At 39.5% G+C, this 71,380-nt stretch overlaps 4 protein-coding genes, 2 non-coding genes and 1 pseudogene across 8 annotated transcripts; 3 read left to right on the forward strand and 4 right to left on the reverse strand.

The window, feature by feature from the left end:
- The first annotated feature begins 2,397 nt into the window (after positions 1–2,397).
- Positions 2,398–11,231, forward strand: LOC144714121 (sodium/hydrogen exchanger 1-like). 2 transcript variants are annotated; one of them, XM_078588807.1, is made up of 15 exons: positions 2,398–2,552; positions 2,879–3,114; positions 3,194–3,312; positions 3,892–3,989; positions 4,125–4,184; positions 4,272–4,318; positions 4,401–4,595; positions 4,676–4,722; positions 4,794–4,860; positions 4,941–5,041; positions 5,130–5,231; positions 5,326–5,464; positions 5,545–5,607; positions 6,344–6,427; positions 10,830–11,231. In XM_078588807.1, exons 2-15 carry the CDS (start codon positions 2,935–2,937, stop codon positions 11,133–11,135), a joined length of 1,608 nt encoding a protein of 535 aa, XP_078444933.1. In that variant the 5' UTR covers positions 2,398–2,552; positions 2,879–2,934; the 3' UTR covers positions 11,136–11,231. The 2 variants fall into 2 exon arrangements, with proteins under 2 accessions (XP_078444933.1, XP_078444932.1); XM_078588806.1 differs by having other exon boundaries at positions 2,437–3,114.
- Positions 11,232–17,397: 6,166 nt separating this feature from the next.
- On the forward strand, positions 17,398–17,469 carry TRNAP-AGG (transfer RNA proline (anticodon AGG)). Its single transcript has one exon. It is a non-coding gene; the product is annotated as a tRNA-Pro (tRNA).
- Positions 17,470–20,171: 2,702 nt separating this feature from the next.
- Positions 20,172–22,755, reverse strand: LOC144714509 (pentatricopeptide repeat-containing protein At2g36980, mitochondrial-like). The gene is made up of 2 exons (XM_078589257.1): positions 22,073–22,755; positions 20,172–21,940 (listed from the first exon to the last, which is right to left on the reverse strand). Exons 1-2 carry the CDS (start codon positions 22,392–22,394, stop codon positions 20,640–20,642), a joined length of 1,623 nt encoding a protein of 540 aa, XP_078445383.1. The 5' UTR covers positions 22,395–22,755; the 3' UTR covers positions 20,172–20,639.
- Positions 20,558–20,629, reverse strand: TRNAP-UGG (transfer RNA proline (anticodon UGG)). Its single transcript has one exon. It is a non-coding gene; the product is annotated as a tRNA-Pro (tRNA).
- Positions 22,756–32,153: 9,398 nt separating the features above from the next.
- LOC144714347 (superoxide dismutase [Cu-Zn]-like) lies at positions 32,154–35,223 on the reverse strand. The gene is made up of 8 exons (XM_078589071.1): positions 35,142–35,223; positions 33,908–33,997; positions 33,725–33,826; positions 33,539–33,634; positions 33,308–33,339; positions 33,131–33,206; positions 32,632–32,685; positions 32,154–32,540 (listed from the first exon to the last, which is right to left on the reverse strand). The coding sequence occupies exons 2-8, from the start codon at positions 33,981–33,983 to the stop codon at positions 32,518–32,520; spliced, it is 459 nt and encodes a 152-aa protein (XP_078445197.1). The 5' UTR covers positions 33,984–33,997; positions 35,142–35,223; the 3' UTR covers positions 32,154–32,517.
- Positions 35,224–55,795: 20,572 nt separating this feature from the next.
- On the reverse strand, positions 55,796–58,691 carry LOC144714292 (peptide methionine sulfoxide reductase B5-like). Of its 2 annotated transcripts, none has more exons than XM_078589014.1 (3): positions 58,542–58,691; positions 57,030–57,186; positions 55,796–56,087 (listed from the first exon to the last, which is right to left on the reverse strand). In XM_078589014.1, the coding sequence occupies exons 1-3, from the start codon at positions 58,565–58,567 to the stop codon at positions 55,938–55,940; spliced, it is 333 nt and encodes a 110-aa protein (XP_078445140.1). In that variant the 5' UTR covers positions 58,568–58,691; the 3' UTR covers positions 55,796–55,937. The 2 variants fall into 2 exon arrangements, with proteins under 2 accessions (XP_078445140.1, XP_078445139.1); XM_078589013.1 differs by lacking the exon at positions 58,542–58,691 and adding an exon at positions 58,333–58,503.
- A 5,270-nt stretch (positions 58,692–63,961) lies between these two features.
- LOC144714650 (exopolygalacturonase pseudogene) lies at positions 63,962–69,747 on the forward strand (annotated as a pseudogene).
- Positions 69,748–71,380: the final 1,633 nt, after the last annotated feature.

The raw sequence follows: 71,380 nt of genomic DNA on the forward strand, positions 1-71,380 counted from the left end.
TGATTTTAAATAAATTTACAGCTAAATGTGTATTGATCTGCATTATCACTGTCATTCTTTTCTAAAGATAAAAATATTAAAAATATATTAATCATACAAAATAAACTTAAAACTGGGATAACATTGCTTAGATAAGCAATCAAATAGAGGGATTCATGCCTTAGGCGGACGAACTAACAAAGGGTTCAGAGGTTGAATGCTATTTTTCACAGTACTTTCATTTTTCATCAAATTTTTGGAGATTCCTCATCTCGAGTTAAATCACGTAGGATCACTTTTGATTCTCACTTTTGAGTCTCACTTCTATTAACCTTTGATTAAATATTTCTTGATAAGTTATTCTTTAATTTAATCTAGAAAATAAATTATAACAAAAATAAATCAAAAAATATATCTCTAATTATACATTGTTTTCTCATTAATGGAAATAAACTCTTGACTTATTTTTTGTTCTTGGTTTCTTGGTTTTTTCTCATATATCTTTAATATAAACATCTCAAGCAAATTATGAACTTTTCAAAATTTTATCATACATTGTTTTCTCATTCTTATTTTCTTGGTTCTTTCAATGACTTTTTTCAACTATGGACATGGCATGTTTCAACCCTCTTCTGATGTTAGAAAATTTTCTTTGTGAAGCTTAGCTTTAGATCTTGGTAGGCATGTCCCAGTCAATATTTTCTGGAATATGGACAGTATGTTTTGGTAAGTTGTCAGTGTGATTGAAACAGACGATTCAAAATAAAATTTTAGTGCCCCAAATCTCCCTTATCAATATTTGTAACAAAGGCGAGTAAGGATGGGTCATCAGGAAACACCCAGTTTTTTTATCATTTTAAAGTGAAGGTTGGCCTTTTGTGTTATTTGGATCATCCAGAATCGATAAAATAAAAGGGGGGGATAAAACTAATTTCTTCCCTGAAACTTAGGAGATACTTAACTCATCAAACCTGCAGAAAACATCATAAGTATACCATATATGAATTATAAATTGATTTCACATAAGTAATAAATCACACTCTAAACTAGATCATACCAGAGAAGATCTATTTATCTCCATATCACAACCTTATACTTAATTATTAAAAAAGTAGTATTTGGTTCGAACACAATTTCTCGCTCTATTTGCGGATGAATTACATGATTAAATTTTTGGGGTATCATTTGGGACTCAGATTTAAAAATAACTTGAGATTAAACTACATCAGATAAAAATTGGATGCCCCGGATGGGGACAATTCTTTGCCTAAACTTATACTTTTGAGCTTCTCAACCAGCCTGAAGATTTAATCTCAGGTGTTAATGATGCTATGAGTTTAGTAGAAAAAGCTCTATGATTTCATAAAAAATCCCCTTTTTTGTTGACTCAAAATGGACCATATAAAAAATATAACCTTGATTTGATACAAAAGTAGACATTATTTCAACTTTTTTTACCATGTTATATAATTAACATGTTATATAAATATTATTATTGTCCCTCTCCGATTTGCTAATTTCACTGAATTAGTGTATTTCTGCGTTCAGAATATCAGATTAAAAGAATGCCCTATTTTTTGCATGGTAAGTATTTATAATGTATTAAAATATTGGCATTTTGCATTATAAAATTCTTTTTTTGTATTTTTAATGAACGGTCGTGGTTTCACGTCAGCTCCATGACTCCAGCTAGGCGACAACGTGCCACGTCAGCTTCTGATCTGGCGCTGCCAGTCAGACCAATATTTAAATTAAAACTTAAAATAACTGAAATTTACATTTACAACCTTGTAGTTCCCCAAATGTCGTTCATACCAGCCCATTTACCGGTCGGGATCTGCCATTGTTTATTCATATTTAACATTTTGAGAAAATTAGATAATTTTATTTTGCTGACGTGGCACTTTCCGATTGGTTCTTTTTTGAATCACGTGTTTACCGGCGAGCTGGAAATTCCAAGATTCCAAATTATTAATGGCAAGTCCTAGAACGGCTAAAATTGAATAAAAAAACCTTCTTTTATGTCAAATATCGTTTATACCTTTTTCGATCGCGATCTGACAGCCATTATTCTATAATTTAAAATTTCAGAAAATCAGATATTTTTATTTTACTGACGTGGTTATCTCCGATTGGCCAATTTTGCTTAGCGCGGCAGAGCTGAAATTAAATGCAACTCCTAAAAACAACTCGAAGTTACATTTGAAACCTTCTATTATGCAAAATACTGTTAATACCAGTAACAATATGCGGTCGGAATCTGACAACGTTCAATCCGTACTTCAAAATTTCAGAAAATAAGAAATTCTGCTAACGTGGTCATGTCCGATTGGCCAATTTTGCTTACCGTTGCTGAGCTGGAAATTCCAAAATTCCAAATACATATTTATTAAAAAAGCGGTGACCAGATTGCGGTGACCAAAACCAGAGGTCGTTAATAGTAGAAGAGGTTGAGGGCGTTCAAAGCTTAAATTTTGTGAATCGTCTGCTTCGAGGATGTTCTTCCACAGAGATCGATCTCCTGCAAATCGCAAAATCTGTTCGGTGCGATCGTCTTCAGCATCGATGAACGCGTAATCTCTCGTTACTGCGAAAATTTTGGCCTTTTTTGAGATATTTTTTTGAAATTTTCCGCCGTCCTGGCTGCAAGTGGAGGCGAATTGCTTAATTTGCGATTCGTCCTCTCCATATCTGTTCTTTCGCGGCGCTAGATCTCCGGAGAAGAAATTTTCTTCGGCGAGATCGTATTCAGCATCGATGGATGCGTGACAGTTGGCGCTTTCGCGTTTTTTTTAAAGTTTTCTGCTGTCCTGGCTGTCCGAGGAGATGAATTGCTGCTATCAGCGTGGTACGGGCGGCGAATTGTCGTGTTTATGAATGTTTTTTGGAAATATTTCAGCGGAGAAGGACGTAGGTAGTTTCATCTGTTTGGTTGTTATTGTTCTGTGAGTTGTGATGGCTGTAAGTTCGGGATTTATGATGGCGTTGGAGAGGATGGGGATTCTTACCACGTCCGACCATGCTTCTGTTGTCTCCATCACCATCTTCATCACTTTGCTGTGCGCTTGTATTGTCATCGGACACCTGCTCGAGGAGAATCGGTGGATGAACGAGTCAATCACTGCTCTAATCATCGTTAGTTCAAACTCTTACCCCGTCCATCATCTCGTGTTGCTTTGTTCATTCATTCTAATCAATTTTTTGAGAAATGCAGGGGCTCTGTACTGGAGTGATAATTTTGTTGACAACGAAGGGAAAGAGTTCCCACATTCTCGTCTTCAGCGAGGATCTGTTCTTCATCTACCTTCTTCCTCCGATTATCTTCAATGCTGGGTGCGTATTTATTGTTGAATAGTTTCTCATTGTTATTCCACATATTGATTTTCTCAGTTCGAGACTTCATTGTTTGGTATTTGCCGTGATCGTGTCAAAGAGTTAAATCTCTGAGGCTTTCGAAATTTTATCTCATAGATTCCATGTCATGAACTTATGTTTCAGAGTCTATTTTCTTCCATTAATGCATGCACAATCCTTTTACTATTCCTAATTTCATTATTATTTGATTGCAAGAACTACCAGTTTCAACATTAACGCATCTAATCCATTTTGTTTTGTGATATGCACGTCTATGGTACGATGATCTTCAAAACAGATCGTATTTTGAGTTTTCTGGAATTTCCTCCAAAGAATATGGTATATCATTTGGATTTCTTCGTTGTCAAGAAAGGAACATGGAAGTATGTACGGGATTTCCTTCAGAGAATCTTATGAGTTCCTTAAGCCCTCTACACAAGATTACTATAGAAGTATCAAGATAGAACTAAATCGTAATGGGTGCTCAGTTTTAAATTTAACTTTGAATTCTGCGCATCATATCTAGTTAAATAATCAATAGAGGACTTGAAATTACAGGTTCCAGGTAAAAAAGAAACAATTTTTCCGCAACTTCGTGACAATTACGCTCTTTGGTGCTGTTGGGACCCTGATCTCATTTGTCGTCATTTCACTAGGTGAGATGATTCTATCCACATCTCGGTAATTTGCTATTATTTGGAGATATTATCCAGCGCTTAGATGCTTTCTTTTCTCACGATTTGAGATCTTTACGAGTGGACTTAACTTTTTCTTTGTATCAAAATTTTCAGGGGCCATTGGGATATTAGGAAAAATGGATCTTGGGGGATTGGATATGGGTGGCTTTCTTGGTATGTATTCTCATATTTCTTCTTCTTTATCTTCATAGGTTATATTTATGAATCTTCGATGATCAATATTCTGTTTAATTTGTGTAGCCATCGGAGCAATCTTCTCTGCGACGGATTCTGTGTGCACTTTGCAGGTTATTAAAACAATGAATATGAGTTTCAAAATCCAGTTCTTGGAGAAAATTTCTAAAAACTTGATATATTTTTTTATGATAGGTGCTTAATCAAGATGAAACACCTTTCCTCTATAGTCTGGTGTTTGGGGAAGGAGTTGTTAATGATGCTACATCAGTGGTGCTGTTCAATGCAATCCAAAGCTTTGATCTCGTACACATGGACACAGCAATTGCATTGCGTTTTGTCTGGAACTTCTTATACTTGTTTGTCATGAGCACCTTGCTTGGAGTTCTCGTGAGTTTATTTCTTAATTTATGTTTTAATCCGATTTGTTAACCTTGTAGTTAAACTGTCTCTTAATTGTTCATTTTCAGGCTGGATTACTTAGTGCTTATATCATAAAGACTTTGTACTTCGGGAGGTATGCTTCGCTCAGCCAAAGTTCAATTTGCAATTTTTAAGTTTATCTGAAGAGTAAGTTCTTATTGCCAGACACTCCACTGACCGTGAGGTTTCTCTCATGATGCTGATGGCGTACCTATCATACATGTTGGCTGAGGTAAGTCTTTCCTAAATAATCTGGCCTCCCTATATTAACTCTAATTTAAATATTTTTATTTTATTTTTTACTTGCGGTAGCTTTTGGATCTGAGTGGCATCCTTACCGTGTTCTTCTGTGGGATATTGATGTCCCATTACACATGGCATAACGTGACGGAGAGCTCCAGGGTCACAACCAAGTACTGACCGTTCCTGACTCATCAAATATCCGTTATTAATCAAAAATTATTATTTTCTCAATCATTAATTATATGGCTTATTTTTCAGGCATACCTTTGCAACATTATCTTTCATCGCTGAGATTTTTATTTTTCTTTATGTTGGCATGGACGCCCTGGACATTGAGAAATGGAGATTTGTCAGTAGCAGGTACGTTTATAAAATTACAAGAATCTAAATGTTTCATAATTTTTTAGAATACCTGTAAATTTATTAATTTAGCGTCATTCATTTTCTGGGACAGCCCTGGGGAATCAATTGGAGTGAGCTCAATTCTTCTGGGATTGGTTCTTGTAGGCAGAGCTGCCTTTGTCTTCCCCCTGTCTTTTCTGTCAAATTTAATGAAAAGGTCACCCGAGGAGAAGATATTGTTTAAGAAACAGGTTCCTATTTTTTTCAAATGAATAATTTACTTTTTCCTTTTTTTGGATAAATTTAAATAAATTAATACTTTATTCAACAGGTTGTGATATGGTGGGCTGGGTTGATGAGGGGTGCTGTGTCAATGGCTCTTGCCTACAATAAGGTGTGTATTTTAGCCTATTTTCATCCCGTTTTCTGTGCGACATAGCACTAACTCTTCTTCTAATTGTGTGAAATATATTTTCATTCAGCGACAATTTCTCATTGTCACCCACAATACGTTTCGAGATCATAATTCTTAAAAAACAAACATAATCATTAGTATTCTCATTTCATACTAATCACGTGATTAGTGTTCCAATTATCTGAAAATATCATCATTATCTCTCGGGGCAGTTGCTGAATCAGAAATTTGCATTAAAAAATTCTGTTAGTTTTATTTAGTTACCGCCATTCTCTCAGAGTATGCATAATATCAGAAGAAATGCGTGCGAAACAATTCCTCTCGGATTTGATCAATTTTAAAATTTCTGTCGTTGGGGCATATGTTCTTTTACCATCAATGAAAGAAAATCCTTCTCATTTCACGCATAATACATAACCGTTTTTTAAATCCAGCTTTCTTCCCTCAAAGTATGAAAATATTATTAAACGCATAAAAAAATCAGGCCCAACACTTTTCTAGACGAAAAAATCCAGGACATATATCATATCCAAATGCGCCATCATTCTGTAAACATAGTTATGCTATCTTCTTATCTGCAAAAAATTCGGGAGAGATTTTCTGCATTGAAAATTCATGGAACACTGTTAAAGTCCACACGTTTTTTGCATTCCACGAGGGACTGGCAAAAATCACCTGGAAAAAACTCTAATTTTGCACTCCCATGGATCTACAGTTTGCTAGCTCGGGGAACACACAGCTGAGAGGGAACGCTATCATGATCACGAGCACCATCACCGTAGTCCTATTCAGCACTGTGGTGAGTGGCGTGGAGACTGAGATATGAATCCCTTATTTTAATTTCTTAATACCATATATCTTATCAACGCCATGAATTGGTTTGGAGAAAATTCATGGCATTTCATGTTCACTTTTTCTCCAACGCCCTGATTATCATCGTTCATTGCAAATATTTTGCAGCATAATCATAAATTTCCCTGACTGAATAAACTTTCAGACATCTATTTGAAACTAGATTAGTATTGCCCATTCACAACATTTTACACGCATACTAAAGTTCAATATCACCGAACGAAATAAAATTAAAAAGCATATTCCATTTCATCTCTCTAATTATCATCATCCATTCTAGAGATTTTGCAGCATAATCATAAACGTCCCTGAATGAATAAATTTTTAGGACATTTAGTTAAAGTTGTAGTAGTATCATCTATTCCTAACATTCTACACACTTGCTAGATTTCAAATATCTCTGGATAAATCAAAATTTAAAAAGCCTATTTCATTTCATCTCCCTGTTTATCGTCATCTGTCGCAAGTTTTTGTGCATTTATTGCATGGTGAAGTTGCATCTTTCATTCTGAACACTCTACACCAACTGGAGTTCGATTATCTCTGAATGAATCAACAATTGAAAAGCCTAAGCCAGTTCATTTCTTTCATCAGCATCATCCATTAAAAAACCCTTGCATAATCATAAATCTGACCCATGCCATAAATTGGGGGGAAAATGATACGAACGAACGTGGTTCATTTCGTGAATGGGATAGTGATAAGATCCACTAGGGATCTATGATAGGATCCTGGTTCGTATCAATCTATCGAGTAAATTATGAGATGTTGAATGATCTGTATGGAACTTTTGTGTCGAGAGAAGAAATCCGACTCTATGACCTCTCCTCAAGAAATGCCGTCAAAAAGGCAGGAGTGTAATACCGACCAATGTCAAGAACAAGGTCAATGCATCAAGAACGGAATTGCAATTGCAGAAGTAAGAAAGGAAGATGAAGAAAAGAAGGATAAACGATATGGAAGACCGAATCGGCTCTTCCTCTCCTCCGGATCTGGAAAGATCTCTTGAAGGCCAGCCTATGGCGGCGTCCTCTGAATTCTTGATGGCTTTATATAGGACTTTATTTCTGCCGGTCAAAGTCATTTGACCGCCCACGTGCGCCTTGGACAAAGTCGTTTGACCATGTTTATGGTCTCTTGTGCCCTTTTAGAATGTTTCTTCTGATAGGATCTAAGGAGGTTCCCATCAGACAGGAGGGGAATCTGGCAAGGTTGGACATATGATATGATCCCCGTCTCCCCTCATATCTGGGACTAGTTTAATCGTTTCAGCCCAATAGGGACATTTTAGTCATTTTCTTTGTTCATTTCCCTTTAAATGGGGCAGCCCTCTCTTTTTGGAGGGCAGACAAGGATATAGAATCAGCTTATTCCTCTGTGTCCCCCATGCGATGTCCGTCGCATGGGTGATACCTCCTTAAGTGATGCCCATTCTGGCAGGGCCTCTCCTCTCGCCGATGACCACTCCATCGTCTTCTCCCTCCCTTCTCGTCCTCTCCTCGATACGAACTCGCGGGTTTCTATCAACATAGCCAAGACTTGATGATGGGTGGAGGTCGTTGGGGTCTACAATGAGGGCAAACTTTGTGGACACAAGATACCACTTGCCTAAATAGTATTTTCCTGCCCTCCTACAGGGAGGGCTACATCTTTAAAGGGACATTCGGGTAAAGGACAAAAAGACAAAAATGTCCTTAGTAGGCTTAAGATACGAAGGAGATCATGTCAGGCTAGAATATTCATTTCATGGTAGATTAGCAACATCCATTTCGAACATTCTACACTTGCTAGAATTCAAATATCTCTGATCGTATCAAAATTCAAAACGTTTATTTGTCATCTGCCAGATCAGCATCATCCATTGCAAACTTCTTGCATAATCATAAACCTGAGTTGTGCATTCAAACTTCCCCGATTGAATGAGTTTTCCAACGTTTATTTCATGATGGAAAATCTCAAATTTCAAATATCTCTGATTGTATCAAAATTCAGAAGTTTTATTTGTCATCTCCCAGATCAGCACCATCCATTGCAAATTTCTTGCGTAATCATAAATGCATTCAAATTTCCCTTGTGAGTGAGTCTTCCAACGTTTATTTCTTCATGGAAAATATCACATTCCAAATATCTCTGAAATTCAGAAGTTTTATTTGTCATCTCCCAGATCAGCACCATCCATTGCAAACTTCTTGTGTAATCATAAATATGTTCAAATTTCCCTTGGTGAATGAGTTTTCTCACGTTTATTTCATCATGGAAAATCTCACATTCCGAATATCGTTAAAATTCAGAAGGTTTATTTGTCATCTCCCAGATCAGCATCATCCATTGCAAACTTCTTGCATAATCATAAATCTGAGGCGTGCATTCAAATTTCCCTTAGTGAATGAGTTTTCCACCGTTTATTTCATCATAGAAAATGTCACATTCCAAATATCTTTGATTGTATCAAAATTCAGAACTTTAACTTGTCATCTCCCAGATCAGCATCATCCATTGCAAAATTCTTGCATGATCATAAATGCGTACAAATTTCCCTTGGTGAATGAGTTTTCCAATGTTTATTTCATCATGGAAAATCTCACATTCCAAACATCTTTGAAATTCATAACGTTTATTTGTCATCTCCCAGATCAGCATCATCCATTGCAAACTTCTTGCATGATCATAAATGCGTTCAATTTGTTATTAAAAAAGAATCATAAATTCGTTCAAATTTCCCTTGGTGAATGAGTCTTCCAACGTTTATTTCATCATGGAAATTCTCACATTCCAAACAACTTTGAAATTCAGAATGGTTATTTGTCATCTCCCAGATCAGTATCTGATATAGTTCCGATCTGGAAAAAGACTCGAAGAGACAAATCGATTTCCTAGATCCAGTAACTTTCTTTAGATCCAAACCAACAACGAGTTCCAGAATAGATATGGCAGGAGTCCTCGAGAAAGAGATAACAGAAGAACAGAAGAAAAGGAAATAGGAATGTCGCTCGCGACGCATCCTCCTCTCTGGATCCGGGACTCTCCCGCGCTCCAGGCCGCCTTTGAAACCACGCTTTTCAAAAGACGCCCTTCTCCTTCTTGAATGCTTTATTTATAGTTCTTCTATGTTGACCACGGCTACTTCGTTGACCGGCGACGCTTTGACCTCTGATACGTACGTGGCAGAGTCGTATCAGTATCATCCATTGCAAACTTCTTGCATGATCATAAATGCGTTCAATTTCTCATTAAAAAAAATCATAAATGCGTTCAAATTTCCCTTGGTGAATGAGTTTTGCAATGTTTATTTCATCATGGAAAATCGCACATTCCAAATATCTTCGAAATTCATAACGTTTATTTGTTATCTCTCAGATCAGTAAACACCATCCATTGCAAACTTCTTGCGTAATCATAAATGAATTCGAATTTCCCTTCGTGAATGAGTTTTCTCACGTTTATTTCATCATGGAAAATCTCACATTCCAAATATCTCTGATCGTATCAAAATTCAAAACGTTTATTCGTCATCTTCCAGATCAGCATCATCCATTCCAAACTTCTTGCATGATCATAAATCTGAGGCGTGCATTCAAATTTCCCTGAGTGAATGAGTTTTCCACCGTTTATTTCATTCATCATGGAAAATCTCACATTCCAAATATCTCTGATCGTATCAAAATTCAAAACATTTATTTGTCATCTCGCAGATCTGCATCATCCATTGCAAACTTCATGCATAATCATAAATCTGAGTCGTGCTTTCTAATTTCCTTTGGTGAATGAGTCTTCCACGGTTTATTACATCATGGAAAATCTCACATTCCAAATATCTCTTATCGTGTCAAAATTAAAAACGTTTATTTGTCATCTCCCAGATCAGCATCATCCATGGCAAACTCCTTGCATGATCATAAATGCATTCAAATTTCCCTTGGCGAATGAGTCTTCCACCATTTATTTCATCATGGAAAATCATACATTCCAAGTATCTTTGAAATTCAGAATGTTTATTTGTCATCTCTGATAGGATCCTAGGGGTAATTTCGTCATGTTAGCCCACAGGGGCATTTTAGTCATTTGCTATTATGTATTTCCCTTTAAATAGGGATGCCCTCCCTTTCGGTGGGCACCCAAGAATAAGTTGATTGAAGTAAGATCTTCTTATCTCCCCTCTCCTCGTCTAAGTCTGATCACGATCCCCTGTCCTTGTGATCGTCTCTACCTCACCGCGTCTTCAGGCGGCTCGTCCCCGGCCGAACATCGGAGACGATACGATCATGCCGGGATCATATCAATCTCCCAGATCAGCATCATCCACAATTATAAAAAAAATCTGACGCATGAAACGAACAAAATGGGCGCAGGTGTTCGGACTGATGACGAAGCCGTTGATCAGGCTGCTGCTGCCGTGCGGGATCAACAGGCAGAACAGCGTCTCGTCGGAGCCGCCGACACCGAACGAGCTTCAGACGCCGCTGTTGGTGGAAGAGGACGGAGGGCTGGCGAGGCCGAGAAGCGGGCTGAGGATGCTTCTGTCAATACCGAGGAGGAGTGTGCACCATTACTGGCGCAAGTTCGACGACGCGTTCATGAGGCCCGTCTTTGGGGGGCGTGGATTCGTTCCATTTGTTCCTGGCTCCCCCACCGAGCGCAGTGTTCATCCCTGGTGAGTAGTTTTTTTTTTAACCTGCATTCTTATTTTTTATATTATTATGCATGGGTATATAAATGTGTGAATAAAGCTCCGTCGTCGTTATCTTGTTCCATTCATCTCTCTCTCATCATCTCTGTTTATCTCTCCATCTCTCTCTTCTTAATTTCTTACTAGCTTTCTCTTTTGGGTTAATAGCACGAAATGTCCCAAACTTTTTCAAAAATCTGAGATATATCCCAAACTATTTTTTTGGTACGGTACATCCCAAACTCTCTAAGTAGAATCCATCGTGGCTGCCAGGTGGATTTCCGGCCAGATTTTGACCTGGGCGGAATCCAACTGGCAGGCATGATGGATTCCACGTCATAACTGGGATTAACCCTTTTCTCTCTCTATATCCTCGATCAAACCTAGTTGAGAGAGAGAGAGAGATCGAGAGGGAGAGGCGTTCTAGACAGAGAGGGCGAGAGAGCGAGAGAGAGAGGCGTTCTAGAGAGAGAGAGAGAGGTTTCAATGTCGATATTTGTTTTTCCATAAGAGAGAGAGGCGTTCTAGAGAGAGAGAGAGACGTTCTAGAGAGAGAGAGCGAGAGAGAGAGAGGCGTTCTAGAGAGAGTGAGAGGTTTCAATGTCGATATTTGTTTTTCGATAAGAGAGAGAGAGGCGTTCTAGAGAGAGAGAGAGACGTTCTAGAGAGAGAGCGAGAGAGAGGCATTCTAGAGAGAGAGAGAGAGACGTTCTATAGAGAGACGTTCTCTCTCTCTCTAGAATGCCTCTCTCTCTCTTATCTAAAAACAAATATCGACATTGAATGCCTCTCACTCTCTTTAGAACGTCTCTCTCTCTCTCTAGAATGCCTCTCTCTCGCTCTCTTGCTCTCTCTCTCTAGAACGCCTCTCCCTCTCTCTCTCTCTCTCTCAAGTAGACTCCGACATATCCCGGTTATGACGTGGAATCCATCATGGCTGCCAGGTGGATTTCCGGCCAGATTTTGACCTGGCCGAAATCCACCTGGCAGGCACGATGGATTCCATGTCATAACTGGGATTAACCCTTTTCTCTCTCTATATCCTCGATCAAACCTAGTTGAGAGAGAGAGAGAGGGGTTCTAGAGAGCGAGAGCGAGAGAGGCGTTCTAGAGAGAGAGACGTTCTAGAGAGAGAGAGGCGTTCAATGTCGATATTTGTTTTTCGATAAGAGAGAGAGAGAGGCGTTCTAGAGAGAGAGAGCGAGAGAGAGAGAGAGAGGCGTTCTAGAGAGAAACGTTCTCTCTCTCTCTAGAACGCCTCTCTCTCTCTCTTATCAAAAAAAAATATCAACATTGAAACCTCTATCTCTCTCTAGAACGTCTCTCTCTCTCACTAGAATGCCTCTCGCTCTCTCTCTCTAGAACGCCTCTCCCTCTCGATTTCTCTCTCTCTCAACTAGGTTTGATCGAGGATAGAGAGAGAAAAGGGTTAATCCCAGTTATGATGTGGAATCCATCGTGCCTGCCCGGTGGATTCCGCCCAGGTCAAAATCTGGCCAGAAATCCACCTGGCAGCCACGATGGATTCCACGTCATAACCGGGACATGTAGGAGTCTACTTAGAGAGTTTGGGATATACCGTGCCAAAAAAATAGTTTGGGATATATCTCGGATTTTTGAAAAAGTTTGGGACATTTCGTGCTATTAACCCTTCTCTTTTTATCTCTCCATCTTTCTCTCTCTTCATTTCTCTCTATCTTTCTCTTCTTCATTTCTCTCTCTCTCTCTCCGTATTTTTCTCTTCTTCATTTCTCTATCTCTCCATCTTTGGGGGGCGTGGATTTGTTCCATTTGTTCCTGGCTCCCCCACCGAGTGCAGTGTTCATCCCTGGTAAGTAGTTTTTTACCTGCATTCTTTTTTTTATTGTGGCTGGGTATATAAATGTGTGAATAAAGCTCCGTCATCATTATCTAATTCCTTTTTTTTCATCTCTCTCTCTCTCATCATCTCTGTCTATCTCTCATTTCATCTCTCCATCTCTCTCTCTTCTTAAGTTCTTACTTTCTCTTTTTATCTCTCCATCTCCCTCTCTTCTTAATTTCTTACTATCTTTCTCTTTTTATCTCTCCATCTCTCTCTCTCTCTCTGTATCTTTCTCTTCTTCATTTCTCTCTGTCTCTCTCTTTTCACCTCTCTCTCTCTCCGTATCTTTCTCTTCTTCATTTCTCTCTACCTCTCTCTTTTCATCGCTCCATATCTCTCTCTCTTCTTCATTTCTCTCTACCTCTCTCTTTTCATCTCTCCATATCTCTCTCTCTCTCTTCTTCATTCTCTCTATCTCTCTCTTTGTATCTCTCCCTATCTCTCTATTCTTCATCTCTCCATATCTCTCTCTTTTCATCGATTCATTTCTCTCTCTCTCTCTCTCTCTTTTCATCTCTCCATCACTCTCGTCTTTATTTCTCTCTATCCCTCTCTTTGCATCTCTCTATATCCCTCTCTTCTTCATTTCTCTCTATCTCTCTCTTTGCATCTCTCAATATCTCTATCTTTTCACCTCTCTCTCTCTCTCAGTATCTTTCTCTTCTTCATTTCTCTCTACCTCTCTCTTTGCATCTCTTCATATCTCTCTCTTCTGCATGTCTCTCTATCTCTCTCTTTGCACCTCTCCATATCTCTCTCTTCTTCATTTCTCTCTATCTCTCTCTTTGTATCTCTCCATATCTCTCTCTTCTTTGTTTCTCTCTATCTCTCTCTTTTCATCTCTCCATCTCTCTCTCTTCTTTATTTCTCTCTATCTCTCTCTTTGTATCTTTCCCAATCTCTCCATTCTTCATCTCTCCATCGCTCTCTCTCTTCTTTATTTCTCTCTATCTCTCTCTTTGCATCTCTCAATATCTCTCTTTTTTCACCTCTCTCTCTCTCAGAATCTTTCTCTTCTTCATTTCTCTCTACCTCTCTCTTTGCATCTCTCCATATCTCTCTCTTCTGCATGTCTCTCTATCTCTCTCTTTGGACCTCTCCATATCTTTCTCTTCTTCATTTCTCTCTACCTCTCTCTTTGCATCTCTCCATATCTCTCTCTTCTGCATGTCTCTCTATCTCTCTCTTTGCACCTCTCCATATCTCTCTCTTCTTCATTTCTCTCTATCTCTCTTTGTATCTCTCCCTATCTCTCCATTCTTCATCTCTCCATCTCTCTCTCTCTTCTTTATTTCTCTCTATCTTTCTCTTTGTATCTCTCCCTATCTCTCTATTCTTCATCTCTCCATATCTCTCTCTCTCTTCTTTATTTCTCTCTATCTTTCTCTTTGTATCTCTCCCTATCTCTCTATTCTTCATCTCTCCATATCTCTCTCTCTCTTCTTCATTTCTCTCTACCTCTCTCTTTTTATCTCTCCATATCTCTCTCTCTTCTTCATTTCTCTCTACCTCTATCTTTTCATCTCTCCATATATCTCTCTTCTTCATTTCTCTCTATCTCTCTCTTTCCATCTCTCTTTCTCCCTTTATCTCTCTCTTATTCATTTATCTCTCTCTTATTCATTTATCCCTCTCTCCCTTTCCATCTCTCTTTCTCTTTATCTCTCTTCTTCATTTCTCTCTATCTCTCTCTTCCCATCTCTCTTTCTCCCTTTATCTCTATCTCTCTCTTTCCATCTCTCTTTCTCCCTTTATCTCTCTCTTACTCATTTATCTCTCTCTCTCTCTCTCTCCCTTTCTATATCTCTTTATCTTTATCTCTCTTCTTCATTTCTCTCTATCTCTCGATTTCCATCTCTCTTTCGCCCTTTATCTCTCTCTTATTCATTTATCCCTCTCTCTTCCTTTCCATATCTCTTTATCTCTCTTCTTCATTTCCCTCCATCTCTTGTTTTCCATCACTCTTTCTCCCTATATCTCTCTCTTCTTCATCTCTCTCTATCTCATAAAATTTGAGTTTAATTACAGAGTTTCACATAACAAGTAGTTTATAAATGGATAATTTGTTGGCATATAGCTTGAAGCAAATTCCTCATTTTTGTACGCCATAATTCAAATAAATTCTGATCAAATGCAATTCTGTAGCACCCGATTTTTATATTCATAATGTTCATCAGAAACATTTGAAGTGGCACCATTTTCTCCATTCACAAGGTGCATAATTTTTTTTTTAATTCCCATTTTCTAATTCACAACGTGCATAACTTTTTTAAAAATTAACATTTTTAAAATTCATGGTTCAAAGATCAGACCAAAAGATTTTCTATAATCAGCATTCAAAGTGGAAGATTTCGATAATCAGAATCATCTGATCAGTTTGAGATTTAGACCGATGAATGATTCACATCTGCCAATCAAAACATGATTCAATCTAATTTTCATTTCATATCGTGGAAGGAGGATAATATTTTCAGATTATACTTCTTGGATAAAATATCTTTTAAATTTAATTTAGTTAGAGCAAAGGAAAAAAAGCAAATGATTTTGCTCAAAGTAAAATTTTTAGGGTTAATAATTTAAACAGAGTAAAAATAAAATAACACAAACGTTTTCATTTAAAATAAAAACGACTTTAGTGGTAGAAAAATATAAAAACAGAAGATAATTGTTAAATATGATGAACGATATATCTAAAATATCATATGAAAATATATTAAATTGTTATAAACTCAACAATCATGAACATTATAACATTTTGACCCCTCTTCAGGAGGACAAGAATTTAACATTTGATGCATATGTTTCCAGAGGACTTAATTTAGCTCATAATGGCCTTTCTTTTACACAACTAAAATATTCATGCTCTGTCTCGGCAATTCATCGTAAAATGAGTTTAAATATTATTTTACATAATGGTTGCTGATAAATTAGACTCAGTATGGTATACGCATCTTTACTGATTATGTAGCACTAATATTTATATGAATAAGTAAAAACTTACCATTCATTTTCTACAGTTATGAAAAATATTTACAATGTCCAGAAGGCTAGGCCTGGGCTGTGCCTTATTACAGCCATTCATCTGTATCCAGGTTGGAGGCATGATGGCCATCCGCATGACATGAGTTTGACACCAGACAAGAGGTCCTGCTTAGCTAGTGCATAATGATAGCGTGTGTACATGATAAACAGGATGTATAAAATAAAGAGATGAAAGTGAAAAAAAATAGCAAAGAAAACTTTTAACAGAGGAAGAGAGGACAAGACTTACCACCTCCCCCTTCTCATTTTTTATATGTTTTATTATAATCTTTTTGATTTCTTATATAATTAAGATCATAGAGATCAAGCTTAAATATTAGTTATTAGGATAATGCAACATATATCATCATTATCCCCCACCACTCTTCGTCTCACATAACCTCTACCATCATAATACTATTAAACTAACTCTCAACCTTACTCATTCCCTTCAATCTCTTAATCATTTCCTAACCCTAATCCTAATTCTATTCCTAATACTAATCCTAATCCTAATCAGGGAGGACAGGACTTACCACCTCCCCTTCTCATTTTTTATATGTTTTATTATAATTTTTTTGATTTATAATCACAATAATAATCCTAATCCTATAATTCAAATCCTAGAAACCAACTCCTAAGGAAACCACCTAACACAGTGACTTGATAGCTAAGCTAGTGACCGTTTATGTTGTATATGAATTTTAATACAAAAACCATAGGACTTAAATGACTCCATAAATTGTAAAAGCTATTTTTAATGAATATGATCCAAATGGAGGAGCAATGTATGTAAATTTACCAAAACAAATGATGATAGACTAAAGACATCGATGATGGGTTCTTTACTGCTTCTTTATACAGCGTTGTGACTGTTTTATGTCAATAATATCAACTACGTTTACTAAGTAGTACACCAAAACAAATCATGATACTTTTAAAAAAATAAGATGGGATTTCACTGCATCTTTATACAATTTCCCCCTATGTTTTGTCCATAATATTAGCTCAATTATTGTGTCCCACCAATTTCCACCTTCATCTTTGATATTGCATACATATAAACTAATATTTTCTCATTTTAGGTACCTTAGATAAATTATTACACATATCCATGAATGCTGATAGTCATATCCTTGTAAACGTTATGTATCACAAACAACATTTGTTATAGAAAGACGAAATAATAATGCACTCTATGGTAATCAGGCAGCTCCCAAAAATCAAACACAAAAATACAGAATTATTAGTTTCAGAATTGGTTGAGAAAACATAAATTTAATTACATTTTGAATATAAAAATAATTATAATTGATATTTAAATATATTATTATAATATATAAATTAATAAATCTATTTTCAAACTGGGCATTTGGTCTAGTGGTATGATTCTCGCTTAGGGTGCGAGAGGTCCCGAGTTCAATTCTCGGAATGCCCCCCAATTTATTTTTTCAGTACATTAATAATAAAAAAATAATATTTTAATACAGTAACATTTGAAAAATTTACAGTCTCTCTCTTAACTTTTATTACATTGCGCTGCTTTTTTATCTCACTGAAAATTTAGAATCCCATTCATGTAACTTTCTCTCTCTTCTTTAATATCGTGTTGAATGGCAGTATACAATTTTACTGTCTCTCTCTCTCTCTCTTAATTTCTTTTACACTGGGCTGCTTTTTATCTCACTGTAAACTTAGACTCCATTCATGTAACTTTCTCTCTCTGCTTTAACATTTTGAAAATTTTATACACACTCTCTCTCTCTCTCTTAAATGAAGATTACCCTTGGGCTGCTGTTTGTTTTAACAATTTTGTCCTATGCCATTGGAAAACTGTACTCTCTCTCTCTCTAGAATGGGCATTGCATTGGGCTGCTTGTTTTGTCTAGGTGTAAAACTTGCATTATTTTAATGTTCCATCTTCCATTTGATTTTCTGTTTGCCATGGTCTTCTTTTCTGCTCTCTCTCTAAATAGGGATTGTGTTCTCCATTTCTCTCTCTAGATTCCTATAGTTTAACGGCCATTTTCATTTATCCTCTTTCCTCATTTTCCCTCTTGCCATGATCTTGCTTTCAATGAATCTCTCTTTCTCTCTCTAGATACCCATGCTTTACTGCTCACTCTAAACATATATCATATTTTCTCTCTCTCATCTCTCTCTCTAGATTCCATTTTTTAATGCTCTCTCTCCCTCTATCTATGTCTATGGTTTAATGCCTTTTTTGATCCATTCTCTTTCTAGTAATATCTTCCGCTTGTCTTTCCACTCACCATGGTCTTGTTCTCTTTGTGTACCTTTAACCCATGATCTTATCTATCTCTCTTCTAGATGCGTATGTTCTTCTCTCTCTAGAAGCCCATAATTTAATGCTCCTCCCTCCTATTTCTATGCCCATATTTTAATGCTCTGTATTTCATGCACATTCCACTCTTTAATCCTCTCCTTCGCTGTAATTGTTTTTAATGCCCTTTTTACTGCTATTGTTTGCATTTCTCTCTCTCTAGAAGCCCACTCATTTTTGTCATTGACAGATAATTCTGAAATAAAGAGAGAGAGAGAGAGAGAGAGAGAGAGAGAGAGAGAGAGAGAGAGAGAGAGGGAGAGAGAGAGAGGGAGAGAGAGAGGGAGAGAGAGAGAGAGAGAGAGAGAGAGAGAGAGTGGGAAAGAGGGAGTGGGGAGAGAGAAAGAAAGAGAGAGAGAGGGGGGAGAGAGAAAGAAAGAGAGAGAGGGAGTGGGGGAGAGAGAGAGAGAGAGAGAGAGAGAGGGGGGAGAGAGAAAGAAAGAGAGAGAGGGAGTGGGGGAGAGAGAAAGAGAGAGAGAGAGAGACAGAAGAGAGAGAAAGAGAGAGAGAGAGGGAGGGAGTGGGGGAGAGAGAATAGGGAGTGGGAGAGAGAGGAAGTGAGTGGGAGAAAGAAAGAGAGAGAGAAGGAGAGAGAGAAAGAGAGAGAAATTACACATGAATTCAACTCCCGAATCAAAGAGAGATACATGCAAACTTCTCTACCGAAGAATAAAGACAGTGACGAGGGAGAAAACAAGAGAGAGAATTGCATCAATGAGTTTAAAGCATGTATGCCAATGCAAGCTTCATCGCCTAAGAGAGAAAACGAAAGATGGTATGAAGTGCCCACTAAACCTTCCTCATTAAAAAGGGAATTATGGCTGGCACAAGAGAGAGAAAGACAGAAGACTCACTAGAGAGAGAAAGACAGAAGACTCACTAGAGAGAGAACACGAGAAAGAATTGTGTTGATGAATTAATAATGGTATGTGTGCCGAGATTAAAATAAGAGAGAGAATGAGTAACATGAGGGAAATCTGTATATTTGAAACCGTGACAAAAAAGCCACTGATAATCTTCTTCATTTTAGAGTGAGAAAGAATATTAAGTATTCTTCGTGTAAGATCGTCAAATGAGGCGCAGTGAAAAGAATCTTATCCATCCAAGAGAGATAAAGAGAGAGAGAGAATAATGAGACACATAATAAGAGAAAGAATTGCACGAGTGAACTCAAAACATTTATCCCAAGGGAGAGAAAGGGAAAGAGGGAGAGATAACTTATATAAATTATGATTGTCACAAGAGAGAGAACGCCACAAATTTTAAAAATAAACATGGTAAGATAAAAATAAGAGAGAGAAAGTTAAGTTTCACACCGAGTCAAAAAACGCAGCTCAGCATAAACATCATTTATGGCAGAGAGAGACTGAAATTTTCAAATGTCATTGTATCAGATGTTTAAACTGGTAGAGAAAGTTACATGAGTGGAGTTTGAAAGTTTTACATGAAGACAAAAATAACAGCCATAAATAATCTTCAATGAAGAGAGAGAGAGAGAAAGAGAGAGACTAAAATTATCCAATGTGATTGAACAAGATGTCGAAACGATAGAGAAAGTTACATGAATGGAGTCTGCAAGTTTTACACTGGAGACAAAAAACAACAGCCCAAGCTAATCTTCATTTAAGAGAGAGACCGTGCAATTTTCCAATGTCTTTAAACAAAATACCAGCTCAAGGTAATCTTCATTTAAGAGAGAAAGAGATCGTAAAATTTTCAACTGTCATTGAACAAGATGTTAAAACTGAGAGAAAGTTGCAAGAATGGAGTTTGCAAGTTTTACATAGAGACAAAAAAGCAGCCCAAGGTAATCTTCATTAAAGGGAGAGAGACTGCACAATTTTCCAAATGTTACTGAACAGAATGTTAAAAATAAATAGCAGCCCAGGGTACTCTTCATTAAAGAGAGAGACAGAGAGAAATTTCAAAAGTCGTTGAACAAGATGTTAAAACTGACAGAGAAAGTTACATGAATGGAAGAGAGAGCATTGAAATATGAGCTTCTGGAGAAAGAGAGAAGATCATCGGTATTTTGCGAAGCAGTAATGCATGTCCATCTGGAGAGAGAGAAAGAAACCCACACGTAGCTACAGAAATCAGTAATCCATGAAATCTAGAGAGAGACATGGAAAACGGTTGGCAGATATCATCAATCAAAAAGCATGATGATGGACCAAAAAAAGGGGCATTCCGAGAATCGAACTCGGGACCTCTCGCACCCAAAGCGAGAATCATACCACTAGACCAAATGCCCTGTCGAAATATCAACCCAATTGTCTCATTTCTAAATGAAGACAACCCACCACTTCCCTTACCATCTCCACTTCCCCCTCCAGCAACCCACCAAAAACCCCACTCCCAAACACCTCCACCACACCCCCCATCTCCACCCAGCTGCCACCCACCTCCTTCCTCGTCCCCCGGGCCGCCATCGCCCTTCTTACGTCCTCGGCCCCCCCCCAATTCCCTTCCATACACCGCTCATTCGACAGCGCCACCATCCCCGCTGCCACCGCCTCCTCATCCTCGTCCGAATCACCACAGATCACCCCCAATTCCGCCGCCTCCCGCAACATCCCGGCTCGACTGAGCACGTCCACGGCACAACTGACGACCTCGTCCCCATCGCCATCCACCAATTCAGCAAACAAAGACATCCCCTGCTCCACCATGCCCCCATGACTGCACCCCACGAGCACCCCGCAGACGGTGAACCCGTCTGTCTGCCTCGCCGTCTTCTCCATCCCTGCTAACACCGCCATCGCCTCCCCCGCCTTCCCGTGAACCGCCATACCGAGTATCAAGCTGTTCCAGGAAACCAAGTCCCTGAATTGAGCTCCTCGGAAAGCCATCATCGAGGCTCGCAGGTCCCCACACTTGGCATACATGTATATGATCCCATTTGAGAGGAGGAGGTCGGTGTCGAAGCCACGCCGGAGAATTACAGCGTGGGCGGCAGTTCCCGGGTTCAGCAGCGCCAGCGCCGAGCACGCGCTGAGTGCTGGAGCGAAGGCAAGCTCATCGGGGGCGATCCCGGCACTGATCATGGCGGAGAAGAGCTCCAGAGCCTGCCCTGGCTGCCCCTGCCGAGCCATGGCGGCGATGACAGTGGTGAACGAGACAGCATTCCTCTCCGGTGCCGCCACGAAGAGGCGCATCGCCGCCCCGACGTGGCCGGACCTTGAATGCGCATCCATGACGGCATTCCAGGATATCTGGGTCCTTTCAGGAAGATGATCGAACACCTTCTGTGCATCCCCGGGAAGGCCGAGCTTGGCGTAAACGCTGATCAGGGAGTTGCCCACCTCGACGGCAGCGGCCCAGCCGAGCTTGATCACCTTCCCGTGGACGGATAGCCCCAGCCGGCGGTCCCCCGTCTCCGAGGCGACCGAGCCGAGAACGGAGAAGGTATGCCCGTCGCCGACGAACCCGTCTCCGGCCATCTCTACAAACAAAGACACTGCAAGTTCTGATTCCCCCCAATCGGCATACCCCTTCAGGAGAGTGTTCCAGGCAACAGGACTTCTCACTGGCATTTCATCAAACAGCTTCCGGGCAGCGGCAACTGGGCCGGCAGCAGCGAAGGCGGCGAGGAGGGAGCACCAAGAGCGATGGTCAGGAGCTGTGATCTCTGAGAAGACCTTATGGGCAAGCAAAGGCTGGAAGGAGGAGGCGTAGAGCTTGACGAGGGCGTTACCGACGGGGCGCGAGGCGGGGACGAGGCCGAGGGAGACGGCGACGGCGTGAAGGGCGGCGCCGGCACAGGGGGCGGCGGCGGAGGAGGCCGCGGAGAGCGCGGCGGAGAGGGAGAAGGCGTCGGCGGCGGCGGAGGAGGCGAGCAGGGCGGGGAAGAGGCGGAGGGCGAGGTGGGGGAAGGGGGATTGGGCGTAGGAGGCGAGCATGGCGTTCCAGGCGATGGTGTCGCGGATGGGCATTTCGTCGAACAGGCGGCGGGCGGCGGAGATGGCGCCGGAGCGGGCGAGGGAGAGGAGGAGGCGGGTGGAGGGGATGGGATCCATGGCTTAAGGGGGTCATGGAGGGGGAGAGGGGAAGCGGTGGCAAGGGGAAAGAGACTGACCCAGATGGAGAAATTTGGTTTTGAGAAGGGTTTGAGGAGGGAAGGGGATGAAGAAGGGGGAGAAGGGGAGTGGTGGGAAGGGGAGGAGAGGGTGACCCAGATGAAAAAATTGGGTTTTGGGAATGGCTGAGAGAAGGGGAAAAGAGACTTACCCAGATGGAGAAGGGTGAAGATGAAGAGAGGTTGCCCCGTTGCTGTGGAAGGAAGGGGGTGAGGAAGAGGGGGAGGGGAAGCGGTGGGAAGGGGAGGAGAGGGTAACCCAGATGGAAAAATTGGGTTTTGGGAAGAGGTGAGGAGGAAATGAGGTTGCCCGCTTTTTTTTATAGGCGTTTGAAATTGGATGGTCGTTTTTTCTTTTTCTTGAGAAGCTAACTGTTTTGAATGGCAAGTTGGCAAGTTGGCAAGTTGGCAACTCTCTCTCTCTCTCTCTCTCTCTCTCTCTCTCTCTCTCTCTCTCTCTCTCTCCCCCTCTCCCTCTCCCTCTCTCTTCCTCTCCCTCTTCCTCTCTCTCTCTCCCTCTCCCTCTCTCTCTCTCCCTCTCTCTTCCTCTCCCTCTTCCTCCCTCTCTCTCTCTCTCCCTCTCTCTTCCTCTCCCTCTTCCTCTCTCTCTCTCTCCCTCTCCCTCTTCCTCTCTCTCTCTCCCTCTCCCTCTCTCTCTCTCTCTCTCTCTCTCTCTCTCCCTCTCCCTCTCCCTCTCCCTCCTCCTCTCTCTCTCTCTCCCTCCTTCCTCCCTCCGCTATTTCTCTTCCTCCTTCCCTCTCCCTCTCTCTCTCTCCCTCTCCCTCTCCCTCTTCCCCCCTCTCTCTCTCTACATTTCTCTCTCTCTCCCTCCCTCCACTCTTTCTCTCCCTCCTTCCCTCTCCCTCTCTCTCTCTCTCACTCCCTCTCCCTTTTCCTCTCTCTCTCTCTCTATATATATATTTCTCTCTCTCTCCCTCCCTTCCTCCCTCCCTTCCTCCCTCCCTCCGCTCTCTCTCTCCCTCCTTCCCTCTCCCTCTCTCCCTCTCCCTCCCTCCCCCCTCTCTCTCTCTCCCTCCCTCTCCCTCCCTCTCTCTCCCTCTCCCTCCCTCCGCTCTCTCTCTCCCTCCTTCCCTCTCCCTCCTCTCTCTCCTCTTCCTCCCTCCGCTCTCTCTCTCCCTCCTTCCCTCTCCCTTTCTCTCTCTCCCTCTTCCTCCCTCCGCTCTCTCTCTTCCTCCTTCCCTCTCCCTCCCTCTCTCTCTCTCTCTCTCTCTCTCTCTCCCTCTTCCTCCCTCCGCTCTCTCTCTCCCTCCTTCCCTCTCCCTTTCTCTCTCTCTCCCTCTTCCTCCCTCCGCTCTCTCTCTTCCTCCTCCCCTCTCCCTCTCTCTCTCTCTCCGTTCCTCCCTCTCTCTGTCTCTCTCTCTTCCTTCCTCTCTCTCCCTTCCTCCCCCCTCTCGCTCTCATCTCTCTTCTCTCTCTCTCCTTTCCTATTGTTAAGGAGTCAGCACCAGACGAGTGCGCCAGCTCGCCAAGTCAGAAAAGTGTGCCAACTTGCCAAGTCAGAGGACAGCTCGCTAGGGCCTTAATCAAGATTAGCTAGTAATAACTAAATATAAATATACTCGTTAGAGACTTATGGACAGGTCAAATATAGGTTCAAACATACTAAAGGATGAAATATAGAAAGTTAGGATTAAACTTAGAAAGCGAGGATCAAATCATAGACAGGATGTCCACATAACTGCTCAACGGTCAGGATCGGTGCACCCTCTCTGTTATAACCGATGAGATTAAATGTACCCGTTATAACAGGTGAGACCACGACACCGATCAACGGCTGTGATCGGTGCACTCACACCAATTATAAGGGTCAAGATTAAATACCAATTCAAAGGAGTATACGAATAAATTGAAAACTTCCCATTAACGGCTACGATACAGTACTATATATATACAACGATCTAAACCTACACCTCTTTTCTTTGTGTTCTTCTTCTTCTCTCCTTACTTCTTCTACCTTCTTCCCTCTACTTCTTCCGAAGATTCTTTACACCTATATCTCTCTTTCTCCCTCCTCTCCGTCTCCTTGTCTCTCTATCCTTTCCTCTATCTCTCTTTCTTCTTCCTCTCTCTATCCTTTCCTCTATCTCTCTTTCTTCTTCCTCTCTCTATCCTTTCCTCTATCTCTCTTTCTTCTTCCTCTCTCTATCCTTTCCTCTATCTCTCTTTCTTCTTCCTCTCTCTATCCTTTCCTCTACCTCTCTTTCTTCTTCCTCTCTCTCTCTCTCTCCCTCCCTCCCTCTTGCTCTCCCTCTCTCTCTCCCTCCCTTCCTCTCTCTCCCCCTCCCTCCCTCTCCCTCCCTCCCTCCCTCCCTCTCTCTCTCTCCCTCCCTCCCTCTCTCCCACTCTCCCTCCCTCTCCCTCCCTCCCTCCCTCTCTCCCACTCTCCCTCCCTCCCTCCCTCTCTCCCACTCTCCTCGCTCTCCCTCCCCCCTCTCTCCCACTCTCCCTCCCTCTCCCTCGCTCTCCCTCCCCCCCCTCTCCCCCTCTCCTCCCTCTCCTCGCTCTCCCTCCCCTCTCTCCCCCTCTCCCTCCCTCTCCCTCGCTCTCCCTCCCCCCTCTCTCCCACTCTCCCTCCCTCCTGTTAAGGAAGATGAAGACAGAGCTCAGAGTCAACATCTCAGCAGCAGTGCCGACCAATAGTAACTTTAATAAAGATTAGGTAGTGAAAACAAGACGTATTCGACACGTTAAGAAAATTAGAGGTCAGGATTAAATGTAAGTTCAAACCTAGATAGGATGAAACATAGATTGCCATGATCAAATTGTACGTAGGTAACAAACTAACGGACATGTTTAGTTGGGTTTTAACCATTGTAACCCATTATAACGGCTAGGATTAAACAACTAGATTACATCTATTTCATTATATAAAGTTCTATAAATACAAACCAATGTGTGATGAATTAATTCACAGAATCAATGACTTTAACCACCTATTTTGGTGTGTCTATTCCTTTTCTCTCTCTACTCCTCTTCTACCTTTGTTCTTGTTCTTGTATGATTTTAAGCTTCAAAAATCTTTTACACCTCCGTCTCTCTTTCTCGCTCTCCCTCCCTCCTTCCCTCCCTTTCTCTCTCTCTATGTCTCTCGCTCTTCCTCCCTCCCTCCCTCCCTCCCTCTCTCTCTCTATGTCTCTCTTCTCCCTTCCTCCTCCCCTCTTTCCCTATGTTTCGCTCTCTCCCTTCCTCACTCCCTCTCTCTCTCTCTATGTCCCTCCCTCTCCCTTCCTTCCCCCCTCTCTCTATATGTCTCTCTCTCTCCCGCCCTCCCTCTCTCTCTATGTCTCTCCCTCTCCCTTCCTCCCCCCCTCTCTATGTCTCACTCTCTCTCCCTCCCTCCCTCTCTCTCTCTCTCTCTTCCTCTCTCTCTCCCCCCCCCCCCCCCTTCCCCCCTCTCCCTTTCTCCCTCTCTCTCCCTCCCTCCCCCCCTCTGTATGTCTCTCCTCTCCCTTCCTCCTCTCTCTCTATGTCTCTTCCTTTCCCTTCCTCCCCCCTCTCTCTCTGTCTCTCCCTCCCTCCCTCTCTCTCTCTATGTCTCTCCTCTCCCTTCCTCCTCCTCTCTCTCTATGTTTTGCTCTCTCCTCCTCCCCTCCCTCCCCCTCTATGTCTCTCCTCTCCTTCCTCCTCTCCCTCCTCCCTCCTATCTCTCTCTCTGTCTCTCCCTTACCCTTCCTCGCCCCCTCTCTATGTCTCTCTCTCTCTCTCTCTCACCCTCCCTCCCTCTCTCTCTCTCCCTTTGTCTCTCCTTGCCCTTCCTCCTCCCCTCTCTTGCTATGTTTCGCTCTCTCCCTCCATCCCTCTATCTCTCTCTCTGTCTTCTCCTCTCCCTTCCTCGCCTCTCTGTCTCTCTCTCCCTCCCTTCCTCCTCTCTCTCTCTCTCTATGGCTCTCCTCCCTTCCTCCCCCTCTCTCTCTGTCTCTCTCCCTCCCCCCTCTCTCTCTCTCTCTCTGTCTCTCCATCTCCCTTCCTCCCTCCTCTCTCTCTCTACATGTCTCTCCCCTTCATTCCTCCCCCTTTTTCTCTATGTCTCTCCATCTCCCTTCCTCTCTCTCTCTCCATGTCTCTGCCCCCCCTCCCTCCTCTATCTATATGTCTCTCCCTCTCCCTTCCTCCCTCATCTCTATCTCTCTACGTCTCTCCCACACTCTTCCTCCCCTCTTCTCTCCTTCCCTCCTCTCTATATATGTCTCTCCCTCTCCTTTCCTCCCTTCTCTCTCTCTATGTCTCAGTATCATCCCACCCTCTCTCTCTCCCACTCTCCCTCTTTCTCACTAGCTATCTCTCCTTCTTACCCATTGTCCATCCCCTAGATTTCTCTACCACTGTGGTCTCTGTCTACTATTTTTCCATACTGATCTTTCAGTCCATAAAACGTTACTAGCATATATCTTTGAGCTAGAGAGAATTTTCGCAGAAGTCGTGCCTTGCTCGCGAGGAGGCAATTTACCGAAATTAATAGATGTATGCCTCCTATGATTAGAAATGTTTCTCCTCCAACCCTTTTCAAATTCCACTATTTTTCTCTATCTCTCTCATGCAAGTCTTTTCACTATTTTTCTTTGTGATGATTGAATATTTATATGGACATGAGCATAGGTATATATGGGCCCAGGGCCAATACTGTATTATTTACCTTTCTCTCTCTCTATCTCTCTCTCATGTATAGGGTCTCCTCTACACTACAAAAGCACAAGATACTCTTCATGTAAGTCTTGAACTATTTTTCTACATATTTTCATTTACCCACAAAGGAGAATTTTCTTAAATCTAGTACTCATTCTTTTATGTTTTAAAGCAGGTTGATGCCCTGATAACGGTTCTAAAAACAATATCAAGTCGACTTTTGTCAATTTAGAAATTTATGTCACAAAATAGCTAAGTTGAATGTGATGCAAAATTTTCTACATATTTATCAGATAAGCATCGGATAAAAAAAAATGGTAAGTTGTAGAAACATTTTATGGAGAGACCAAGGCTATGGCAGTAGGGCAGTAGGAGCCCTGTGATAAATGATATTATTTATGAATCTTATACATCTGTAGTTTTAGTCTCACTTCAATAAAAATTTATCAATATCAAGTGCTCTGTTATAAGATAAGTCATTCCCAAAGGAACTATGCTATAGAAGTAAGAGGCAGTTTGACAATTAGAACTGGGATAATATACGGACATAATAACAAAATAGTAAGGATATAGTAGGAATTTATTAGGAACATATTAGAAAGATAACATTAAATTGATAAAAATATAAATAAGAGGATAATAACATATCAAATATTATGATGATATAATAAATATAGGGGAAGTGGAAGTAAGGAAATGATAACATATGTATACATTCTGGTAAATATAACATATAATATAGGGAGATATTAATATAGATTTAATGATACATTTGAGAGAATATTTAAAAGGATATGCAATGAAGAGATAATATTAATAAATAACAAAGAGGAAAAATATGTTAGTAATATGTTAATAACGAAGGATAAATATCTTAGGAAATTAGGCGTCTGATAATGAGAAGGTGGGGGACAGAAAGGAAGCAAAAGGAAGTTGAAAGGGTGACATAGAATTCAAGATGGTGTCATGTAATTTTTAAGAAGTTGATTTGATTCACATTGCAAATATATCTACTTCATTGCTAACTAATTAAGTTAACAATTTATAAATTCAAAGTGAATTCAATGAAAGGAACATAAGGCAACTGATAGTGGCTCCTAGCCTTATCTACCTCTTCTTAGTGCCTCCTTGATCTCTTCTCTACACTTAGATCATTTGAAGTGAGTTTTAATTTAAAATGAGATCCAATGAATAGTCTCCAGAATAGGGAACCACCAAATATCTTGTTCCTTACTCAGATTGTCTTCTTTCTAACTATTTATTGTCACATATTTGCTTCTTGTTTGACCACGTTTCACTTGCTTCTATTCCACTCCAATATCTAATGATAAAATGCCACCATTGAGGAAAGAGAAATTGGGAAGGATTGATAGGACGCTACAAGAATATGGTTCAGCTAAAATAAGACATTTCTAAAATAATGAGAGAGAGAGAGAGTAGGTGAGAGAGAGAGTAGGTGAGAGAGAGAGATAAAGATAGATAGATAGATAGAGAGATAGAGAAATAGAGAGGGATAGAGATAGATAGGTAGATAGATAGAGAGAGATAGCGATTAGCGAGAGATAGAGATTGAAATAGATAGGTAGGGAGAGAGAGAGAGAGAGAGAGAGAGAGAGAGAGAGAGAGAGAGAGAGAGAGAGAAAGAGAGAGAGAGAGAGAGAGAGGAGAGAGAGAAAAAGAAGGAGAGAGAGAGAGGGACAGAGACAGAGATATAGACAGAGAGAGAGAGAGAGAGAGAGAGAGGAGAGAGAGAGAGAGAGAGAGAGAGAGAGAGAGAGAGAGAGAGAGAGAGAGAGAGAGAGAGGACAAAGAGAAAGGGAGAGAGAGAGAGAGAGAGAGAGAGAGAGAGGGGAAAGAGAGAGGGAGAGAGAGAGAGAGAGAGAGAGAGGAGAGAGAGAGAGAGAGAGAGAGAGAGAGAGAGAGAGAGAGAGAGAGAGAGAGAGAGAGAGAGAGAGAGAGAGAGAGAGAGAGAGAGAGAGAGAGAGAGAGAGAGAGAGAGAGAGAGAGAGAGAGAGAGAGAGAGAGAGAGAGAGAGAGAGAGAGAGAGAGACAGAGAGACAGAGAGACAGAGAGACAGAGAGACAGAGAGACAGAGAGACAGAGAGACAGAGAGACAGACAGAGAGATAGACAGACAGAGAGAGAGAGAGACAGACAGATAGACAGACAGAGAGAGAGAGAGACAGACAGATAGACAGAGAGAGAGAGATACAGAGAGACAGAGAGACAGAGAGACAGAGAGACAGAGAGACAGACAGAGAGATAGACAGACAGAGAGAGAGAGAGACAGACAGATAGACAGAGAGAGAGAGATACAGAGAGACAGAGAGATGCTAACAAAAAATGCATTATGAATCTTAAAGAAGATAGAGATAGAAAGAGATAAGCCGATTAGTTTGTTAAGGTTGTAAGACCCACTCACACTCTGATTAAAGTTGGAGTGTATATATCAAGCATTCCATATTGAGAATGAGAGTAGCTTCAACTGAAAGAAAATGATTGAGATATGGACTCAATCATGGACTCAAGGAGCCAAATACCCAATGTAGAGAAAATTGAGAAATGGTAAAAAAAGGGGGAACGTATGTATGGCCAAGGTTGATGTGAGGGATGACCAATAGCAGGGGAGAGTGGCACATACAAGAATGCTGGGCAACGCTTGTTCCACATTCTTAGAAGGATTTGACAAAATAAATAGCTTAAAATAGACATCTGAATTTTGGATTTTTTTGATAATCATTGTGAATACAAAAAATCATAAAAGTTTTATAAGAGAAAGGAATAGGAGAAAAACGGTCACGACAAAGACTGATAATCTCAATTTTAGGGTTAAAATTTGTCGTCGGTGATTGAGATTATTCAATAAAATATATTTGATCGTACTTGAAAATACTTAATTAGTGATGAGCACGGATCGTCTCCATAGGGAACGATGATTAAGGAATTACTTTCTTAAACTAGTGATGATCAATGAGCGATTGACAAAAAACACAATTCAAGGATATGAGCGAGTGATATCGATTAATAAGTACTTAATTTATATGTTAATTTAACTTAAATAAAAGAGTAAGTGATTGTGATGGACACGATAATGAACGATGGTATGGATGAGGATAGTGGTTTGATATGGAATGATACGTGGCAAGGATGGAGAGATGAGAGAGTGGGGACGTAAGTAAGCGAAGTGATAAATGAAACGTTGATAAAAAAACTATAACTAAGATAACGATGATGTTGGGAGAGAAACAACGTAAAGCGAAGACACTTACCTTAGATCTTTACATTCCGCCAGGATCACGGCGATTTGCGAGTGCCGATAAGCTCCATCTCTTCTCTTTTATCTCTTCCGACACACCCAAGACACCAAGAACAATCTTGATGGATCTCAAAACTCACTCTCTTTCAATCAGCCCACAAAAGTAGGAAACAAATTCAAGATGATTTTTACAATGATCTAAGCCTCTATTTATAGATGAGAGGGTATGGATAGAAAGACGAGGGGAAGATCAAAAGTTATGGCTGTTGAAAGTTGAAGCAATCCTAGCTTTTAATTTCTTCTCTCTCCTCATCAATGTCATCGATTTCGTGCCTGTTAAGAAGTCAAAGCACTTGGTATTCTGTGGCTTTTCATATTCCTGGCTTTTCATATTCCGTGGCTTTTTGTATTCTGCGGCTTTTCGTATTCCATGGCTTTTCGCATTCCCTGCCACATGTACACGACAAAAGGACAAAAAAACAAAGGAAAAAATCTCTTTCTCGATGCCGACGTGGCAGTGCATCGATGTGCCATGTCACCCGATGCCATAAAAAAAGCAAAATACTTAAAATTTCATATTAAATCAAATAAAAGCCCAAAAAATACGTATAAATATATATTTTGACTCAGATTTAATATCCAAAAATTCCAAAAAAATCATATTCTGTCTCAAAAGTTATATTCTTTTAGAATATACTGTTATAAAAATCCTAAAAAATACAGAAAAGTCAAAAAATTTATTCTAAAAATAGATTTAATCATTTTAAGCTTGATAACATGCAAATATGAGTAATTTAATGCATGAAGAATTGAAAAACAAAAGAAAAAGAAAAGAAGAGGAAAAGAACAAGAAGAAATAAGAAGAAATAAGAAGAAATAAGAAAAAAAAAGAAGTAAAGTAAACATAGTAAGAAATAAGAAAGCCAAAAAGAAAACCAAGAGAAACACAAACAAGAAAAATAATAGGAGGAAAAGGGATAAGAAGAAGAATAAAAAAAGAGCAGAAGAAACAAACTAAAAAGGAAGATGAAAATGAGAGGAAACGAACAAGAGAGGAAGATGAAAAGAAGAAGAAACGAACGAGAGAGGACGATGAAAAGAAGAAGAAACGAACGAGAGAGGAATATGAAAAGTAGAAGAAAATAAAACGAGAAGAATGAGAGAAAAAGAACAATAATGGAAGATCAAAAGAAGAATACAGAAACATAGAAGAAGAAGAAAATAACAAGAAAATAGGAATAAAAGAAAAATAATAAAATAACAAATGATGAAGATAATAATAAAGGAATGATAATTTTTTATTAATTAATACCTGGTCCCAGTCTGATTTGGCCCTTGGACTGAATCCAGCCTTACCAGCCAGTCCAATGATACGACCCCAACATATCTAGGTCTTTTTCGTCATTTAGCCCACTACGGCCATTTAGGTCATTTGGACCTTTCGTAATCTCTTTAAATAGAACATCCCTCTCTTGAGGAGGCAGCCAATAAGTATCGCCAAGATGTGTCTACCAATGATACGAACCTGCCGGTTCATATCGGGGAGAAGACGAGAAGGAAGGGAGAAGATGCCGGGATGGTCGTCGGCGTGCCAGGATGGACTATGGCAGGATCAGGGCAGGCGGAATGAACTTCGCCTATAAGAGGGGTCCGGCGGAATGACCATCGCCGGAGGGAGCCAGACACATCTTGGTGATACTTCTTGGCTGCCCTCCTCAAGGGAGGGTTGTTCTATTTAAAGGGACTACAAAAGGTCCAAATGACCTAAATGCCCCTATTGGACTAAATGACGAAAGAGACCTAGATACATCGGGGTCATATCATCCAACCTGAAATGGTTTAGTCCAGTCTGAACAGTCCTGGTCCAAAATTTCAAACCCTAATCAGATGCTCTTCACAGCTAGTGGGTTAACTTATGTTTTTTATGTACAAGCAAAAAATCTCATCCAGCTCATTTCATAGGCACAAACATCTAACCTATTTTTTATACACCCACATAACCATCTCAGTATCTCTCTCTTACATACAAATATACACAGACATCTCACCTAATATGTAGCAATTCCACCTGACTATGTCATTTATCTCACTCACAAACACATCTCCTTTTATCTCTATACCTGAAGCCCAATCTTATCTCACTCAGAAAACATCTCCTTTTGCCTCTATTCCTGAAGCCCAATCACACCTGATGAGGAGCAAAGATTGGGGCCAAGTCAGACTAATTCTACAACAAGTAAACAAGATGGATTTCATACTTGAAGCAAAATAGAACTCACCACATGCCACTCTGGCACCAGCGTTCCCTGTGGTTTTGCTGAGCTCATGTCCGCCTTCATGCAAGGCAGGAAGAAGAGTTTAGAAAGAAAACATTTTAAAAAAGGAATATTAGCCGCCAAGAAAAATATTTCCTGCCACCGATATTATTTATCTAATCTCAATTTTACATTACCATAAGACTTGTATCTTAGTTATCATTTGAATATTTCTGCATAATTTCAATATTGAATTTAAATAATATATATTTATGATTCAGTTTTTACCATAATTTTTATTAAACTAATATATATTCTAATTTACTAAATATGAACCTAATTTAATATAGTCTAGTTTATGTATTAATTACAAAGGTTACAGAGATTTCCTATTATCTTTTACTTTTATATTTGGTCCAGATATCAAATTTAATTTTAATCATTTTATCACAACAAAAAAGCTTTGAAATCCCAAGAAATACAATTATAGCCTATTCTGACGATAAAAGAGCACACAGATTACCTCTCCCAAGGTCATCTGGATCTTCATGAACTACAATAGCTCTACCAATGATCGAGTTTGGTCCAACCAGAGGAATCTGAATGAAAATTAAAACATTTATTCTGATTTCATGTTCAATAATAGAGATGAAAAAGATCATAATATAATAGACAGTGAGAATGATGGCAGAATATCAACCTGATCATCACATATGTTTATCTCAACATTACCTGCATCAAAGGCAAAAAAAGCAGGTATTTGAAATTTGGTCTGTTATTTTAAAACAATCTGGATCTGACAGAGCCAGTTGTATGACAACATTAATGATACACCGGCTGCGTCAACTGTGTTAATAATGTAATGATAAAATTCAGCAGAAATTTTAATCACAGAAGAAATTTTCAATAAACCAGCTGAGTTAAAATAAACCATCATCGCCAGCAGTGAGATTCCCCAGGTCGCCAGCATGGCGGATTCCATCTTCTGGAGCTCCATGCTCCTTCCCAGTGGGATTGAAATGAGGGCCTATAATTCAAGAAGACATTCATCTAAAGTTATTTAAAGAAAAAAAAATTATCAATTTCTAAATCTTATTGTAATAAATCAAATCCCCACCTGTAGAATTGCAGCCGTTGGTAGTATCACCAAGAGAGTGCACATGGAAACCATGAAGGCCTGGCTTCAGACCAGAGATGCTTCCATTAACAGAAGTCACACCTAATAAAGTAAAATTTTAAAAATAAGCAAATATATCTAAATGGCAGCTGCAATAGATCATGCTTTGAAAATAACTCCCACCATCTCTCTCCTGACAGAAAAACACAGTGCCAGAGACACCTTGTGTTCCAGTCATGACAGCAACAGCCTTCACCATCTTAGACTTACGACCTGAATAATAATTAAAGGAGATATTAAAATTTATTTACACAATAAAATAAGATTGATTGGAGAACTGAGAAAGTAAAATGTATAAGGTAACTTTTCAATTGGAGCATAACACGTTAACATTTTCTACATGAGCATTTCCTTAACTGCTGCCAAACTGGCTGTGTTCTTCATCATTTTACAATGTTTTATTTGTTCAACATTTATTTTAAGAATAAAATAAGATTAATGAGAAGACTGTACAAGGATCTAATGAAATCAATATAAAATGGAAATAAAGAAAATGTATTACTTTTCAGTTTGGGCAAATGATATTTACATTTTCAACACGCATATTTGCTCAACTCCTATAAACGCTACAAATCAATGGAGGGTATTTAAAGCATTAAATTCATATACTGAATTTTAGCAAAAAATTAGCTGACGAACGTGGGAAATGATGTGAAAAGAAAGATAAAGTTCAGGCCGATAATCAAAGTTTCATGAAATATTTAAATGCAAGCGCTAGAGCACGAAGTTGAGAGCAGAAGACGGAAGAAAAAAACAGTAGAAAACAAAGAAAAATACCCATTTTATCAGGCTAGAGCTTGAAAAAACGATTGATTGAATGAAGATCGAGGTATCAATGTGTCGGAAAAATATGACATTAAATATATGCGACGGTTTAAAGTGGAGAAAGATTATCTTTTTCTGCTTATCTAAGAACAAGTTCAAAAATTTCATGCAATATTTACATACAAGCGCAAGAGAAAGAAGTTGAGAGCAGAAGCTGGCAGAACAAAGCAGTAGAAAACAAAGAAAAACACTAATTTTATCAGGCTAGATCCTGAAAAAACGATTGATTGAATGAAGATCGAGGTGTAAATATATCGGAAAATATGACATCAAATATCTGCGACGGATTAAAAGGGAGAAAGATTATCTCTTTCTCCTTACCTGAGAACTTCCAAAGTTTCATGCTGCATGTACATAAAAGCGCAAGAGCAACAAATTGAGAGCAGAAGTTGGGAAAATAAATCAGTACAAATCAAAGAAAACTCCAATTTTTCCAGGCTAGATATTGAAAAAACTGTTGATTGAATGAAGATCGAGGAGGGAGTAAAAATATATGAAAGTATGATATAAAATATTATTTCTTTCTCCTTACCTGATACCAGCGCTAGGAGAAGAAAAGCTAGCAAGAAGGGAAGAACTTTGATCAACTTCTGAGAAAGGTCGGTTCTTTTTTCCTTGTGGGTATGTTATATACGTGTCCATGCAAAGACAAGATGAGATATACGTGTCCATGAAAAGAAGGCTGGCGCCAAGTCTATAAATGATATTTTAATATAAGATAAAACTTATATGTGAGGATAAAAATGGAAGTTTTTATATATAGCATGCTTATTTTGGGCCACTTGAGTGCGCTTTGATCCATGACATGCTTATTTTTGGCTTGATTTAACGTGGATATTGAGAACATGCATCAATGTCAGACATTTAGAGGTCATTTATCATCAGTTTGTGCTTGTGAGTTAGTGAAATAATTTGAAGTATCCTTTTAATTTATACACATTTATTTTTTTAATATTATTTTTAGATCCTTTTGTACAAAATACTAAGCATGAAAATTAAACCCATAACTATTTCACAGGGATAGTATGATTTTCAGGAAATTTCTACAAGTTTTCACATATAACTCGAAGAGAAATGATTTATTAAATATTTTATGGGGGAAGTTAATATCCACTATTAGTCCAATGATTTCTTGTAGCCAGCCAGGCTAGTATTTTGATTTCTAACTCACGTACCATTAAGTTACAATGATTAGTAAACTAATTCCCCACATATCTTCATGGTTCTGACCTTTTCAATTCTGGATGATGAAAATACACGTACCACCCACTTTAAGTTTATTTTTTCCTACAATGATGCATGAAAAACTCCTGCATCTTTCCGCTCAAAATTTGCATCAAATACCGTGCTTTGAAGCCAAAAAACTGGCTAAATAAATCTCAATATCAATGTGATGAAAATTCAAAATTATAGTGACTTTGTAGTTTCAGGTTTTATCAATGGAGAAATTTTAAACTTAAATCTACTGAAGAAAATATAAATCTATCAGATTCATAAAAATAATGGGCTGATTGTCCTTTTTTCCCTTTATAAAGACTCATTTTATTTACTTCTTGTTAGTTTTTTAAATATTTTTTTCCAGGATCCATCATGCCATTTTAAAATAAAATATAGTACAATAAAACTTTTTAACCCACTATACTTCATTTGATCTTAAAAGGTCAAATCAGGTGTGCAATACATTGATTTTGACAACCTATTTATTTTATTTACCAAGACTTACTGACAAACTCAAATTTGGGGTGTTTAAGTTGTCGTTGATGATTGAGATTATCAAAGACAATTAATCGAACTTGAACGTAAAATAATGATGCGCAACGGTTGTCTCCATAAGAATAATAGAGTACATAATCAATGACTTTTTCGATGGCGATTAGAGGATAAGTAGGGATATTTATAAGATAATAAATACAGAAAAATATGAATGACGGTGTCATGAGGAATTGATAATTAGAGATTATTCATGAGATGTGAAAGAAGAGAGGTTATAGATATTATATAAAGATGAGGGATAAATTGTACAAATATGAAGGGATAAGAAGGATGATAGCTACCGAGAGATATGTATGTAATACCTGTTGTATAAATATTATTTTAGGAATGGAGGCCATGGTGGAATGATGGAAAATGATGACAATTATGAAGGGTTTAAGATGTGAATAAAATGGATGTAGAATATGATAAATGAAAGGAACTTACCTTATAAGCTTAAAATTTTCCAAGATAAATTCATTTTGCTGATGTAGGAGGGTCCTTCCCTTCTCATTTGTATACAACTTCAAACAATGTTTTATACCGAGAAATTTGATGGATCTAAAACTCACTTTATCTCACTCAGCCCACCAATGTGGGAGAAAATTAAAGAAAGTTTATATCATTATGGACTCTGCTTACTGATCAATGCGGTAGACAAGAGAGAGATGAAGTTGCCCGAAAAATTTCAGCCTGAAAACACTTTTGTATTTTGAAGTTGGATGATTCAGAGACAATGAATTTTCTCTCTCCTTCTTTGATCCATGTGCTAGTTTTATAAGCAAAATCCTTTAAATACTTCGAGATTCCTCAAAATTTCCAAATTGGTTCCCATTATTGAGTGCAAAATTCTGTGCTGAAAAATCAAGTTTGATCCCTACCCCCACGTTCACTGTGCTTTGTGCTGCATTTATGGTGCCTTTGATTGCCACATGTGATTTCAAAACTTTTCATTACATTTATGTTGATTTTTGTTGCTGAATTATGTATATCCTCCAGATGCACATTTATTTCCATCATATATATAACAAAAATTACTTTTCATCTTAACACCACATGTTCCTTTGGGTCTTAAAAGATAGATCTTAGTCCCAAGGTTGGTGCATTATAAATGTGATGCCATGATGACAAATTTTTCAGTGATTTTTAACATGAAAGACCAAAATAAAAATAGTAAGAAAAGCCATTTAAAAACCAATGATAGCCTTTAAATAATTTTGAACAGTTTATTCTGATCAAGAAAATTAATATCTCTATGAATATAATGTCAGAAAATCTGATTAAGAATATCCAAATTTCCTAAAAATCAGAGTATCCTGATAATAATAAATTTATTAATTTTAAACCTGACAACACACATGTATAACCATTTTAATGCAAATAAATGTGCAGAGTCATGGATACTAATACAATAATTACTGTGTTATCAGGTATACTTTGGCATATCAAACATGAATGACTGAAGAAACAATAGATGATTTTATTTCATAAGTTAAAACTAATGTAAACGTTATCCTGAAAATTATGGAGCAGTTTTATGTAAGCTACATTATATGTCACATATGCATGAGATCATAACACGCACGATATTCATTATATTTATGCATTAGATGAAAGTTGGTATAAATATTATCAAAATTTTCAGTTTAACAAACACCTAGTTACCCTGGGATAAATGTCATCTCTAGCTTGACTTCTAATACTTCTACATATTGGTATAGTTTCTCCTTATGTATCCACCAAATCCTTCATGAAAATGCTCCCTTTCTCATCTCTATTAAATTGAAATATATGTTGGACGAAAACAAGATAAAATATTTACAGTTTATTCACTATCAAATAATATCATAATAAATATTTATTTCACTCTTAATATCCTAATCCAATCTAAGAAATTTTGTAAAATATCAAATGTTTCAATTGAATCTAATCGACTTAATATGCGAATAAAATTTTAAAATAAATCTCTACAGTGCAGTACATTCCAAGTTTATATTCTCTTAAATATTCAAAATACCATTTATCAATTTCACTAATTTTCACTCTTATTTTGTCCAAATATTTCTATCAAATATCCATGAACATATGGAAGATAAAGATGGAAGGCCAAATTGAATCATCGGGATCTTATTTAGGAAATTTGAGGGAAGGAGAAGATGACATGAATGTAATATCTGTATCTATCATACAACTATGCTTTTCAAATGAGTTTTGAGCTAATTGAAGAATGAGAAAAGGCATTAGGCTCATGGAAGAAATTGGGGTCTCTACACTCAAAAATATCAACGAGAAAATTCTAGACAAGGCTTCAACTTTGAAAATTTTCTTAAATATATCTCATTTGTAGGAGAAGTTTTGTCAACTTGTTTTATTGGAGGTATTCTATCTCTCTTATTTATTTTAAACGATCCCTTTTATTTTATGGCATTCTCAACAAAGGTATGAAAGGTGATAATTTATAAGCACTACAATTTGAAGCTTTTGTGGCCAGTGGTCATCCAAAAGAAAATTCTCCACATGGAAGTGATCTAAATGATTTCACATCAAAATATAAAGATAAAAACTAGTTATTCAAATATTTTTCCTATAAAGGACATGTTATATCTTACTGTTTCAAGCTCAATTATAAGCTACAAGGCCTTAAAAATAACTCCACCAAGGTAGCAGGTGACAAGGCAGAGACAAACATTATCAAGGAGGATACCACAATATTGTCTTTTATGTTGATATCATTGGAGTTATATATGGCTATATATTGGATTAATATGGTACGCATCACATGGAACCGTGTACATAATTATTCTGAAGTCATGAGAAGATTGATATGGAATGATACTCTATGCAAGATTGTTGCACTTGGAACAGTCAAGATCAAAACTTCTGGTGGCATTATGAGATATTTTTTATTTTTATGATGTGTTTTCATGGAATAAGAATCTCATTTCACTGAGTACACTTTGGAGCAAGGGCTATCAATTTTATGATGTATCGAGAACTTTGAAGGTTATGACGGTAAATCCTTTTTTTACTTATATATTTAAATTCTCTTGGGCACAACTGTTATCAATAAATTTGCTTCTACATCATCATCCAGGGTAGAAGAGGACATCACACGAATGTATCATATGCATCATTTGCATATGAATAAGCGTGGGCTTCAGATGTTGAGCAAGAGAAACTTGCTTTGCAGGGAAATATTTGTTAGGCAGAGTCTATTGAGCACTGTATTTTGAGGAATAAAAAATAAGTTAGTTTCAACACATCAGTTCATAAAACTTCTGATACTCTCAGCTACATGTGTTCAGATGTGCTTGAGAAATATATACACCTCTGAACTAAAAATATTTTAATGGTGATTGTTCCAGAAAAGGTATAGATATACATTATAAATACTATACCTATTTATTAATCGCATTCCTCACTTTTATCTATTTTTATAACTTTTTAGTGTTATGTCATCTTTGGTCGTCTTATTAGTTAATAACCTAGTTATTCTTAGTATTGTTCTTCTTATGGTCTATATATTACGACATAAAAATATGCTTATTATATTTCCTATTATTATATTAATATCTCTTCTTCTTCTTCTATTCAAACTGTTAGTGTTGGTCCCTCCAGAGACAACCTCATTCATAAATCCTGTGTGATTTAAAAATTATAAATATTATTTGATAGAATAAATATTAAAAATTACAATGATACACATTTAGACCCATTATTTTGATTTATCATCCTAGTAGTGTTATTTCTCGTGATGGAGATCACTACAATTTGACTTTTACCAATCACTTTTGAAGGGTGGATGGGTCTACATGTTGAAGCATATAACATAGAGTTGCACTAACTCATGGAATGCAAGTTTTTTTTTTCAGAAGCACATTTAGAAATATGTGAATAATTGGAGCACAGGTAAGGGTTTGGGTCTTTTCTCAATCAATTTTAACAACTTATCAAAGTATGAGGGATTTCAAATACTTCATAAAAAAGGCATAATAGAGTGCTAGAGAAACACTACTCTCAATCGTAGCTTTGGCTAAACTACAACAATGATGAGGAATGTTAAATTAATATCCTTCCAAATCCATTAAGAGTAATACTCTACAAGAAGTCTGGTTTGGATCTCCTGATTTTAATGGCAAACTTTACAACAATGAAGTTTGGTTTGTAGTGACGAATACATTTGATGTATGCAATCATACATCTTTAAGTTTTTTTTGGCATGATTAAGTTGATATTATCCTCATTATAAGATGAATTTGCATTTCATGCATTAATTGGACCATTTTGCTACAAAACCAAATACTTACGAAGTGGAAAAAGTAAGAAAAGCAGGTACTCTTTATGATGTCCCCTGGGATGTAGCAAGGGATCATCAACTTTCCTTAGCTATTCTTTGGATCCTCGGAGTTGCTTTCAAACGACGTATAAGCTACAGGATAAGCTTAGAGAAATGTTCATTTGTGGAGATACATGATGCTTACCAAAAAATGGGGAATTGCACGGAAGAAAAGGGAAAATCTTCATGGACTGGCTTCCACCAATCGAAGTATCACGCATTTCAGATAATGGTTAAGTGATACCACTTTCAGAGATGCCATTTTGGGCTTCGCTCTAACCAAAGTTATTGCATCATTTGGCCACGTCTCTGATATCATTCATCTTCTAAAGAAGCTAAAGTGGTCCTCTTCTTGGTAGAAGACGAGGCCCTGTTACAGCCATTGATCTGTTACAGCCATTGAGACTTTTGTTTTAACCGCTCCTAACGTTGCGCCTTACCCTTCCTTATATTGGTCCATGTGTAGGTGGGATTGGTGACAAGATGCAACTGAGGCCTGCCTGGCCACCCCACCGGGCACAACCATACCAACTAGTAAGGTTTCTCTCTGATAAATCAATCAAAACCTTTTAATCATTGAATTAATAGGGGTGTCCTAGTGGTCCAATAATAAAGAAATAAAGGATGGCAGACGGATTGGATTTTCCATGGTTGGTTCATTCTAGGTTCCGAAGGAAGGAACAGAGTCACCTGAGCTACACAAATGTTCTGCAAGAAATCAAGGTCACTTTCCCCAATCCATCCCGAGGGAACCCTATATTGCCCATCATCGTACGCAGCTATCGCCTCAGTTGTATCTATTCTTCTCTTTTTCCTATGTCAGAGTTTAGATTTTGAAACCTGATCCATGTACATTGCAAAATAAACTTATGATAAATCAGGTTGCTTAGGTTATGAAATCAATAAAGATGAAGATGAAGAAGGAATGAACTTATTACAAAATCTCATCTTTTGTTCTTTCTTGCACATACACCTTTTTATTATGCTTTTTAATTATATACTGGTCCAAAAATTTCTCATTCAATATATATTTTTAATTGTGATTTTAAGAGGAGGAATGTGTTTTGGGACTTCATTTTTCGCTCAAATATATTATTTTATATTTTTCCCGATAGATTTTAAATTTAAATAAAAATACAGAGAGAAGAAGAAGAAAACATTGTTTTGGTTATATCGTCTATTGGTGGATCCAGCTAGGCGCTGTGATTCTCAAGCCAGGTGCATTCCACCAAATGTAGAGTATCAATCTAAAAATAAAAAATATTTAAATTAGATTCTATTGGGCAGCTCGTGGTAGCCACTGCGTTGAGAGCCTTGGCTTACCGGCTCTTCACACACGTCACAACCTGTCGAAGGATAACCCCCCCGATTGGCGTATTGCATGGATCACTAGATGCAAGAGCGCTCGCCCTCTCACCTGACCAATGTACACGCCACGTGCCTCAACGCTAACACCTATTTAAGGTGGGACAAGCTCTACACACTCCAAGCACCAGCATCGCTGCGGGGGACCTTGCACAATGCCGGCACGAGTGACCTTCTCCGAGCACCTCCTAGGTACACTCATGAATGTTTTCTTTTACTGCACCATGGGAGTGGACGAGTAGGATCTGAGCTCCACGCCTATAAATGCTGATAAACAATCCACTTCATATATAAAATCCCCCCTGGTGACCTCCAGGGCACGGTTGGATCAGTCTACAAGCACAATCGCAAGGTTGGACGTACCCGTCACTGTATATTTTTTTAATAATTAAAAAATAAAATAAAAATAAGATTCTATAATATCAATCATAGAATCTATCAATCTGAAATTATATTTAATCCTCTTAATCTTGATAACACACATATTTAATTATTTTAATGCATAAAATATGTAAATATCATAGAATTAAGCCAGATAGTGGCCAGCAAGTACCAGTTCACAAGCGGACACACCACAACCAAGGATGCATCAGTACAGGTGAGCCTGATAGCAAAACAAATTATTGGGTTAATTCTATGATATTTACTTATTTTTACGCATTAAAATAATTAAATATGTGTGTTGTCAAGCTTAAGAGGATTAAATCTAATTTAGATTGATATTCTAATTTTTATGGATTTAATCAAAATTTTAAGGATTTTTGTGACATCCTATCCTTAAATAACTTAATTTTACAAGAAAGAATATATCTTTTTTATGAACCTTTTGAACTTATATTTAAAGAGATGAAGTTTCTAAGTCTAAATATATATTTATTATACTTTGATAACTTAGTATTTATTTTATTTATTTTTTGGATTTAAAATGTGGCCGCCCCGTGTCGCCATTCAATTCATCAAATGACCATCAATCCCACACTTCTGCAATTCTAATCATTGCGAAGAGGCAATATTATGGGATCACAGATCACGATGCCACAATGCACCAATCATCAGCTGCCACTGGATGTACATTATTTGCAGGAGGCGAAGAGGACAATGAAAAAAAGAGATGATTAAATTGCAATAAATGTGATTTGTAGACTGATAAAAAATAAAAAAGGAAAGAAAAAAGTTAAAATTTACGGCAATACACTTGGCGTGCACGTGTACACCACAAATCATTATAAAAAAGAAAAGATAAGAAGTGAATGCTGATGCGCCACATGAAAATGTGTGCAACATCAAGAAATGGGGAATCTTCCGCTTCCTCAAGGAAAAGGGGGAATATTATGATGCGGTGCATGCAACATCACAATATTAAAAAAGAGATCTAAAGTAGTGTTTTGTCTTTTTCTCCTCCAAGTTCACATGAAATTTTTTGAAGTGCGTGAACATGGAAGACAAGATGATCAATTTGTTGAGAATATTTGATGATTGGACGGCTCAACTGAAAAATCAAAAAGAGGAAGTGTCAGCGCCGATGACGAGGAGAGAGAAAAATAAGGGCTAGGATTGCTCCAAATTCAAACACGAGTCTGATTGAGCTGAAATTTTTAGGGTTTCTTTGTCTCCCTGATGGCGCACGCCATCTTGACCCGTCGAAGGCGTCATCCGTGCTGCCGCCGTTGTCCATGACTGCCGGGTGAATTATGCTTGTTTTATCATTTTGATTTCTTTCGTCTTCTTCATTAGTCGCGCTTCTGTTTTCTTGGTTTCATCCAGTTGTTTTGGAGAGTTCGTGTCAGCGCTGATGACGAGGAGAGAGAAAAATAAGGGCTAGGATTGCTCCAAATTCAAACACGAGTCTGATTGAGCTGAAATTTTTAGGGTTTCTTTGTCTCCCTGATGGCGCACGTCATCTTGACCCGTCGAAGGCGTCATCCGTGCTGCCGCCGTTGTCCATGACTGCCGGGTGAATTATGCTTGTTTTATCATTTTGATTTCTTTCGTCTTCTTCATTAGTCGCGCTTCTGTTTTCTTGGTTTCATCCAGTTGTTTTGCAGAGTTCGTGTCAGTCGTTCCCCTATTGGGTCCTCCTAGGGCCGATTAACCTCCCCTTATAAAGGAAGAGAGGCGCCCTAGGAGAAAGGTCAGACCTGAGTCTTTTTTATAGAAGTGTTCTTGTGTTGAGAAAGTTCAGGTCTCACCCCCTCTCCAACGAGGAAGGAGGAGGAGACGTGGGGGGAAAGGGCGAGAAGAGGAAGAAAGGAAGAAATTGCCCGAGGGAAGTCGCTGGTGGAGAGAACAACGGGGTAATCAAGCCCCACTCTCCCAATTCCATTGTGCCCCTTCCGTATTGCCAGGGGCAACGAGGAACGGGAAGACGCCGGAGAGGAGAATGCCATTTGAAAGCGTCCTGCGTGGGGAGAGAAGGTGCGAATTTCTTCGTGAATCGTCAGTGGGATTTCTCGCCCCACCCCCGTCAGGCATTCTTCTTGGCCGCCAAGGGCTGTCCTAGGTCAACGGTGCTCTCAGATCCACCGCCGCTCGCACGACCCATCCACGTTGAGAGGGGACTTGGTCCTCTGAACGGCACCAGTGGATGTAGTGTCGCTCCTCTGGGACACACCAATCGACCAGTTGACTAAGAGCGATCAGCGTGGAACCTATGGTCGACCAGTCAACGAATTCCAGCGAAGATACGAGACGAAAACAATCAACCAAGTCAACCAGTCCGTGCTCCTATGGTCGACCAGTCAACCAGTTCCCGCGAAGAGACGGGACGGAATCATTAGCGAAGTCACACCTTGCTGCGCCTTCTAGTCAACACTTGAGGATTTGCTGCTTACTCCCTGGCCTGGCACCAGTCTCGGCCTCGAAGTCGCGACACAGTCCCGATCAAGTCCCGATCAAGTCCCGATCAAATCACCCAGATTGCTGGATTGAATCAGCCTACGCCGACGGTCCATCCGGCGCATGCTAATCGGACGCCAAGCCTGAGTTAGTCAAGCCTCCCCTGCCCGCTCATTATGTGGCCACTAAGCTCTCTCGCCATCACACCCACGCCTCCCGACCTCTACTGATTGCACCTGTGCTGCGCCGCCAATCAAGCACGTCGACCCTCTCTGACTCCTTTTCGTCACAACCTGCACTGACAGCCACAATCAATGAAGACTCTGCATCAACGAGCCACACGCCTCGAGATACATAATCCTCACCCGTCGCTCGTTATATTATCTTTTGCAATATACTTTCAATCGATTCCACCGCGCTTGGGCTAGATAGGTGAGAGAGGAAAATTGAGAGATAACTACGATCATTGAGCATCTTTACCGGTACGGACGAGCCTGTCCGTTACCTATGGGACCCTACGGATTGACTCCGTTCAGCGACGTAGTCACCCTCATCCCCTTTGACGAGGCTCGAGAGGCATCGCCGTCATCCGACGACCCCTTTGGAGATCGGCATCTCCATAGAGTCGGGGCTTGCAAGTATGACACGTAGGATGTGTTCATCTTGCATCGTAGTTACATTACTAGTTAGGGTTTGTTTTATCCGTCGGACGATGAGACCATTGATGTCCGACATCACTATTTTGGTATTCGAGCTTCGACTCGGTATCGATTGGACGACGTCCTAGACGACGTCTGGCATCACTCCCCCTCCTCTTTCCATCAAGATATATAAATAGAGGTCTGGATCACTATCGAAATCATTTTTAAACTTGCTTCCTACTCATGTGGGCTGATTGAAAGATAGAGAGTTTTTGATATCCATCAAGTGTGGTCTTGGTGCCTTGGGTGTGTGGGAAGAAGCATTAGAGAAGAGGGAGAGTACCATCACTCTCAAATCGCCGTGATCCTAGCGGAACATAAGGATCCATGGGAAGCATCTCTGCCTTACTATGCTCTTTCTCAACATCGTTGGTATTGTAATTCGACTTCACGACTACATCTCGCAGTCACACCACCTCCATACGTCTGCAAAATCACATCTTACCATCATTGCATCAATGACTTACCCGCTAGTTATCATATCTGACGCTACTCCCCTCATGCCTCACGCCATTCTTATTTCATTTCCCCTTTCATTTGTTCATTTCAAATTATCAATGTCTACTCTCCTTGACTCGATATCACTATCTTGCATAGTATTTTCTCGTCATTTTACTTCATGTTAAGAAATCTCTCTTCTCATCTCAATACTCTCCATAGTAAGAATATTAAGTCCTTAATCATCGTTCACTCTAGGAACGATCGATACTCATCACTAGCTAAAAATGACTAAGTACTGCTTTATATTTCGAATAATCTCAATTACCAATTACAGATTAAAACCCCAAATTTTGAGATTATCAGAGCTTATGACGGCCCCCCATAGAGTCCCACAAGTAGGCCACAATACAAAAGAATGCACAGCCTGCACATGCACATGGGGGGAAGGGGTTTATTTAATTCAGTAGCCAATATTAATTGGGATTTCCATAGCGGTCACATTTATTAATTTCTCTGATATGAGATATCTCTCTAACAGTTTTGTTTTAGTTTCAGACAGACAGGCCTATCAATGGGCCACAATCTTAAGAGAAGAAGAGAAAAAAGGCAAGTGGGGCTTTGAGCCAACCCAGCCCAAAGCCTGCATTATAACAAAGACAACTTCAAATATTACAATAGTATCTCATCCATCTGATTTTCTTTAAGAAGATTGGACGACAAGATATAAAACTCCATATTTCCTGCCTAATTGCAGGTAGGGGATCGGTCGCGGATGTCGATTAGGATTTGGGATCGGTCACGGATGCTGATTTTCTCCTAGCCATTGGATCTTCCTTAAATCGGGGTTAATTATTGCAACTAAATCACAGTTGTGGACCCCTTTAAATTTTATTCTTCCCGTGCTCCATGTCAGCATTCCCCTCAACCGCCTAGTCAGGTAATCAAAGAGAAAAGTCATCAAATTTAATATAGTTTATTCATGCCTACTAAACTATATTTATATTATAATCTACATAATAATTTATGATTATTATCCCTTTTTCTCTCCATTATTACTTTTGTATCTTATTAAAAAATACACTTATTCATGCCTACCTCCCTACATTTTAATCCTTCTTTAGTTGCTATATATATCTCCTATGTTACATATAAACTAAATATAAATAAAAAAAATCATACTAAAGATATCTTCTGCCAAGCATATTATCTTAATTGATATCTCTCTAAATTAGCACTCTTATACTTTAATAAAAAACCTAAAATAACTCTCTCGCTACCTCTCTTAAAATATCACTTTATTATTATAATATAAATATTTTATATTATCCCACTTATTCACTACTTCTAATATCTAAAAAGTATTAATTCTAACAATAATATAAATAATATCTTATCTTATCTTATCTTATAGATATCTTACCTGCACCTTCTCCAGTTCTCCCTAGTTGTGCCTATTATTAATTATTACTATATCTCATCGTATTTCTTCCTAAACCTTATAATTTTTTTCTAATCATTACCTTTTCATTCTATTGTTATCGATAATTTCGTGTTTTAAAAAAAATATAGATAATTCCTCTTATTCTTCTTAAAAGTAACTTAGGCATTAGATCTGTCTCTAAATTTCAGTCCCTGTGGAAAAGACATCACTATTGCTATACATGTTTAAGTGAGTGTATATAATGCCAAATTTTAGTTGATCAATAAGAATTAAATTACGATGACATTAACATTTATAACCTATTTTGTCTTTTTATCTTCCCTTGATTTAAAAGGAGATTGAATAAAGGAAGAAGACGAAGTTAAATACCTGTCCAAAATAGTAGACATTTCAGATAAGGTGTCTTCCTATAATTTTTCTACGCATTAGAATGATCGATTATGGGGTCTGAAAGTTGACCATAAAATTAGCCATTTAAGAGTTACATTGATGAAATATTAAATGTACATAGTAACTGATGGTGCTACAGCTTCCAAAAGAGAGAAGCGATGCTCCTTTGTATCTTCTAGCGCAGGAGGTTTAACTTGACACTCACCAAGCTGCCAACTCAAACTATCAATTCGGTTAAATAGATCATTGAATAATTAATATTTGTAGTTATACTTATTTAATCACATTGTCCAATACATGGTACTGCATTATTAGAGTTATTAATTAGAATGATACAGGAGCCTAGATGGTAACACAAACAAATTTTGAACTTTCATGGATATACTCTAAGTTCATAGACTTGAACAAAATTTTCTGGGCGACAAAGAGCTTTGTGAAACTTTCCAAAGGACTTAAATGAGAATTTCACAGAGAGTATAAATAGAGGGGGCACGTATACCGATGAGAGTCATCCTTGAGTGCACTCCTATTTTTATGTTGTTCTTCAAAAATGCCACTTGTAAGCTTTGATGGTGAGGAAAACATATTTTTGGCAGTACATTTTGAGCACATGGTGGGTGTCACAACATCCTAAAGAATGTGTGGATATATCTTTAGGCCAAACATTTGAATGGCTTGAAGAGGGTTAGTCAAGGAAACAAGAAATTGTAGATTTTATCGGTGCAAAGTTTATTTATGCTTTTTGTTCTGTAGTATATTTTTTATTTGTTATTCCATTGAAATCCAAGACTCACAACAAACATTGAATTGATACATTTACATCCTTAATGGGTCATATACCTGATTTTTTATTGCGTGGATTAATTTCAAATATTTTAATTGGCACTTAGACCTAAAAAACCAAGGATACTTTGTGCATGGAAAGTTGTGTTTAGATTATGACTCGTGATTCTGAATCATGATCTAGATGGTAACAACTAGTCAGCAAAGGGATTTTGCAATCGAGATGGGATCATTTTCCCCGACTAAAAGAGGAGACAAACTCATAGATGATGATACAATTAAGTGCTCGTCCAAAGCAGTGGAACTATCAGAAAATGAGTTTTCGGATGATTTCTTATGCATCAGTCCTAAATAGGATGATCAATTAAGGTTTCATAACTTATGCTGTTCTAAATCATTCTATGAGTGTCATGCAGATGAGAGTTTAAACTTCCATGGTGTCAGATGACAAATAAATTCTATGAAAGAGTCAGGAACTTCTTTGTACCTCTTACAACATGTGATCAGTATTGGTACCTCATGTGTTGATGACTTGACATATTGAATGGATTATATTAATCCACGATGAATTATTATAAATTTCTGGTATAATTAAAACCAACAAAAGTGAGCAATACCCATGCAACTCTACCCTAAGATAGCCCAGCTCCCTTGCTTCTGGAGTGCCCTCTACTCCTAATATGATTGGAATTCTAGGAAGGCCTTCCTGACTCGGAGGCAACACTGCTCAAGAATAAAATGAGTTTCATTCAAGGAACTAATATTTTGATATTTGGCTCCACAAACTGATTTTATCATTGACATGTTTTGGTTTTACTTTAAAAGTCTGATTTGATTTTTATTTTATCTTTTGTGTGAATGTTGTATCATATCATCAATTGCATCAGAAACTTAAATTGATGTACCCTTTCCACTATGATAATTTTCACATTTTCTTGTAATTTTTGTTAATTTCTTCCTTGATAGTCACTATTCTTCTTCGCATGATATTTACCCCGACAAACTAGAACCTTTGTGTGGGAATACATCCCTTCATCCACACAACAACTCATCAGCTCCTTTGATGGTAAATCTTTGCAAGTAGTCAGTAAACTGAGGTTTTTCTAGCTGACAAAAACATCAGTAAATAGAATTAGTTCTCCTAATTCAATGCATTTGTATTGTTATCATCAAGATCAGGTGGTGGCACACACGACCATGCACCATCACCCGACGTGACACCACTACCGTAGGAGACATCCCGTATCATGACATGTCGCCAGCACCGACTTCGTACCTGGGATGCGAGCGTCATTTAAATTATATTTGAATTTTATAGTCATTTAAAATTTCTCTTTCCTAAAAGGCCTATACATAGGCCAATGTTGTATTGAATTACTTTGTGATTTTCTTTGGAATTGAACTTTTTTCTTCTAAAGAAAGTTGCCCTAATCTACTCTCTGTCGCCGCTGCCGTTGCCGTCTTTGAGAGGTCTTCTGCCCGTTGCCGCTGTCAGCACATTTGTCGCGCGTGGTTGCCGCCACCGGCATGACCAATGTGCGCCCCGCCCATCCTGTGTCCACTGCGCTCTGAGCCCGTCCGCACAACCACTCCGCATCGCGCCTGCCCGCGCGGCCATCACGCGCTGTGCCCGTCCACGCGGCCACCGCGTGTCGCGCCCGTCCGCCGCCCAACTATGCAACCATTGTGTGCCACTCCCGCCCGCATGCTTACCGTGCATAGTGCTGCCCGCATGGCCACCATGCCACGCCTGCCTGCGCGTCAGCGCGTGCCCGCCCACGTGGTCATCGTGTGCCGCGCTGTTCGCACGGCCACCACAGGCTGCCGCCTGTGTGCCTCCGGTGCGCCTTCACTGCTTTCTTCAGAAACGTCATCACTTGCTTCAGAGACGTCAATCTGCAACTGCGACACCCTGTCAAAGTGCATGTCATTCGCTCACGCCAATGATGCATCAATAATCTTCTGCATCGCCTCTTCGCACTACTCTTGCGCCAAAGGTTAATTCTTCCCTCTTTGGTGTCGGTATTACCTGTCTAGCATTTATCGTGTGTTTTTCCACCGCCGTCGGACATACTTGTCTAGGTTTGAATCTTCTCGTGATCGACCATTCGAGATATTGAATTTGGAGCTTTGTTTTCATCACAGTGATTGTAAGACAGTCCTCCCGCCGTCGACTGAGGAAAGGGTCTGCACCATCAACATTTTCACCAGATTTAAATGTTTGAAGTCAATCATGTTGATTTGTGGTCTGTTTTATCCATCCCTAGTTGATTTACCCTATCCTACCTGCGTCAGTCTTAGTCATCCTGCATCATCAGGTTTAATCTCTTTAAAATTATGGAGATGAGATTTAAGAGACTTACCTTCAGCCATGTGAAGACCAAATAATATCTACTCAAACCCATTTTGATGAGTTATTATCTTTTCCATACATATTATCTCCAGATTTCCTGAGCACTTTCATGGAGAAGTCTCTTTATGTACATGTTACAAATTTTTGTTAGAAATATATATAATTTTGCATCAAACCCTTTAGATTATACTACATTTTATTCTTCACAGTCCAAGTTGTGGCAATCTCAGAAATTAAAACATGAAAATGAATTTGGGACAAGATTGCACACATCTTGGCTTGCCACATGTAGAATTTTATGTTCTTATCCCAAAATCTCAAAATCCCGTGAAGTCATTTAGGTAATAAATCTTAGGCTTTGATACCAGTGATTAAACGCATAGTGTGCTTTGCATGCAAATACGAAAAAAAACAATTCAAAACATATATGGTAAAAATAACCTTAGGTGCCACTCAAGCCAAGTAAGCCAAAGTGAGAAGGAATTTGGAAATCAACCCACAATAGAAGTCCAACGCTTTGTCTGGAGTGAATTTCAAGTCCAAATAGATGGTTCACTAGGCATAATAGTGGACGGGCTCTCTTCAAATGACTTTTAATTCCTGAAAAAGAGAGAAAGACCACTTGATGGAGCGCTAGCCCATCCCGTCGAAGACATCGTCGACACCACCATCATCGTCATTGACGGCCCGCGGGTTCGCATTATGTCCGATAGGCACGCCAAGGCGACGGTGAAGACGCCCGAGTATAACAACTGGGGCGAAAACATGACCGCGCCATCAACTCTTTTGGACTTTTCAATGTCTCGTGCTCATTTTATTCGTCATTTTACCGTGTTCGTGTTTTCATTTTCGTCACATCGGTATCCGTAGTGTTGTGTTTGTGCTTGTGTCATTGCATGTTGTGTCAAGTTGTGTCGTTGAACATGCGCAAATGTGTTGTATATTTGTGTTAAAAGTGAGGGAGGTCCTATGTATAAACCCCCCCCCCCTAGTAAGGGCACTTGTGTCCTTACTAAGGGCACCCCTGTCCTTTTTTTTATTTGCAAAAAACACGGTGCCGGGTACGGCCAAACTTGCGGTTGTGCCCGTAGACCGATCCAGCCGTGCCCTGGACGCCACCCAGGGGGATTTTATTTATAAAGTGAAGTGTTTATCAATGTTTATAGGCATGGAGCAAGTATAAATATCCCAATTACACTCAGATCCCACTCGTCAGCGCCCATGTGCAGGAAAAGAAACGATACCTTGCAGGTGCTCGGAGAAGTGCTCGAGTTGACGCTTCACACGTGCCCCCCGCATGATGATGGTAGAGAGATAGTGGAGCTGTCCCCACCTTTACCAAGTGCATCGATGAAGTGCGTGGCGAGGACCTCATCCGAGGTGGGCGCAGTCCACCCCGTTGTCGTGATCGTCGGATCAGGCGTGAGCGCTCCCACCTCGAGTGCTCCACGCGATCCGCCACTCCTGCGGGGCAAGGGCACCCCTGCCCTTAGTAAGGGCCACCATGCCCCTATAAAAGGGGGGCAAGATGGTGCCCCAGAAGGTGTTCTTTGAAGTGTTTCTTTGAAGTGTTCTTCGTTCAACTTGGTCTCATCGAGAAGGAGAGGAGGAAGAGGAGAATAGGAGAGGAAGGAGAAAGAGGTGAAGACTGAAAGGGAGCAGAGAAGATCATGGGGTTAGCACCACAAGGTTGTCACCGTTATTGCCCGCAGGAACACTCTCGACCCCCTCCACGACCGACCGCACTTTGCATGAAGTCATCGCGCGATGTCAGGTCTCAAACGCTCACCTGTATCTATGATACGGTCAACGACCGACCATCGCTCGGTTGAACGGTTGTGACAAACGCGAGATCGATCGTAGTGTGTCACGCACGTGACCACCCAAGTCTGTGTTCCCGCTGGTTCATTTACCTGTGGTGTGCGCTGCATGGACGGGAAGCCACATCGCTCGTGTGTGGTAGACCCAACCGATCGTAACCCTGTTCGCCCTCATAACCGGGAGATAAAAGACTACCTGTAGAAACGCCCGTGTTCGCCAGCCGGACACTCGCCCACTCGCCCCATGGACACGCAAGCCCGGAACGCCTACGGTGCCCAATCTGTCGAAAGAGCTCGATTGAAATGTAGAGGGAGAATGAAGGAGAAGATAGAGAAGGATGATATAAACTGAAAAGAGGAAGAAGCACTGATTGTGCGATGTGTGTTTAGGGTTACATGGGGGTTTGATTTATAGAATCAACAGACTCCCGTTTGTGTTTCTTTTGAGTGGACAGTTTAGTGGGAGTTGAGATCCGTGTCGGGCGGTGCTCTTGTTCTTCTAGAACCTTCTGAGACGCCCGTTGTGTCGTGTCATGCGTGTTGTGAGACGTGGCATGTGTGACGTGTAAACCTTCATCCTTGACACAATCCCTTCCTGTGGCGCTGGTGTTCTTTTGGTCAGTTGCCGCGATCCAAGACAGCAATCTCGCCACGTCCAGATGCAAGAACGCCACCTGTTGACCCTGACTCGCCGGATGAGTCAACGTGCCATGAGGGCAACGATGCCACATACCTCTTCGAGTTGTTAACACCACCGTGGCACCGCCTGTGTGGGTTGCAACCCTGGATAGCCCACGAGCCGCTAGCCGCCCTCACATCTGGCCAAGCACCCGGCAACCTCTGTCAAGTAGTGAGGACTGTGGTTGTTCAGCGATGAGTCTACCACCTCATCGGCCTGACCGTCGTCTGCAGTACCCAAGCACTACGCCTCGCGTTGTGCCAGCATCGCCAAGCCTAGGGTGTTGCCCCTCACAAGACGCCCATTGTGCCAGTGCTGTCGGCCCACACCCTGCTACCCGTGCTGCCCCCCTTGTACTCTGGAGCCGCTTGTGCCGCTTGTGTGTGCAACGCCTGCGCCACTACGTCACCTGGCCACACTCGTCGCTGCAGCTGCTTGCCTCAGCTCCCGTGCTGCCGTCGCAGCTCACAACTGCTGCCGGCTTCCGCTCGCGTCGCTCTACCATAAAGTCACACATGCTCAGCCCAGCCGTTCGCTTGAGTTGTTTACCATTGTCACTCCATCCTCGTCCTCACCTCCAATCTCCTGATACACGCTCTTGCGCCGCGACACCGCTGCCAGTTAAGCCAAGCCATATCCGTCAACAGCATGCCTCTACATACCTGCCCACACCAGCCCGTGCATTGACGAAGACATCGACGACGAACGCCGCCACCCACGATGTACATTGTTCCCCTGGCTCGTTAGTCATATGACGTCTTTCAGTATATTTACGAATGCACTCCACCGCGCTCTGGTTAGAATTAGGTGAGAGATTATCTTGTGAAAACTACGAATTGAGCGAGTTCTTTGGTACGGGTCGAGCCCGTCCGTTACGTGCGAGCGCCGAGGAAAACATTCCGTTCGATGCCGTAGTAGTCGTCGCTGCTCCGACAACGGTCACAAGGTCACCGTCACTGGTTGCCCATCTCGGAGCTCAGAGCTCCGCGAATCCCCACGAGTCGGGGCCTGCACGTACATCCGCCTAGGGCTCTTCATATCATGAAGTTTCATACCGTTAGGGAATTATCCGTCAGGTGACATCACTAATGACGTTCGACATCATCTAGGTATCCGAGCATCGCCTCCGTACTGGCCGGATAACGTCACTGACGACGTCCGACATCACCACTTTTATAAAATGACACCTGAAAGCGAAATTTCCCATGCGAAACAAAAGACTTGGTCAGGATGAAGAAGACAAACTAATTTAAAATGATTCACTAGGTTTTTTTAATTTATATTTAACCTATACAGTTTTTTAAGTCTGTTTCCCCATATTTTTTTTATTTTTTTGACCAATCTGTAGGTGAGACACCCACAAAAAAGTATTTAATCTGTCCCACAGGAGAGTTGCCATTATTAGTCCTGGTCTTGAAGTGATAAATCGACAACAGATGGTGAAATAGCAGTTGATGAATATAGTTCTATTAGAAATATATTGGACTTCAAATGTCCTTGAAGATCAACTTTTACCAAGTACTCCAATATAATTGGAATCACACTGTGGATTAGAGTCTTGGAATGCCTAATGACATGCCCTAATTGAAATAACATTCCAAAGGAATGAGACAAGTTAATGGAACATATACTATCCTTAATATCCTAAATTCAACATAGTACTTGATTTTTTTTGTTAGAATTAGTGTAATTATATGAAAACATGGAGATTCTAAGCTAAGACCTGCAACTATCTGAAGGAGGCACGGAAACCCCATCTGGCCTGATTCATTTTGTTCCTGCAGCACTTTCCCATCCTGTGCTGTGCCGATGTGGTGGAGGCTTTGCATAAATGACAGTATGCTTAAATTAATCTAGTTTAGTTTATAACTTTCTTCCTCCCACACCTTTCTCCTGCAACCCTGCTTGTACTTCCTCTCTCAAAAGCCTTACCATATCCAACTTCAACCCAGCAAAGGTGAGGTGACACTATGAGGACCGTGATGCACACATTCATGCACACACACACACACTCTCTCTCTCTATCTCTGTTTTAACATCTCTCTCTCTTTTATGTATGAGAAGAAGCTTAATAACAATTTATCAACTTCTTACCAAAACTCTTTGCTTGATCTGGAAATGTGCTGGTTATCATGCGCTTTGACCCTAGTTTCAGACAACTATTGGCAAAATTGTGGCTCTCAATATAATTTCTATGTTTTATTCGTAAACAAATTGTATTATTTCCTTCCTTATTCAGGACAATCGACTTCTAAAAAACATACAATGAAGAAGAGAGGAGACAGCAAGATTTTCACACAAATATCTTAATTTCTCATATCTGCGTATACAATATAAATGAGAACAGAGTCAAACTTCAAAACGGAAGCACAAATAAGAAACATGAGAATCTGCTCCAGCAACAGATGTTCATACTGGCTGAAGACGAGCGCTTATGAACCAGAGGTGAACTTGAGGGAGACACTGTTGACACAATGTCTCTCATTAGTGGGTGTTGCAAAACCTTCCCCTTTGAAGACATGGCCCAAATGACCCCCACATGCTGCACATGTGATCTCAGTCCTTCTCCCATCAGTATCCGGCTATCAACATAATCCACAAAGGTAGAATAAATAAATGATTTATACCATAAGTGGATAAAGAAGTTCTCTGAATGCATGAAAAATCTATGAAGAATCTGATGATTTTGTATCATGAATTTTCCCTGTCCCCCAACCATTTTTGGGATTTTTTTTTTGTATCATGTATTTTTGGGAAATTCATGAACAGCCTATAGCATTCACGAGTTATTTTATAAATTCATAAAATAGTTTGAGAACAGGAGAAATAGCGCGGCTCATCTCTGCCCACCAATCAGTTTGGAAAATTTGTGGACAGTCTACCGAAGAACTCGCTGGTTATTTCATAATTCTTCTAAAAAAGGTCAGCTTGCAGGGATAAATACCTTTATTATACCCTGCCCACAAACCATTTTTGGGAAAAAATCATGAACAACCTGCAGAAGAATTAGCTGGTTGCTTCATTTTTTTCTAAAAATGGTCTGCTGCTGAAATAAATAGTGCGATCCATCCCTGCTCCCCATTTAAATTCACAAAACTCATGAAAAATCAACGGAAGACTTGGCTGGCTGTTTTTCCAGTATTTTTCTAAAACTGGTTTTCTTGCAGGACTAAATAGCACAATTCATCCCTTCCCAATAATCAATTTTACAAAATTCATGAAACAGACTACAGAACCATTAGCTGGTTATTTCATATTCCTGTTAAGAAAATGGTTTTCTTGCAGGGTTAAATAGCACAATCCATCCCTTCCCAATAATCAATTTTACAAAAATTCATGAAACAGACTACAGAACAATTAGCTGGTTATTTCATATTCCTGTTAAGAAAATGTTTTTCTTGCTGACAGAGATAGCGAAATTCTCCTCTGCCCACTAAACAATTTTCGAAAATTCATGAACAGCCATGGAAGAACTCGCTGATTCATTTTTTTCTTCTAAAATTGAAAGGAGGGCAGGGACGAACCGTTCTGTTTATAGCACCAGGAAGACCCTCGTAAAAGGCAGGCCAGCCACAACCAGAGTCAAACTTGGTGGTTGACTTGTAAAGAGGGGTCCCACATCCGGCGCAGCCATACACGCCTTCCGCAAAGAACTTGTTATACTCTCCGGTTCCTGGGTACCTTCAATTTTTTCATAAGACTTTTAATAATTTAATTTCCATTGGAAACTAAATAGAACACAACCGAATCCAGACAAATTAAAGAAAAAAAGTTCTTAGGCGACAACTAATGACCATAATTGGGACAGAAACTAAGTAACATCCAGGAATGGGAAGATGATGATGTCAGAACTAACTATCATCCCCGGAGTCTGGTACCTTCAATTTTTCATAAGAATAATTTAATTTTCCATTGGAAACTAAATAGAACACAACTGAATCCAGACAAAGTAAAGAAAAAAAATTCTTTGGTGATAACTAATGACCATAATTGGGACAGAAACTAAGTAACATCCAGGAATCTGAAGAAGATGAGGTCAGAACTAAGTATCATCCCGGAGTCTGGTACCTTCAATTTTCCTTCAAATTGAATATTATAACATTTCATGGCAAACTAAATAGAATACAACCGGAGCACGATGAAGTAAATAAATTAAGTTTTTTGGCGAAAACTAATCAACGACTTTGGGACAGAAACTTAGTAAAATCCAGGAATCGGATGAAGATTAAAGAAACTACGCATCCTCCTGGAGCCTGGCACCTTGAATTTTCCCTTAAGAATGAATATTTTAATATTCCATGGCAAACTAAATAGAATCAAGACAAAGAAAGGAAATAAAGTTCTTTGGCGAGAATTGAACAGCATGATTGGGACATAAATTCAGTAAACTCTAGGAATCTGACGAAGATGAAAGAAACTAAATATCATCCCGGAGTCGGATACCTTCAATTTTCCTTGAAACTAAATATTTTAACAGTCCATGCTAAATAGAACACAATCGGATCACGAAGTAAAGTAAGAAAGCCCTTTGGCGAGAATTAATGACCACTGGGACATAACCTAAGCAAATTCCCGGAATCCGATGAAGATGATGTTTTTATGGGAACAAAAACAATTATTAACGAGTAAAAAATAGATAATTGGTGTGATGAACAGGTGAAGAGACGAAGCCGGCAAAGATTTGAACATCGCGGTTGATTCGATCTTGGAATCAGTTAGAGCGGAGAACTGAAAATAAATTATTGAATTTTATCCTACTTTTCTCTTCGAAAGAAAATAAGAGTGAAAAAAAATAGTTTATTAGATGGAAGAACAGGAAGATCGCACTCAGTTCCCTTCTTGCGGAGAATTCGGAATTGCTCAGGAGAAAGAACGGCACGCCATTCGTCATCGCTCTTCAGGAGAGAGTTCTTGGCAGTACCCATGATCGTTGGCCTTCTCTTCCCGAAGAACCCAAATCACAGAATGGAAATATAATCGAAAAAAAAACGAAGGGCAGTATGAATGCAGCCGGAAAAGAGGGAAGAAGAGTATGCCTGAAGAAGGGCGTCATGGGTGACATCAGATCGCTGGAAATCGGCAAAAAAATGTCAACTTTTGAGTGATTTGATCAACAATGGCGAAAAATAACAAATTTTTAATCGGACCCTTGACGGGTAAGGGGGAAGTACTTCAAAATTTTAATCGTTCTTGACGGAATGATGGCGGGTCGCCATTAAATAACATAAAATATCAACATTAAATAACATAAAATATCAACATAAAATATCAACATTAAATAACATAAAGTATCAAGAACTTGTTAAGATGCCAAAGAATAATATTAAAAGTAGTGGTTTTGTTGACAATTTTCTTGATGATTAAGAAAGTCTTGAAAAACGTAGATATTTTATTTTTTGAAGAAACCAAAGAATAAGAATAACTTTCATTTCAAGGAGTGGTTTCTTGATAATTTAGAAAGACTGGAAAATTTTTGATATTTTATATTAAAAGATACCCAAGAAAAAGATTACACTTTTTTGGGTATATTTTATTGGAATTAGAAACTGCAAGTTTCTGGGGAAGGTTAATTAACATCAAATCTGATGTCATGGCTGACATGATATCTTTAGGAAATGCCAAAAAATCAACTTTAAGGGAGATATGATCAACATTTGGGCAAGAAATGAAATTTAAATCAGACTCATGCCGGGTCTGGAGAGAAAAACTTTCATTTTTTGTTGTCCATATTGATTGAAGGATGGCAGATATCTAATCATTAAAAGTTCTCTCATTTAAGTGAGCTGGCTTTTGATTATCCAAAAGTGAGTTTTAAAATTTCAAAAAACTTTATTTTTGGATAAACCCAAGAACAGTGGCATGTTATTTCTAGTAATATTTGATAGGGATATAGAAAAAGCTTCGAGGGTGAAGTTTGAAAGCTACGGCACATGCTTGAAATATGACCAAGTTAGTGTTTTGATGAATGTTCAAACATAATAAAGTCCTAGATGACTTAAACTAAACTTAATACCTGGTCAACAATGGGAAGATCTTAAAACTAAGAATTTACAGCTCAAGCGGTGAAATCTCTTGAAAAATCTAATAGTCCAAACTAGTCATTCCTTCAAGAAAAGTTAATCATAAAAAAAATACAAGATGTACTTAAAGAAAATATATGAATAAATCATTGACGGCTCACAATCAGAGACAAAATTTAGAGAGAGAAACTAAAAACTGTCAAATTTCTAGACTCATAGATGGAGACTTACAAGTAATAGATGTGCACCTCAGCTTGGAGTTTACTCGGTGCTACCACGTTGCTCAGGCGTTGAATGAGATTAATCAGGTTGTAAGTTTGGAGTGGAAATTTGATCAGATAGGAGGGAAAACATCAAGATAGAAATATCCTTTATAAAATTATATGTTTATATGGGTTTGTATGTAGAGAGAGAGAGAGAGAGAGAGAGAGAGAGAGAGAGAGAGAGAGAGAGAGAGAGAGAGAGAGAGAGAGAGAGAGAGAGAGAGAGAAAGAGAGAGAGAGAGAGAGAGATAGATAGATAGATAGATAGATAGAGAGAGAGAGCGAGATCGAGTGATAGAGAGATATATAGATGGATAGATAGATAGAGATGAATAGAGAGAGAGCGAGATAGAATGATAGAGAGATATAGAGAGAGATAGATAGTTAGATCGATAGACTATTCCAGATTGATCTGAAACAACTCAGCCGATGATCTTCTCTTCCGCACAACTAAGATTACAACCAAAAATGAAGAACTCGACAAGAAGAGAGATGAAAAAGAAAAAAAACCCGGAGAGCTAGAGAGAGAAAGAGAGCTCCAAGCTTCTCTCTCTGCAGCTATCTATCGTGCCTGACAACCATATAAGCCGAATGAGAGTATCGTCTGTGCCTGCTGTGTTCTGATCTGCTCTCTCTGACAGCATAGAAACGGAGAGCAGAGACGATCAAAGACACAATACTTAGCGCCATCCCCTCAACCTTCCTCGCTATCCAAATACTCTTCCTCAGCAGCACATCCATCAAAACCCACCTCACAATCTCCCATCTCTCCATAGTTTTAACTGGGAAGATGGTCAGGAGAGAACTATATGGATATAAATCCACATTCTTTGCAGATATGGGTATCTGATTGTGAACACACCATGGGCTCATCTGCTTGTATCCTGGAGAGATCTGCTCTGCTGACCTTGGTAATGTCGACATTGTCTGCCCCACATACCCTGCTCAATCATTTCTCTGCCAGCCCGGACTACAGAGAGAGAGAGAGAGAGAGAGAGAGAGAGAGAGAAATGTATAAATAAATATGTGGAGAGAATGAAAGAGAGAGAAGTGTATATATAAATGTATGTGGAGAGAATGAAAGAGAGAGAAATGTATGTATAAATGTATGTGGAGAGAGTGAAAGAGAAAGAAACATGTAAGTAAATATATGTTGAGAGAGTGAAAGAGAGAGAAATGTATAAATAAATGTATGTGGAGAGAGTGAAAGAGAGAGAAACGTATAAATAAATATATGTAGGGAGAGTGAAGGAGGGAGTAACAAATAAATATTTTCGTAGAGAGACAGAGATACACTGAAAGAGAGAAAGAGATATACTCGTAGAGAGACAGAGATACACTGAAACGTATAAAGAACTAGATATACAGAGAGAAAGAGAGAGAATCAAATAAATATATATAATACAGAGAGAGAGAAAAACAGATAATCACATATATATATATATAGAGAGAAAAAGAGAGAGAATCATATAAATATATATATAGAGAGAGAAAAGAGAGAATCATATATATATATATATATAAAGAGAGAGAGAGAGAGCGAAGGAGAGTGAAATATATAAATATATATATGGAGAAAGAAATCGAATAATCTAAATAAATATAGAGTGAGCCATATAAATAGAGTGAACGCCAGAGAAACATATATATACTGGGTGAACTATATCAATATATATTAGAGAGATAGTGAGTGAAAGCAAGAGAAACATATTAAATAGAGAGTGTGTGTGTTTGTGTGTGAAAGAAAGAAAGGGAAATAGAAAAAGACGGGATATTCTTGTACAGAAACATTACTGGTGACTGGATATGACAATAAATGGTTGGATGAGTGTGATAATTATACATAATGGGCCACAGGATGTATATGCCTTGATGTCCTCCGTATATGTCATCCATCGGATCTTTATGTTTTGATGGGGATATATAGCCTCTCAACTCTATCCCCATTGATACCTAGCTTCAAATCATAATCGTTTCCTCTTCTTGTTTTTTTTTCAAAAATAAAATAATGTTGGCTATAAAAGGCCCATCCCTTAACATAAACAAAGAGTGAAAGTTTTTTTGAAAAAGAAAGTTTTTATTTTTTGTGTTTTCCAACACAATAATATCAGAGTGCCTAACCTGATTAGAACTTCAGGGGTAAACTTTTGAGTCAACATGTTGAAATCACTTATGCATTGGCAGCAGTGGGAACTCTTAGTCCTATTTATGGTTTTATAGGCTACATAAGACACTTATACCTATTTATCAATCCCCTAATTAGGCTCAACATATAACTATACCTAGGATAGACTTGGGTCCTGCATACTTAAATAAATCCCAACACATAGTTGAAACATCTAAATCCCATGATTAAAAATATTGAATCACTTTGTTGGGACTTATATGATAGATTATAATCTAGAATTCCACTTACTATACTCCCCATTAAAGTGAAAGACAAAGGAGAGTGAGTTTCAGTCAAAGTGAGATAAAGAGAGAGAGAGTGTGTGTGTGCGCGCGTGAGTTAAAGCCAGAGAAATAAAGAGAGTGATAGAGAGAGTGATGGAGAGAAGGCCAGGAGAAAGAGAGAGAGAGAACGCGTAAGAGCGGGAGAGAGTGAGAGAGAGAGGGTGAAAGAGATAAAGAGAAAGAGTGAACGCGTAAGAAGGGGTGAGAGTGAGAGAGAGAAAAAGAGAGATGGAGATAGAGAGAGAACTTGTAAGAGAGAGAGACAGATAAAGAGAAAGAGAGATTGTGTAATAAGGAGGGAAATATATGTATAAAGAGAGAGGAAGGAGGGGATAGGAGTTGGATATAGGGAGATGAGAGAGAATGTGAAAGGTAGAGAGAGAGAGACACGGAGGGAGAGAGAGATAGAGATAGGGATTAGGGAGATGGAGAGAGAGGGTGGAGAGAGACAAAGATAAGGAGAGATGGAGAAGTAGCTGGGGTAGAGGGAGAGAGAAAGAGATGGAGGAAAGAGAGAGAGAGAGAAACAGGAAGGGAAAGAGATAGAAAGGGAGGGGGGAGAGATATAGAGGGGGAGGGGGGAGAGAGATAGAGAGGGAGGAGGGGAGAGATAGAGATGGGGAGAAAGGGAGAATGAGAGAGTGATGGAGAGAGACAGGAAGCGGGAGAGAGATGAAGAGAGACAGGGAGGGGGAGGTAGAAATGGAGAGAGAGAAAATGTGATGGAAAGAAACGGAGAGAGAGAGACGGAGGAGAGAGATAGAGATAGAGAGATGGAGATTGGGGGTGGAGAGAGATAAAGATAAGGAGAGATGGAGAAATAGCTGGGGTAGAGGGAGAGAGAAAGAGAGGAAGGAAAGGAGAGAGAGAGAGAGGGAGAGAGAGACAGGGAGGGGGGGGGGGAGGGATTGATGGGGAGGGGGAGAGAGATAGAGTGGGAGGGGAGAGAGATAGAGAGGGAGAGAAAGGGAGAATGAGAGAGTGATGGAGAGAGACAGGGAGGGGGAGGTAGAAATTGAGAGAGAGAGAGAGAGAGAGAGGTGGAGGGATAGAGAGCTGGAGAGGGAAAGGGAGCGAGAGGTAGGAACACGGTGAGAGATAGAGAGAGAGGGTAGGGAGACAAAGTGAGAGAGAGATATGGAGGGAGAGAGGGAGAGAGAGAAGGGGGGGATGGAGAGCTGGAGATGGAAAGAAAGCGAGAGGTAGGGACACGATGAGAGAGAAAGGGTAGGGAGACAAAGTGAGAGAGAGAGGGGGAGAGAGAGAGAGTGAGAGAGAGATGGAGGGAGAGAGAGCGCCGGAGTTTCTGGGACGGAAAGAGCAAGGCGTTGGGGAAATATAAACGACATATGAAGACTAGAATTGCAAGAAAAGAAACGGTCTAGGATGAACTTGAGAAAACCCACAACGCCATCGGCGTCTTCCTCCTCGCGCCGCCGCTGGTTTCTTCGGCGCTTGTCAACGGAAGTCTCCCAAACAAAGCATAAGACGTTGAAAATGTGAGATGCCCCCGCCATTGCCGGACACAGCGGAGCCTCCTAATAATAAATACCCCTTCTTCTTCCTTCTCTTCTTCTTCCTTTCCTTCTCCTTCTTCTTCAATCTCCTCTTGAACTCCGCCATTCCCCGCTGCTCAGCCCGTCGCCGAGGAGTGGTCGGAGGAGAAGAGGGAGTTTAATAGTGTATAGATTACAGTAGTTAGGACCCATTAACATATGATTAATGGGTCTTCAATCTTTGACTTTGCTGGGGGCCTCGTTGCTGCTTCTCCTGGCGTGCGGCGGGGGCACCGCCACGGCCGCCGTTGTGATCTTCAACGTTAAGAACTATGGCGCCGTCGATGGTGGCAAAAAGGATTGTGCCCAGGTGAGAGAGAAACAAAACGATTCTCTCTCTCTCTCTCTATTTATCTATCTATCTATCTTTCTTTCTTTCTGTCTACCTCTATGTATCTCTATCTTTCCCTGTCTCTCTCTCCTATCAATCTATCTATCTCTTCATCTATCGATCTATCTATTTATCTATGTATCTATCTATCTATCTTTCTTTCTATCTACCTCTTTCTCCACCCTCTCTCTCCATCTCCCTAATCCCTACATCTATCTCTCTCTGTATATCTATCTTTCTTTCCTTCTTTCTCCCTCTATCTCTCCCTCTCTCTCTCTCTCTCTCTCTCTCTCTCTCTCTCTCTCTCTCCCTCTCTCCCTCTCTCTCTCTCTCTCCCTATCAATCTATCTATCTATCTCTCCCTCTCTCCCTCTCCCTATCAATCTATCCATATATCTCTCCCTCTCTCTCTCCCCCTATCAATCTATCTATCTATCTCCCTCCCTCTCTCCCTATCAATCTGTCTATCTCTCCGTCTGTCTTCTTTCTGTCAACCTCTCTCTCTCTTTCCCTATCAATCTACCCATCTTTCCATCTATCCATCTTTCTTTCTATCTACTTCTGTATCTCTCTCTCCTCTCTCTCCCTCTATGTATCTTTCTACCTACCCCTATCTATCTCTCTCTTTCCCTCTCCATCTATCTCTCCATCTTGTTATCTTTCTATATATATGTCAATCAATTTACCTCCCTATATCTCTATCTACCTATCTATCTCTTCATCTAAATACCAACCAATCTATCGATATCTACCTATCTATCTCTCCATATTTCCATCCATATCTCAATCAATCTAACCATCAATCCACCTATAAAACTATCCATCCATCTGTGTTTCCATGCGTGTACATCTTTTATTGGATAAAAATCCATCCATATCAGCTTCTCCTGGGAAGAGATAACTGAATGATGTACTTTCAAGCAGGCTTTCATGCATGCTTGGCTGGCTGCATGCAAAGTCCCAGGGCAGCCAAGAGTGGTGGTGCCAAGGGGGACGTTTAAGCTGAGTCCAGTGATATTTCAAGGGCCCTGCAGGAGTCGCATGGTATTCCAGGTTGCTGGCACAGTGATAGCATCAGAAGACCTATCTGAGTACTCAGACGATGCATGGATTGAATTTAACCATGTAGATGGTCTCTTAATTGTTGGTGGTGGCACCTTTGATGGCCGTGGCGCCTCTTCCTGGCGTTACAATGACTGCCGTCACTCATCTTCCTGCACTCTCCTTCCCACGGTATAGTGGTTTTTCTCTTCTTGTTTTTTCTCTCCTCTGGATGTTCCTTTTAGAAGCCCCCCACAAGTTATTGTTATGAATGTTAGTTATTATTGATCACTCCTCCCAAAAATATATTCATCTTCTTGCTCATCATCATCATCGTCACCATAAAGTTAGTTATTATTTCCTCTTTTTTCTTCTTATTCTTGATCTTTCTTCTTCTTCTTATTCTTCTTGTTATTATTATTATTATTATTATTCTTATTATTATTATTCTTCTTATTGTTATACTTGTTATTCTTCTTCTTATTCTTCCACATCATTTCCGTCATACAATTATGATTATTATTGCACATCATCATCGTTGTACAATTATGATTATAATTGCACATCATCATTCACTTACTCTTCTGGGTTTCCATGACTCTTATTCATCGTCATCATCATCATAAACATCTTCTTTTCTTGTTATTATTAATAATACAAGCACTTTTAAAACTATTCTTGCATGCCATCTTTTACTTGTTCTTCTGGGTTTTCCATTCAACTCTTATTCATCTTCATCGTCATTATCATCATCATCATAAGCATCATCTTTTTCTTATTATTATTAATATTACTAGCACTATTAAAACTATTATTGCACGCCATCTTTTACTTATTCTTCCGGGTTTTCCATTCAACTCTTATCCATCATTATCATCATTCTCGTCATCCTCATTCTCATCACCATATAATCATCATCATTTTCGTGAATCCCCATGAAAGTCGGTTAAACACAGTTTGGTGACAAACAAAACATTCAGGGAGATCAAGTCCCAAAATAGCAAGTCCTTCCATATTATTATTATTATTATTAATCCAATTCATCCTTCACTTCTCAGGGTTTCATATACTCCTATTCATCATAATCATCTTCTTTTTATTATTATTATGAATACTAGCACTACTGAAACTATTATTGCATACCATCTTTTACTTATTCTTTCAGGTCCGATTCAACTCTTATTCATCATCATCATCACTATCACCGCATAATAATCATCATCACCACCATATTACAAGCTGAGCTCGGTGACAAACACAACAGACTGGGGGATAAAGTCTCAGCACAGCAAGTCCATACTATAATCATCATTGCTCATCATCCTTAACTTACTTACCTGGGTTTCATTGCCTCATATTCACCATAATCATAATCATAATCATAATCATCTTCTTTTCTTGTTACTATTAATAATATTAATACTCTTAAATCAATAATTGCGCTCCATATTTTACTTATTCATCCGGATTCCATTCAACTCTTATTCATCATCATCGCTATCACCTAATGATAATCATCGTCATCACCATATAATAATAATCATCATCATATTATAAGCTGAGCTCCGTTACAAACACAACAGTCCAGGGGATCAAGTCCCTGAGCAGCAAGCCCTTCCACATTATCATTATTATGCTATTATTATTATTGCGCATCATCCTTCACGTACTTTTCTGGGTTTGATTGACTCATATTCATCATAATCATAATCATCTTCTTTTCTTGTTATTATTAATAATACTAGCACAACTAAAACTATCATCACTACACACCTTTCAACTCTTATTCATCATCATTATCACTATCACCATATAAAAATCACCATCACCATTACCATATAATAATCATCATCACCATATTACAATCATCATCACCATATTACAATCATCATCACCATATTGCAATCGTCATCATCATATAAAAATCACCATCACCATATAATAATCATCATCACCATATTACAATCATCATCCCCATATAATCATCATCACCATATTGCAATCGTCATCATCATATAAAAATCACCATCACCATTACCATATAATAATCATCATCACCATATTACAATCATCATCCCCACATAATCATCATCACCATATTGCAATCGTCATCATCATATAAAAATCACCATCACCATTACCATATAATAATCATCATCACCATATTACAATCATCATAACCATATTACAACCATCATCATCACCATATAATAATCATCATCACCGTATAACAACCACCATCCCCATATAATGATGATCATCACCATATAATAGTCATCACCATATAATAATCATCATCACCATATTACAATCATCATCACCATATCACAATTATCATCACCATATTACACTAATCATCATCACCATATTACAATCATCATCATCTTCATCATCATCGCCACCATATTACAATCATCACCACATTATAATCATCATCATCATCATCACCATAGAATCATTCATCATGATTTGTGTGAATGGCCATGACAGTCGATCAAGCTGAGCTCGGTGACGAACACAACAGTCCGGGGGATCAAGTCCCTGAACAGCAAGTCCTTCCACATGGTCGTCCACGGCAGTCGCAACGTCAACCTCCACTCTCTCACCATCTCCGCCCCCGCCGACAGCCCCAACACTGACGGCATCCACATCGGCAAATCCTCCAACATCATGATCGGACGGTCCTCCATCGCCACCGGCGACGACTGCGTCTCCATCGGCCCCGGCAGCACCGCTGTCTCCATCTCCACCGTCCGATGCGGCCCCGGCCACGGCATCAGCGTCGGCAGCCTGGGCAAGTACGAGGACGAGGAAGACGTTTCTGGAATAAGAGTTCGGAATTGCACTCTTTCAGGCACTACGAACGGAGTCAGGATCAAGACTTGGCCCGGGTCTCAGCCCAGCGCGGCTTCTGATATCGTGTTTGATGATATCTTCATGGATAATGTCGCCAACCCCATCATCATCAACCAGCAGTACTGCACGTCCTCCTCCTGCAACAACAAGGTTTATCTGTATCCTTGTCTTTGCTCGTCTCTCTGTCTAACCCCCATCTTTCCATCAGTTTTTTTGTTTTTCCCACATTTCTGAGTCTCTTTCTCCTTTTGTATCTCTATCTCTCTCTATCTCTATATATATATCTCTATCGATCTCTCTCTCCCTCTCTCTCTTTAAGTCTCTCTGTCTCACAATATCTCTATCTCTATCCTTCTCTCTGTCTCGCTCCCCCTCTCGCGCTCTCTCTGTCTCGCTCCCCCTCTCGCTCGCTCTCTGTCTCTCTCTATCTCCATTTCTATCCTTCTCTCTCTGTCTCTCCCTCTCGCTCGCTCTCTGTCTCTCTCTATCTCTATTTCTATCATTCTCTCTGTCTCGCTCCCCCTCTCATTCTCTCTTTGTCTCTCTCTATCTCTATTTCTATCCTTCTCTCTGTCTCTCTCTATCTCTATCTCTATCCTTCTCTCTGTCTCTCTCCGCCTCTTAATCTCTTTCTGTCTCTCTCTATCTCTATCTCTATCCTTCTCTCTGTGTCTCTCCCCCTCTCACTCTCTCCCTGTCTCTCTCTATCTCTATCTTTATCCTTCTCTCTGTCTCTCTCTATCTCTATTTCTATCCTTCTCTTTGCCTCTCTCTAACTCTATATCTATCCTACTCTCTGTCTCTCTCTATCTCTATCTCTATCCTTCTCTCTGTCTCTCTCCCCCCTTCTCTCTATCTCTCTCCCCCTCTTAATCTCTTTCTGTCTCTCTCTATCTCTATCTCTATCTCTATCCTTCTCTCTGTCTCTCTCCCCCTCTCACTCTCTCCCTGTCTCTCTCTATCTCTATCTCTATCATTCTCTCTCTCTATCTTTATCTCTATCTCTGTCGAAATGAAGATAGATAGATCGATTCGTAGATACAAAGAGAGGGATACACCAATCTATCCATCTCTCCCACTCTATCTCTCTCTGTCTATGTATCTATCAATCTCCCCTTTCTATCCATCTCTCCCTATCTATTCAACCTAATTTTCATCTCTCCACTCTATCTCCCTCTACCTCTTTCTGTATACCTATCTATCAATCTCTCCCTCTATATCCAACAAACTATTCATCTCTCCTCTCTATCTCCCTCTCTAACTATTTAGCTTTTATCCTTTTATTTATCTAATGCATATATCTTTCCCTCTAAATCTCTTACTATCTACCTATCCATCTTTGTATTTCTCTATTTCTACCCTTGTAGTTATCCATCTATCTCTATATAATCTCTCTCACACACACAGTATGGATCTGTCAACCTGATAATCCATCTTTGTGCATCTTTTTATCTTTCTAAAATCCATCGATTTTTATCTCTCTCTCATTTGGCATCCCATCTCAGGGCCCATCAAGAGTGAGGATAAGCAACGTCAAGTTTACAAACATCAGAGGGGTTTCCAAGTCTAAGGTGGCTGTGAATCTACTCTGCAGCCAAGCTGTGCCATGCAGGGCCATCCAGCTAGGCAACATCCATCTCACCAACCCTGCTGGTGCCATATCATCATGCAACAATGTTGGAGGCCTGTCCCTAGGCAGGGTCATCCCTGCACCATGCCTGTGATATACCAAAGCCCCATGTTTATTACTAGATATAAACTTGAACCTGAAGTGAGATACATGAATATACATACCGGAAGAGAGATATGTAATTTCCTATCTTCTTTTCCTCCATTCTCTCTCTATTTGGGAAATGAAATTATTCTCCCCCATTGCATTCAGTCCTCTGTATAGATTATGGCTGACTTAAGAAATTTCTTCTTGGGGGATTTCCACGACTTAATAGATTTTCAGATGAATATAATATATATATGTATCACTATTTAATTTTTAATTAGTTCAATTTTATGCATGCATGTCTTTATATGTCTCTATATGTCTCTATATTTATCATTAAAACCTCATTGTTTATCAATTATGACAGAGGTTAAGAATGAAAAAACTATTTTGATATGAAGCATCTGTGAGTTCTTATTTCTACATCCAGTTTCTCCTAATCATCACTTTCCCTTTCCTTCTTTCCACACAAGTATTTTCCATCGTGTCAAGGTCTTTTTTTGGCATGGGTTTACATGGTCACTTGAGGAAAGTTGTAATCAACACTAAAAATCTGTAAGGTTTTCAGAATTTAAAAAGAATATGATGGACTTTCGGATGAGGGGTTCTAAAAGACCTAAGATTAGGAAGTAATATAAGAAGGCAGGGATAAACCCACACGATCGTCTTAAATTAATTTAGTCGAGAACTTTAGTAAATATGACGTCTCATTACAAGTAAATTATTGGGTTAATTCTGGGAAAGTTACACTTGTTTATGCATTAAAATGAATATAAATGTGTGTTATCAATCTTTAAATGATTAAACCTATTTTTCGATAGATATTCTGATTTCTGTGGATTTTATCGTATTTTTAAGGATTTTTGTGATATCGTACCCTTAAAGAACTTAAATTTCTTATTTGAAATATAGTTTTCATGAATTTTTTCAAATTATATTCAAAGAGATGAATTTTTTAAGTCAATAAATATATTTTTATGATTTAGTATTTATTTTATAATGACTTATAAATCTATTTTTTATTCGCCGAATGATGATCAATCACGTGTATCCACAATGATTAGCTGCACTAAAAATTGTAAAAGGCACAATTATGGTGACATCACAAACCATGCTGCCATTATGCACCGATCATTAGCTGACACTATCTTTACATTTTTGCAGGAGGCAACGTGGACCAATAGGAATAAGGGAACAATTTAAATCACAATAAATGTGATTACAAACAGGGAACGAAATAATAAAAAAGGCATGCAAAAATGCTTGACACGCCAAGCGATAATGAGAGAATATTCCCATTTTCTCGATGACCAAAAGGAATAACGCGAAAACGCTGATTTGTGTCATTCAAGGAATAAGGGGAATATTGTTAAAATGAAATTGAAAGTTAAATTTTGTATTTTTCTCCAGCAGATGCACGTGGCATTCTTGGAGCGTGCGATAGCAGAAGATGAGGCATTAGCACTAATCATTAGCTATCTGATGATTGGACTACTTAAACTGAAAAAAGGAAAAAGAGGAAGTGTTAATGCCGAAAGCATGATATCTGACGATCCAGAGGTTTGATTGAGCTGAAATTTTCAGGGATGCTCGTCTTCACTCCCTCTATCCCTCCATGCCCTCTAACCAATAAATAGAGG

The sequence above is a fragment of the Wolffia australiana genome, chromosome 17 (genome assembly GCF_029677425.1).
Source record: "Wolffia australiana isolate 7733 chromosome 17, ASM2967742v1".
NCBI lineage: Eukaryota > Viridiplantae > Streptophyta > Magnoliopsida > Alismatales > Araceae > Wolffia > Wolffia australiana.

What these genes read in the sequence shown, in the direction of transcription:
- LOC144714121 (XM_078588807.1), top strand. Translation starts at nt 2,935, where the DNA reads ATGGCTGTAAGTTCGGGATTTATGATGGCGTTGGAGAGGATGGGGATT. An exon ending in CCGATTATCTTCAATGCTGG is followed by an intron (nt 3,313 to 3,891) that starts GTGCGTATTTAT and finishes TTGAAATTACAG; the next exon opens with GTTCCAGGTAAAAAAGAAAC. An exon ending in GGATATGGGTGGCTTTCTTG is followed by an intron (nt 4,185 to 4,271) that starts GTATGTATTCTC and finishes TAATTTGTGTAG; the next exon opens with CCATCGGAGCAATCTTCTCT.
- LOC144714509 (XM_078589257.1), bottom strand. Translation starts at nt 22,394, where the DNA reads ATGGATCCCATCCCCTCCACCCGCCTCCTCCTCTCCCTCGCCCGCTCC. An exon ending in CCCCGCCTCGCGCCCCGTCG is followed by an intron (nt 21,941 to 22,072) that starts GTAACGCCCTCG and finishes CTGCCGGCCCAG; the next exon opens with TTGCCGCTGCCCGGAAGCTG.
- LOC144714347 (XM_078589071.1), bottom strand. Translation starts at nt 33,983, where the DNA reads ATGGTGAAGGCTGTTGCTGTCATGACTGGAACACAAGGTGTCTCTGGC. An exon ending in TAAACATATGTGATGATCAG is followed by an intron (nt 33,207 to 33,307) that starts GTTGATATTCTG and finishes ATTTTCATTCAG; the next exon opens with ATTCCTCTGGTTGGACCAAA. An exon ending in TGGTGCCAGAGTGGCATGTG is followed by an intron (nt 32,541 to 32,631) that starts GTGAGTTCTATT and finishes GCTCCTCATCAG; the next exon opens with GTGTGATTGGGCTTCAGGAA.
- LOC144714292 (XM_078589013.1), bottom strand. Translation starts at nt 58,430, where the DNA reads ATGGGTACTGCCAAGAACTCTCTCCTGAAGAGCGATGACGAATGGCGT. An exon ending in CTCCGCAAGAAGGGAACTGA is followed by an intron (nt 57,187 to 58,332) that starts GTGCGATCTTCC and finishes AAAAAATTGAAG; the next exon opens with GTACCCAGGAACCGGAGAGT. An exon ending in CTGGTGCTATAAACAGAACG is followed by an intron (nt 56,088 to 57,029) that starts GTTCGTCCCTGC and finishes TTATGTTGATAG; the next exon opens with CCGGATACTGATGGGAGAAG.